Below are 72,089 nucleotides of genomic sequence, written 5' to 3'. Positions count from 1 at the left end.
CACTGTTTGGAGATGACATGATATTATACATAAAAAATCCTAAAGAATCCACTCCAAAACTACTAGAACTAATATCTGAATTCAGCAAAGTTGCAGGATACAAAATTAATACACAGAAATCTGTTGTATTCCTATACACTAATGATGAACTAGCAGAAAGAGAAATCAGGAAAACAATTCCATTCACAATTGCATCAAAAAGAATAAAATACCTAGGAATAAACCTAACCAGGGAAGTGAAAGACCTAAACCCTGAAAAGTACAGTACACTCATGAGAGAAATTAAAGAAGATACCAATAAATGGTAATACATCCTGTGTTCATGAATAGGAAGAATTCATATTGTCAAAATGGCCATCCTGCCTAAAGCAATCTACAGATTCAGTGCAATCCCTATCAAAATACCAGCAGCATCTTCAACGAACTAGAGCAATTACTTTTAAAATTCATATGGAACCGCAAAAGACCCCAAATAGCCAAAGCATTACTGAGGAGGAACAATAAAGCTGAGGGGATTACAATCCCCGACTTCAAGCTCTACTACAAAGCCACAGTAATCAAGACAATTTGGTATGGGCACAAGAACAGACCCATAGATCAATGGAACAGAATAGAGAGCCCAGATATAAACCCAAGCATGTATGGTCAATTAATATATGATAAAGGATTCAGCCATAAGAAACAAATCTTACCATTTGCAACAACATGGATGGAGCTGGAGGACATTATGCTCAGTCAAATAAGCCAGGCAGAGAAAGACAAGTACCAAATGATTTCCCTCATTTGTGGAGTATAACAACGAAGCAAAACTGAAGGAACAAAATAGCAGCAGACTCAGAGACTCCAAGAAGGAACTAGTGGTTACCAAAGGGGAGGGGTGTGCAAGGGAGGGAGAAGGGGATTGAGGGGTATTATGTTTAGTGCACATGGTGTGGGGGTCACGGGGAAAACAGTGTAGCACAGAGAAGGCAAATAATGAATCTGTGGCATCTTACTACACTGATGGACAGTGCCTGCATTGGAGTATGGGTGGGGACCTGATAATATGGGTAAATGTAGTAACCACATTGTTTTTTCATGTGAAACCTTCATAAGAGTGTATTTCAATAATACCTTAATAAAAAATTTAAATATATATATATATATATATATGATAAAGGAGCCATGGATATGCAATGGGGAAATGACAGCCTCTTCAACAACTGGTGTTGGCAAAACTAGACAGCTACATGTAAGAGAATGAAACTGGATTATTGTCAAATACAAAAATAAACTTGAAATGGATCAAAGACCTGAATATATTCATGAAGCCATAAAACTCTTAGAAGAAAACAGGCAAAAATCTCTTGAATATAAACATGAGCAACTTCTTCCTGAACGCATCTCCCCGGGCAAGGGAAACAAAAGCAAATGAACAAATGGGACTACATCAAACTAAAAAGCTTCTGTACAGCAAAGGACACCATCAGTAGAACAAAAAGGCATCCTACAGTATGGGAGAATATATTTGTAAATGACATATCCAACAAGGGGTTAACATCCAAAATATATAAAGAACTCACATGCCTCAACACCCAAAAAGCAAATAACCCAATTAAAAAATGGGTGGAGGATATAAAGACACTTTTCCAAAGAAGAAATTCAGATGGCCAACAGGCACATGAAAAGACTCTCCACATCGCTAATTATCAGGGAAATGCAAATTAAAACCTCAAAAGCCACAATGAGATATCACCTCACACCAGTTAGGATGGCCAACATCAAAAGGACTAGGAACAACAAATGTTGGCGAGCATGTGGAGAAAGGGGAACCCTCCTACACTGCTGGTGGGAATGTAAATTAGTTCAACCATTGTGGAAAGCAGTATGGAGGTTCCTCAAAAAACTAAATATAGAAATATCATTTGTTCTGGGAATTCCACTCCTAGGAATTTACCCAAAGAAAACAAGTTCTTAGACTCAAAAGAACATATGTACCCCTATGTTTATTGTAGCACTATTTATAATAGCCAAGATATGGAAGCAACATAAGTGCCATCAGTAGATGAATGGATAAAGAACAGGTGGTACATATACACAATGGAATACTATTCAGCCATAAGAAGAAAACAAATCCTACCATTTGCAACAACACAGATGGAGCTAGAGGGTATTATGCTCAGTGAAATTAACCAGGCAGAGAAAGACAAATACCAAATGATTCCACTCATTTGTGGAGTATAAAAACAAAGCAAAACTGAAGGAACAAAACACCAGCAGACTCATAGACTCTAAGAAGGGACTAGCAGTTACCAAAGGGGATGGGTGGGGAGAGAGGGAGAAGGGGATTGAGGGTTAGTATGATTAGTACACATGGTTTGCGGGGGTCATGAGGAAGACAGTGTAGCACAGAGAAGACAAGTAGTGACTCTGGCATCTTACTACACTGATGGACAGTGACTTCAATGGGTATGGTGGAGGGACTTGATGATATGGGTGAATGTAGTAACCACATTGTTTTTCATGTGAAACCTTCATAAGAGTCTATATCAATGATACCTTAATTTAAAAAAAAAGTTTTAAAAAAATCACCCAGAGTTCTACCACTAAAACAAACATTGTTATAATTTACTGTATTTCACATTTGTCTTTGCATCAAGTGTGTGTGTATATAAAACTAGGATTGAGATGTACATAATTTCTGCTTTAAGTTGTAGTTTTGCATCCTATTTTTGGCACTCTACATCAGATTATACCTGGTTCCCCAGGTTATGACATGGTTTAGTAAGCATAATTTTTTTCTTTTTCTTCTTTATCTAGTAAGCATAATTTTTAATGGTCCATCCCATTAAATGTAGCCCAGTGAGTGCTGGGGATCTCCACATCCCAAAAAGTAGGACCCACTGAAGGGGTGGGAAGAAAACCCAGAAGTCTTCTGTCCAAACTGCTCCCTTTAGGAAGAGCCAAAGGCCTCTCAGACTGGGTCTCGTGGGTAAGACCTGCCTGGCCCAAGACTGCTCAGGCCCCGGGCCCAGCTCCACCCTGGACTGGCTGTATGGCCTCAAGCAGGTTACTTCACCTCAGTTTTCCTGTCCACAGAATCAAGATGGTAACAGTTCCTTCCTCCTAGGGTTTTTGGGACGATTCAGAGTTAATATATGTGAAGTGCATAGAATTGTGCCTGGTATATGCCAAGTGTAAATGTTGGCTGTTTTTCTTAGCTATGGCCAGAGATCCTACAGTGAGGTCAGGAGGCTGTAATTTTTTTATTGTGTATGCCTCTATTATGATGTAAAAGTTATTTTGCTTTTAGATGATATATTTTATTTTCAGGACAAATCTGTTGCTTCAGTATGAATATTAGAATTTAATTCAGAAAGAAAGGGAATAGATTCAGGGAAAAAATCCTTTCGTGAACTTAGCATATCATTAATTTTTTTCCCTCAAAAATGCCAAAAGCCTGATTCCTGTTGACAAATATCCCATAGAGCTTTCCTAGGGCTCTAAGATACCAGTTTGCAAAAGACTGTCCCAAGGTCCTCTATGTGACCTCTGTGATCACGTCCCAGAGAATTGCTCCTAGAAAATAATATAAGTTGCTTTCCCAAAGATTTGGACAGGAAAGTGAGTCATTTTTTAAATCATGACTGGGTGCAAGATGAAGCTCACTGGATGCAGGGTCAGGAGACCTGGGTTCAAGTTCTGCCCCTTCCTTAGTTCTTTCACTAATTATCTTGGGGGGAGCCCTTTAGAAAGTCACATGATATCTTCAAAGCTTGGATGTGAATGGACAGCTTCTGTGTAGTAGAAATTAAAAGATATTGTATGAATATATCATTCTTATTATTGGAGTAACAACACATGGCTGTAAATCCACATCTGAAAGGGGTCTAGTTTTTTTTATTCTCCTTCACATTGTGTGCGTGTGTGCCTTCTGGAAGCATGCTGTATTCAAAGCAGAAGATATATCACAATGAACAGATATTTGCAGAGTCCAGCTTTGTGTTTTCTTTTGGTCCCATAATGGACTAGCCTGCTTATTTCCATCTGACGGAAGCAGACCCAATATTTTTGCTTATCTTGTTCTGTCATGTACACTCTATGGAGTGTCACTTCATTAATTGTAAGTTCCAGAGGAAAACATCTCTGTTAAGCAGAGATTTGTATCTCATATGACCAGCACAGCCTTTTTAGGGAGCCTACTGTGTGGTGTGCTGTGCCCCCTAAGAGACAGGCTTGTAGCTATGGTAACGGAAACCTTGTCCAGCCCTGTGGTGTGGATAAGGCGGGAGAAATACTGACTTTGTTGATTTCTCTTATTTCTCACTGTGGCTCTAAATCCCCTAGGAACATTGGTGGCATTACTGAGAGCTGGTTGCCTGGCTCCCACCTATGTCTTTGCCCTTTTATGGCATTAGATGTAAAACTAAAGAAGATAGTACATGAAGAATTGCGTGTTTTAATACGCCCCCTCCTTGTGCTAGAATGATCTATGGCACTGAGCATAGTATCTGTACCTAGCAGACATCAGAATAGGTTATTCATCTATTCAAAAAAAGCTTTTACTGAATGAATGGCTTTTAGATGAGTGTGAACACATTTATGCCATACACATTTGCAAAAATTACTGTCAGGCCCTGTTCTTTACTGGTTTTACTTTTGCATCAACAGAACATGCATGTGGTTTCTGACAGTAAAGCGGGCATAGTTGTGGTGTGTCTCCCTCTCTCTCACCAGGTTCTCCTGTCAATTGCAAGGATTTGCCAAAGGCTAGCAGGGGTTAAAGCTGAACCCACACTATGACCAAATCTGAACTTGAACCTAGTGTCATTTGATCAGCATTTCTTAAGTATCCTAGCAATATGCGAGGTATATGCTAAGTGCTGGGAATGCAGGAATCAGTGGGACATGGCCTCTGTGTGCTCATGATTTTGTGGGGAATATAGACACGGAGCATGGGACTGTGAAGGGGTTGGTCAGGGGCATACTATAGTGCGGTGGAAACATACAGCAATGGTCTAGCCTGCCAACCATGTGTTCCACACCCCTTCTTTTACACCTGCTCGTCCACTGTGGGAGATACTCTTCCATACCTTTTCCTCTTGGATAACTCTTCATCTTCCAAATTCAATTCAAAAGTCACCTTCTCTGGAAAGCTCTCCTGATATTCTCCCCACCCCCAAACCTGTTTCCTCAAAACCTGAATTAAATTGTTGGTTTGCTTGTCTAGTTCAATATTTCTTGAGTATATACTGTATGTTTAGTGCTGTACTTAACACAAAATTAATTAGAATTGACATGTCTGATTCACACAAACCAAACTCACAATAATCTAATATATTAACCAGACAGTCATTTTCCTCATTTCCTGGGGATGGGGGAATACAAAGGGAGAGCAGAGGAAAGGACTACATCATTCCAAGACCCCTCTGCTGGGCTGCCCTACTGTCCAGTGCACACCTCTTCTGTGGCAAGAGCATGTGCGTGCCTTCCTCCAGGTGGACTGCAAGATCCTGAAGGGCAAGGGCAGGGTCTTCATGAGTATGGAAGAAAAGAACAAGGATGCTACCTGGGCGCTATATTGGTGTGGTGGTTAATTTTATGGTGGCATGGCTGGGCTAGGTACCCAGATATTTGGTCAAACCCCAGTCTAGTTGTTGCAATTAAGATATTTCTTAGATGTGATTAACATTTCAATCAGGAGAGTTGGAGTAAAGCAGATTACCCTGCATAATGTGGGTGGGCCTCATCCTATCAGTTGAAGGCCTTAAGAGAAAAGACTGACCCCCATAGGAGGAAGGGGGAATTCTGCCTCCAGACTTCCTTAAGACTCAAGACTGCAACATTGACTCCTGTCAGGATTTCCGTCTTGCTGACCTTCCCTGCAGATTTCCAATTTGCCAGACCCCATAATCTCATGAACCAATTCCTTAAATAAATATCTCTATAAATACATCCTATTGCATTTATATGGAGAACTATTTCTCTGGAGAACCTGGACTAATACAATTGTTATCACGTGGGGGTTTATACTGGAACTACAAGAATTAGTGTTTTGAGAGTTTTGGACTTTTAATCAAAGCAGTAAAATCTTAAATTGTTAGACTTGGAAGCACCCTAATGTGTTATCAAAATTATAGCTTTGTTTATTGAGAAAGCTAAAGCTCAGACAGACCAAGTTTCCTATCCAAGGTCACACAGCAGAGAGGTAATTATAATAGGTGAGACTGCTACCTGGTCTTCTGACTTAGCACTACTTTTTTTTTTTTAGGGTATAGTTCTTTTTTTTTTTTTTTTTGGTATCATTAATCTACAATTACATGAGGAACATTATGTTTACTAGACTCCCCGCATCACCAAGTCCCCCCCACATACCCCATTACAGTCACTGTCCATCAGGGTAGTAAGATGCTATAGAATCACTACTTGTCTTCTCTGTGTTGTACAGCCCTCCCCATGCCCCCCCCCTCACATTATACATGCTAATCATAATGCCCCCTTTCTCCCCCCCTTATCCTTCCCTTCCCACCCATCCTCCCCAGTCCCTTTCCCTTTGGTAACTGTTAGTCCATTCTTGGGTTCTGTGAGTCTGCTAGTATTTTGCTCCTTCAGTTTTTTCTTTGTTCTTATACTCCACAGATGAGTGAAATCATCTTGTCTTTCTCTGCCTAGCTTATTTCACTGAGCATAATACCCTCTAGCTCCATCCATGTTGTTGCAAATGGTAGGATTTGTTTTCTTATCTTAGCCCTACTTTTTATATATCAAAAGATCAGTGAAATCATGAAATATGTAATGTCTTTACACTACCTTAATGTCTTTACACTACTTTGATTTTATGAGCAATATCTTTTCAGTATCTGATCACATGGAAAAGAGTCGTTCTGGTTTCAATATGGAGACTAAAATGTATGGGGAATTGTAGAAGCAGGGAGATAGGCTAAGAAGTAAGTTCATGAAATAAAACACTGTAAAACCCATTTGTTACCTAGTGATACCTGCTTGAGGAGATCCTCAAAGTCTCATAGATGCTGAGTTTATTTTCCCAACTAATTCTAAGAAAAGTACCTTCCTATTCCCATTACTAACACTGGGGGAGGTCCTGGAGCCTCTAGATCCCAGAGACCACTCTTTCATTCAACACTTGCCCACATGTCAGGCTATACACTTAGACATGGTAGGTGACGGCCTGTGGGTTTTGAAAGACCCCAGGAAGACATCCCAATCCATTATTCTTGCTACTGTCTGAAATTCACCCATCAGAAACTGAATCATCTGTATTAAGTATTATCCTGTCTTGGCTATTTATTGAGCATCTGCTGTGCACCTGACCCTAAGCCAGCATTGGGAATAAGGGGATGAATAGACATGGCCCCTAACCTCAAGGAGTTCACAGTCTGAAGGGTATAGGAAGACACAAAAACAAATAGTTATAATACCATATAGTAAGTTAAATTGTGGAGATATACACAGGATGAGTACCTTTGCCAGCTGAGGTGGACAGTGAAACCAAAAGGAAGGAGACAAAGAATGTTTCATGGAGGAGGTGATATCTACACGGAACCTTAAAGAGACATAGGAAAAGGTGTTAGCCAAGCAAGGTGGATGGGGATGGTGCTAGCAGAAGATTTGGTGTATGGAGAAACCACAGGAATTCAGGGTTCATAACATGTTGGACAGGGGGCAGCAAAAGATGAGATTAAAGGGGAGGCAAGAGAGAGCCTTGTCAACAGTGAGGAACTGCCTGAAGATTTCAGGGAGGAGAATGAAACGGTCCTTTTAGATAGAGGACTTTAGTTGTCGAGGGAGGCGGGATTTGATGGATTGAGATTGGAACCAAGGGGCCCAATTAGAAGGGGCCTCAAGGAGAAATGAAAAGAATTGTGAAACATTTAGAAGGATAACACCTACAGGACTTAATGATTAACTGGATGTGGGCATCCTCCCCAAGCCCCCAGATTATTCTGAAGCAAATCTCAGACCGCGTATCATTTCACCTGCAAGTATTTTACAATAGCTATCTGAAAGAGAAGTATTCTTTGGAGAAAAATAACTACAATGTTATTTCTAATCCCCTCAATGGATAATCATTCCTTAATATCAAAAATCTAGTCATTCAATTTCCATCATTATTATCCCATATTTTTAAAAAATTATTTGCATCAGAATCAATAAGACCTGTACATTCTGATAGGTTGGTATGTCTAATTCTCTATTATTTAAGAAACTGTCTCATTAGTTTTGTAGTGACCATTTCCCACAGTATGGATTGTACTGATCCCATCCCCATGATGGCTCCTGAATGTGTTCCTCTGTCCCTTTTCTGTAAAACGTTATGTGGATGTAGAGGCCTGATCACATGCAGGTTTTATTTATTTATATTTTTTGGCAAGATTAGGTGGTGCTGTTTATCCATCATGCCTGATTATCTCTCTTTGTGTGATGTTAGCAGCCAGTGATGGTAATTGCCTAGATTTATTAGTTGGGTTTTGCAAAATGACAATAACTTTTTAAGAGGCTATAATACTTTAAGTCTGCCATTGCAGTGGGAAGAAGTTTCTCCAGCCCTAAAGGGTACAGAGAAGCAATATGACATCGGTGCTGGCCAGGGTTCCAGTTAGGGAGAAAGGGGCAGAAAGGGGAGAAAGAGAACAAAGAATTCACCCCTTGCCTTGCTGTTTCCCCCATGCCAGCTCCTCTTAGGGAGATTCGGTTTCTTGTGGGGTGGAGACACTCCCAAAAATGAAATACCCAGTTTCTCTGTGAGGATTTAAACTAGTAAAGCATTATTTAATAGAATGAGATTAGACCTGCTCCCTCAGGGATGTGGTGTCTTCTAAATCAAAGCGGGATTTTGCTAGAATTAATCACGGTTATGGGAGCATTGTCTCAGTAAGACAAAACAGAGTGGAGAAGCAAGTAGGGGCCTAATACATGGTCCCGAAGAGCCGAACATGGACTGTCGGCTTGCACTCACACTCTAGGAAAAGGACAGCACAAAGGAAGAAATCAGCTGTCGTTACCCAGAACTAGCCAAGGGAGAGGAGGTGCCAAATCTGGTAGAAGCGAATATTGCAGTCACTGGAGTGGTACCTTCTGCCAGGGGGCAGGGATGGTCATCTACTCACTTCTTCAGCAGGCATATACTGAGTGCTCACCGTGTCCCAGGCACTGTGTATCACACCCTAGGAATTGAAGGGTAAGCTCAGCCTCACCTTTCCTGTTCCGTGGGGGAGACGGAACAATATAGAGTCTTAGAGCCCATTGGCTGAGTGCCTAGAGGGGAGGCACAGTTCCTGAGGAGCACGTGATCCCAAGCTCACCACGCCCTCTGAGTAACTTGGTATTGCAAAAGGGTGCTGCCAACGTGAGACCTCAGCTGCCCCACTCATCTCCCATTTTTTTTATTTTTAAGTAATTGTGACTTCTTCAGTACAGAATAACTGAACAAGACAGACTTATTTTGGTCCAAGTGCTCTTAATTGATCTTATGACATCCATTTTGCTGTGCCATGGGAAAGGGGCAATGTTCTAGTCCAGGGTAGGCCCAGAAAGAGAATTTACACACAAAAAAATGTTTTCCAATTTTTTTTTTTAATTTTAGTAAAATTGAAATAACGTAAAACTTACCATCTTGACCGTTTTTAAGGATACAGGTAAGTGGTATTAAATACGTCACAATGTTACACAGCCATCACCACCATCCATCTCCAGAACTCTTGTCATCTTGTGAACTGAACGGTGCATTGAACACCGGCTCCCCATTCCTCCCTCTCCCAGCCCCTTGCAACCACCCTTTCACTTTCCGTCCCTACGATTCTGGCAACACTAAGCACCTCATATAAACGGAATCCCACAGTACTAACTTGTCCTTCTGCGTCTGGCTCCTTTCACCGAGCATGATGTCCTCAAGGTTTATCCATGGTGTAGGCTGTGTGAGAATTTCCTTCCTTTTAATGCTGAATAATGTTCCATTGCATGGACGTATCACATTTTATTTATCCATTCATCTGTCCATGGACACTTGGGTTGCTTCCACTTTTTAGCTATTGTGACTAATGCTGCTGTGAACATGGGTATACAAATATCTCTCTTTAACACCCTGATTTCAATTCTTCAGGTATGAAACCTGAAGAGAAATTGCTGGATCATATGATGTTCCCTTTTTTTAAAATTTGAAGTATAGTTGATGTACAGTCTTATATTGGTTTTAATTATACAACACAGTGGTTCAACAATTACCCATATTATTAAATCCTTACCCCAACTATTGCAGTTACAGTCTGTCAACATAGGAAGATGTTACAGAATCATTGGCTATATTCTCCATGCTGTACTACCATTCCTGTGACCAACTTATATTGTGATTGAGAATTTTTGTGCCCCTTTATCCCCCTCACCTTCCTCACCCCCATGGTAGCCACCAGTCATTTCTCAGTGTCTATGAATCTACTGCTATTTTGTTTTGTTTTTAGATTCCACAGATAAGCGAAATCATATGGTATTTGTCTTTCTCTGCCTGGTTTATTTCACTTAGTATAATACCCTCTAGGTCCATCCATGTTGTCAACAAATGGTAGGATTTCTTTTTTTTTTAATAGCTGAATAATAATCCATTGTATATATGTACTACATCTTCTTTATCCATTCATCTATCGATGGACACTTTGGTTGCTTCCATATCTTGGTTATTGTAAATAATGTGGCAGTAAACATAGGGGTGCATTTATCTTTTTGAATCAAGAATTTTGTTTTCTTCAGGTAAATTCCTAGAAGTGGAATTACTGGGTTGTATGGTATTTTGTGTTTAGTTTTTTGAGGAGCCTCCATACTGCTTTCCACAGCAGTTGCACCAATTTACATTCCCATCAACAGTGTAGGTTGCCCTGGTATTTCTTGTTTGATTTCTTGAGGAAACACTATACTGTTTTCCACAGTGGCTATATACCATTTTACAGTTCCATCAACTAATTTCTCTACATCTTCACCTACATTTGTCCATTTCTGTTTTTTGATAGCAGCTATTCTAATCGGTATGAGGTAGTATCTCACTGTAGTGGTATCTCTTTTGATTCGCATTTCCCTAATGATTAGATATTGAGCATCTCTGCAAGTTCTTATTGGCCATTGGTGTATCTTTGGAGAAACATCTATTCAAGTCCTTTGCCCAGTTTTGAATCGGGATGCTTGTTTTTGTTCTTGTTGAGTGTTAGTTCTCTGTATATTCTGGCTATGAATCACATATCCCATATAAGATATATAATTTGCAAATCATTTCTCCAGTTTTATAGATTGCATTCGCTCTGTTGCAGCTTACTGTCTAAGCCTTCCCCGAGAAGTTGCAAGCCTTCAGTAGATTCCAGAGCTTCAAAACATTCACATCGGCCAGATCTCCCAGCGTAACTGCTGTCTAGGTGGGGGGACAGATTCCTGGTGCTCCCTATTCCGCCATCTTCCCCAAATCCTCTCACAAGATGTTGATAAACCAAAGTATTACAACAATTTTTCCAGCCTCTTCCCAATACCCACTCCATCATTCTGAAGACCCACAAACACACCCCCTCCCCATCACCCCTCATGCAAAAGGAAAAGGAAAAGATGTTTTCTCTATTCTGCTTTACATAGCAATTTCTTATGAGTTTGGTTGTGTGAGTTTGGTAAGCAGTAAGGAGGGGACTCAGACCCCGAGAACCTGATCAGTTTTGAATTCACTAAAAGAGGTGTGTTTCTTTATTCACTCATTTATTTGACAGACATTGATTGAACACCTTTGCTGGGGCCAGACCCTGTGCAGTGCTCAGAACACAAAGAGGAATTACAGTCTCTGCCCTGAAGTAAAGGGGGTCCCCATGTTAAGTAAAGGGGGTCCCCATGTTAAGTAAAGGGATGAAGTGAGAAACCTTTAAGGTTCCTTCTGTAATAACAGGTTGTCTGGCTTTATAAAAATCACAACTTCTTGGTGCTGGCAAAATCTACCCTCCCCAGGACTGCCCTACATTCATCTCTTGCCCGTCAGGACCAGAACTGTCAAGCTGACAGGGAAAACGGCAAGGGAGCCAGGGTCCAGTGGTCCTGAAGAGAATTAATTTTCCCACTGATACAACAGGGAACACCCTTTTCAACCAAGCTTGCTAGAACATTAGGAGACTCTTACAGTTTGGGAATGAAAGTATCAATGGTCATTAATCAGTGTAAGGTGAGGTAGTATTTAATTTTTGTGTTGTGGTTATCTTTTATCTCAAACCCTTTCATTAGTTCTCTGGAGAACTGTCTGGTGGTAATTTTCCTTAACATTTTTTATTTCAGTTTCAGCTAACCCACTCCTATCCATGCTGGCAGAGCTCCAAGGCAAGTGCCTGGGGCTTTCTATAAGACAAGAGACTGGGCCCCGGGGCTGGCCGCAGGCAGGGGAAAGGCTTTAGAGTCAGGCTGCCCTGAGCATCAATTGTGGTTCTGCTCCTTTTATTAGTGAGGGATTTTGATCAATTCAGTCCATATTCCTGAACCTCCATTTCAACATCCAGAAGGTGAAAGAAGCCATGGCCACGTGAGTAGGTTGCAGGAAGGACTAAGGGTCCAGAGTGGACATTGGTTGACTATCTGCCAACAGTACGTTGATTTTAAGTTGGGGACTCTCCTGCTGTTAGCCATGCATTCTGAATGAGGGTCACCATTTCTCCTTCTAGGCCCTGGTTCCTGACTGGCTTGGGACAGCCAACACACACACACCCGCTGGTCACAGAGACAGGTCTACTGATGGGAGGCAAAGAAACATGGGCTGGGGTTTCCTGGGAGGGAAAGTGTTCCACTTGGGGGAGGAATAAGCAAGCTGACTCTTGAAGGCCCAATGGGCCGTGAGATCAAAGAAAAGCTGACAATTCCAGTTGGAATTCAACTAGACATTCTTTGAGGGGATCTTACCTACAGAAGCTTGTCCTGGGCAGCTGCAGGACACATAGATCTCTGTGCTCTTTAGGTTTAGGGAGACTGATTTATAGAGGCAAGGAGAAAGCATCTGTCTGTGTGCAGGGCAGCCACTTGTGTGCACAATGAAACCCAAGCTGATGTCTGAGTTTCATTGCTGGAATTTAGAGCAAGGAGGCCTGTCCCAGGGAATAATGGTAACTGTGCCAAGCTAGGTATCTACCTAAGTGAGACAGAGACTGTGGGTTTAGACAGAGTAGGTTAAAGGCCTCCAGAAAAAGCAAGGCAGGATAATTACAGTAAGAACAATGTAACTCTATGCAAAGAAACCCCCCACCAAAACTCTGTGCTCTGGAGTCATTGAGCTCTAGAGTCATTCTTCAGTGAGATCAGTTAATATTCCCCAGTTAAAGGAAAGTATCTCAGCATAGCCCATTTTTTATTATGCTAATCATTTGTATTCACGTGCAAGGTTCACTCTAGCATGCTAAAAGGCTCAGGCCTATGTGCTGTTTTTCCTCCTTCAGACCTGATCAGGTGATCTGCTACCTGGGCAATTAATAATGGCAAGCAAGCCCAGCCATAAACAACATAGTAAAAGCAAGAAAGATTGCCTTGTAAAATGTTAATTTTACAGAATTACCTGGAGGACTGATGAGAAAAGAGACTTAACGTTTCATCAAGGATAAACATTCTAAGACCGCTTAACAAGTCCACACCCCTAAACCCTTTATCGGGTTCCTGAAAATCCTCTACTGCATATAAAACCCCCAGACAACACACAACTATGGGCTCTCTTGTCCTCTCCTGGTGTGAGCTAGGAGCTTTGTCCTCTCACTTTATCTCTAAATAAAAGCCTCTCCCTTGCTCTCCTACCTTGAGTGTTTGCTAAGTTCATTTTTAAACTCTGCAAACAAGACCCCGGCATTATAAGGAGTATTTGTGTGTCAAAGGAAAGGGAGGGTAAAGGTGATCCTTTGGTCCTCACGGAGAATATGACAAAATGGTGTCACTCTTGCTCACAGACGACAAGCTTCTCTCATCCATGTGGACTTGACCAAGGAAACATGGAACCCAGGAGCCTCTGACAGCCCTTTCAGACACTCAGGGAAGAGCCTGCCTGAGGAGGGTGCCGCTCCTGAGTGCCTCGCCTGCAGCTAGTGCTCCTCGGGCTCTTGAGCTAGGCGAGCCGGGAGATCTACTTTTAATTTTAGCCAGGCTGAGGTGAGTTTTCTGTTTCTTACAACATCATAAAGTCATAATTGATTGTAGTGGCTTCAATAGTGATCCCCAAAATTATATATCTTAATCCCTGGAACCTGTGAATGTGACCTTATTTGGAAAAAAAGAAGTCAGATGTTATTAAATTAAAGATCTTGAGACAAGGTCTTCCTGGATTATCCAGGCAGGCCCTGAATCCAAGAACAAGTATCCTTATAAAAGACACACAGGAGAGACGCAGTGTGAAGGCCCCGTGGAGATGGACGTGGAGGTTAGAGTGGTGCCGCCACAAGCCTTGGAGCCACGAGGAGCTGGAAGAGGGGAGGTAGGATTCAACCCCCAGGAGCCATCAGAGAGCGCACAGCCTTGATTTTGGACTCTGACCTCCAGAACTGTAAGAGAATACAATGTCTGTTGTTTTAAACCACCAAACCCAAGGTTCGTTGTTACAGCAGCCCCGGGAAGCTAATACACTGATCGGTGTGGACTTAGTGTCCTCCTCCTTCTGTACATTTCACCTCTTCCCATGCCTTTCCAGTCCCCTTCCTTAAAGGTGCTGAAGCAGTCCAGGCCCAGCCAGGTTGCCTTAGTTATATACCAACTTGGTCACTTGCTAGCTGAGCGACTTTAAGCAGATTACTTAACTTCTCTGTGCCTAAGTTCCCTCTTCTGTGACGTGTTTTTACTGGGACTTAGTGAGTGAATACATATCAGTGCTTAGAATAGTGCCTGGCCGGTAGCGAGCAGTACACGTGCACGGTGGCCGTGTATTCTCCCCTGTTCCCAGGCGATTTCCTGTTCCCATCAGAATGCTACTTCCTCACGGCAATGAGTCCCATTTTGTTCCTGACTAGATTTTTAAAATTATTATTTGTGATTCATTCACCTCATTATGCTTTTAGGACATTAAAATGGGGGAAATGTCACTTGGAAAAGTACTAACAAACCAAGCCCAGAGGGATCTCACTAGATAACCGGAGTTAATGATGAGGAAAGTCAAAGTCCACGCTATTAGCAAAACTGAAAGACAGAGCGCCTGACTTAAAATAAACTGTTCAATACCACAGCTTCTAATTGACTCTTTTCCTAGACTTCCCTTTGAAATGCATGTTTCAAAGAGAATACCTAATTTAATTGATTTTCAGAATAATTTACTTGTTTTTAGCAGATGCTTCTATGCTTGTTTGGTTTGTAGTAGGTGTAGATCTTGGGAGAAGGAAGGATTACTAGGTTTAAGGAACCCTCAGACTATCCTGTTTTTCAAATGTTAATGACAGCATTTGTTTTTAAAACAATCATTGTCTCCCTTTCTTCAAAAGAATTTAAAGGTAGGCTTTAGCTTAAAAATCACTGGAATGGCACAGCAGCTTTTATGGTTGTTCTTCATCCAGACACTGGCAATGGCAGAAAGTGTTGGATTTAGTAGCATGGCTAGACCTCCAGAGCTCTCCTCAATGTTGCGTTAGTAGCTTCAAGTCCCTAACTCTGCCCATCTGCAGGGCCTGCTCATCTTAAGATTAGACTGTGCTCTTTTCCTTTCACTGTCTTTTCTTTATATAAATGGGAGAGGGCAGATACATCTGCTTTGCAAGGTGATGCCTTTACCATATTTGCAAAATCAAGAGTCTTTCATGGTATTCCTCAGCATGGCTGGAATCCTTGATTTATACAACATTAGATTTCCTGAAAGAGGGAGACCTCTCTGTCACTCTCACGTAAGACCTTTATGGGCAATTCTTGAAGCAAGTGAGAAAAGGATTGCTACTGTCACATACAAAAATATATATATATATATGAAAGACTAGTACCATCGTATCAATGCCATGTTTGAAAGAAAATGAAGACCTAATTTGTTGCACTGTGATATTATGACATGGAGGCTCTTGGTGTGATAGGTGAATTACTCATTTTTAGGCATTCCTATGGCTCTGTGACCTTGGTAAATTCTAAATTCTCTCCTTGACCTGGTTGATCACCACTGGGTAAGTTTTCAGGGTACAACATGAACGGGGACAGCTTGTCCCATTGTCACCAGAAGCCTCAGCACCAAGGGGCCCAGTCATACCTTCACATGGACTGAGCAACATCCAGATGGCTGAGTTGATGAATGGGTGAGGGAAAAGGCCAGGGGAAGAAAGGAGAATGAAAATGAGGGGCGCGAAATGGGGAGAAAGAAGTACAGGCCTTTAGCAGATCCCAAAGCTGTGTCTCCATCTGCACTTTGTTGTTTGGATACTGTTAGAGAAAGAGAAGGAGTCCAGGATGGAAAGATAATATTTTCCTAAAAGAATATAATTCTAAAAAAAAAGAAAGATTATAGTGGTAGGGATAAAAACTCCTGCTTAAAATTGTTTCTCACTATTCTTACTTTTCCCTTGGGTGGGAGAGGTATCATGGAACAAGAAGTAGTTGCCGTTTCTTGAAAGGCTGAAGTCTAAAGCAAACATAAGTTTTTACTGATCTGTTACTTTCTGCCTCTCCCTGGCCTGTGGACTGTCTAGTGTTACAGGTAGATGGAAGGCAGTTAGTATCAATAAGGATTATATTTAGCTGCACCTAGTAGAAACCTAACCATTGTGGCTTTATCAAAAGGAAGTTATTTTTTTTAGACAGCAAATCTGGATGTAGTCAGTCCACGAAGGGCATTCAGGCTTCCTGTCCTCTATTTGACCATCTGTAGCATGAGCTTCCCTTCACATGGTCATAAGATGCCTGCTGAACCTCCAAACATTGCATTCGAGTTCCAAGCAGGATGGTTAAGAGCAACAGGTAAAGGAAACATGTCAGCTAAATTTATCCCTTTTCCAAAAGCTTTTTGCCTCATTGCTCAGAACTGAGTCACACATGGCCATCCCAAGTTGTGGCTGCTCCCCCAAATAAATTTGGGGCCGTTAATAGGGGAAAGACGAGAACAGAGTGAATAGGTAATCAGCAGTGCCTGTTGCAAAGGGACCTTTAACATAGGCTCCATGGGCCTCCAGAGAGCTATGGGGAGTATCCATGGAAATATTTGCACAAATGTGTTTATGTGCATTTTTCTATAAATGCTGTTTTTCTCTCTCCAAATATTTCCTCTATTTCATTCTCTTCCATCTTACCTTGTTGAACTCTGGGTAGATGTATGTTAGACTCTCTCACGTTCGGTGGTTGGTTACTCTCTTTGATGTTTGCCATCTCGTCTATCTGAGCTATATGCTGTGTAATAGCTTCAGATCCAGTCCACTCACTTTTCTCTTCAAATTGTCTATAATCTTCTGGTTAACCTATCCATAATATATTTTTTAAAGTTCTAGTTAGTTCTTTTCTTAAATTGCCTCCTCACTTTTTAATTGTCCCTTGCTCATTTTTATTGTCCTTTTCTAAAGTTATATATATATATATTTAGTTTGCCTTCTGATTCTCATCTTCTGGTATCTGACTGCCTAGATTTGAATCTCAGCACTGCCACTTAGTAGTTATGTAACCCTGGCCAAATTAGTTCATCTTTCTGTACCTCATTATCATTGATTCTAAAGTGGGAATAATAATAGTCCCTATCTAATAGGTATTATGAGAATTCATGATTCCATATAAACATAATATTTAGAACAAGGCCTGGCACATAGTAGCACTATGTAAACTTTTAAAATTATTATTATACTTTACTTTGTGTATTGTCTGCCTCACCCTCTAGAATAAAAGTCTTCGGAACAGAAATAATTATCTATTTTGTAATGCCATATTCCCCTCACCTATAATCTTGCTAGGTACAAAGCAACCACTTGGTAATTCATTGAACACATAAATGAACATATCAAAATTAGGCACTATGAATTCTTTCAAATACACATGGGATAGCTTAAAAAATTAACTACCTATAAAGCTGCAATGTAAATCTCAACAAGTTTCAGTGAACCAGTGACATACAGACCATATTCCCTGTACACCACTCAAATAGTTAGAAATGAATAAGAAAGAGATAAAGTCTTAAAAACATATATTTGGAACTTTTAAAACACCTCTCTCAATAACTAATGGGTCAAAGAATTCATGATTGATATTTAAATTACTTAGAATTGAAAGATAATGAACATACCTTATATTCAAACTTGTGAGATACCATAAAAGCCAAGACAAATTTATGACCTAAAACTTACATTAGAAGAGAAGAAAAGCTAAAAGTAATGAGACAAAAAAATCCAACCCAATAAACCCAAAAACCAACAGAAGGGACTCATAGAGCCAGAACAGTAACTGAAGCGTGGTCCTGTGCAGAGGGGACAGGGCCACCCACCAGACGCCACTGCTTATCAACATGTGGTGGGTGGCGGGTGGCAGGCTGCTGTCCTGAGGCAGTCCAGGCTGCACTGACTCCTTGCCCAGAGACGCCAGTTGCTCCCACCCACTGCTTCCCATGTTGTCCCCTGCTTTTTCCCCCACCTGCCTCTTACTGAAAGCCCCTTGCAGGGACCCCTCCGATTGGCAGTCAGGTCAGTGGTGAGCACATCCCTCCTCATCCACCTCGCTGCACATTCCCTCCTCCCCTTGCTCTTTCCTAAGGTTACCACCCCTGACAGCCTTCCAGGAAGCTAATTTCTCATTCCCCCACACCTGTCAGACCTCCCCCTTCACCTCTCTCCTACTTTACACTTTATCATGTCTGTTCTTGATTATTCCAAGAGCCTCCTCATGTCCCCTCTGCCTTCTGTCCAGCCCCTCCTTTCCCTTCTCCACATAGCAGGCCATTGCCAGAGCCACCTTTCTAGAAGCACTCCCTTCACTGTGGCTTACATTTCTGGGAGGTCCCCATTAACTCCCCAGGCAGTTAGGTTCTCTGTCCCTCCTGCCCATCTAGCACCAAGAGGAAACCTTGGTCCTATTACCTGTCACATCCCTGGCATATCTATCAACATCATGGAGAGGGAGCATTTAGGTGTCACTGTTCAAAGTGTGGTCTGTGGACCAGAAGCCTGGGCATCATAAGTGATGCATTTGCACCTTAAAATTTGAGGAGCACTGATGGTTGATGAAGAGTTTCTGCAAGGTGAGAGGGCAAGAGAATGTAAAGTTCAAGTTAGTCTTTCATTGCCTTTGTTTTGTCGAGTTTGGGGTTAGGGGTGGGGAGAGGAGCCCGCCTCCTGCAAAGACTGAATAAATCAATGTAACCTTTGAGACTCAGATCAGGAAGAGAACTGATTATCCTGGAAACAGCTGACAATTTCAGGTTGATGCTGGGCTGCCCTGAATAAGGCAGACAGATGCCAGGATGGGTCAGCAAAAGGACCTGTCACAGCATCAATTAAGAGAAACGTTGAACAGTCACCCCTTTGTTGGAGCCCTGCGTGAAGGGGAGTGCATCGGCAGGAGGGTGGAAGAAGGGAGAGAGCTTTGTCCTGGCAACAGGAAATTGCCTCTGGAAGATTGATTTGTGTGTAGTGTAAAGTCATTGTTAGGCCAGAGAAGGCTGTGTGTTGAGTCCTCTGTGCATGCTAGGCTCACCCAGGCTGTCACAGCCAATATATTCTTAGCACTCCTATTGCTCATCAAGCAGTCACTGGCAGTGGCACTTCAATAAGGAACCTGAAGCCTAACTTCCTGAGCGGCTCCAGTAATCTTTTACTGTTACAAAATAGATCTACATGGCAAATGTAAGCACTCCTGTGCAGAAGCTGCTTGGTGTGGTGCGGGGAGAACCGGGACTGCAACAAAAGCCTTTGGGTATCCAAGAGAGCATTAAGCATCACCATTTATTGGACATCTACCTCCACACACCAGGCACCAAGGTGGAAAATGGACATACATGACCCCACTCATTCTTCCCTCTAGCCATATCACCCTGAAATCCTCATTCCTATAAGCTGGAGGTGAAACAGAGAGTAGTTACCTAACTGGAGGCATCCCATAGCTAACAAATGGCAGAGATGGTATGATGGGTTGAATTGTGTCCCCCCACAAAGATATATTGAAGTCCTAACCCCCAGTACCTCAGAGTGTGACATTATTTGAAAATCAGTTCATTGCAGAAGTAATTAGTTAAGATGAGGTCATAGTGGAATAGGATGAGTCCATTATCAAATATGACTGATATCCTTCTGAGAAGAGACGCGCAGGAGAAGACAGCCATGTGACAACAGAAGCAGAGACTGGAGTGACACATCTACTAGCCAAGGAATGCCAGGATTGCTGGCAGGCACAAGCTAGATGGGGCAAGGGCTGATTCTTCCACACAGGTTTCAGAAGGAACATGCCCTGTTGACACCTTGATTTTGGACTTCCAGCCTCCAGAACTGTAAGGTAATGCACTCCAGTTGTTTTAAGCCATTCCGTTTGCTGTACTTTGTTACAGCAGTGCTGGAAAACTAATACAGATGGAAGCATGGTTTTCTTATTGATGTCACCCTGCAGGCGGGATCCCGAGGGGGCCATCTGAGATGCTTAGATAGCATCCACTCTCACAGGCCTCTCCAGACCCCTCCCAAGCCCGAGTGAGATGGCTTCTGTGGTGGTGAAGGGTGGACTCTGCTTGGAGGGCTCCCTGGCTAAGCAAACAACTGAAATGCAGGAGGACCAAACTCCAGCCTGGAGGGACACTTTCAGCCCCAGGATCTTCCAAAGCAAGAAAGTAGATGAGAGTGTCCTAGTCAGGCCCCTGAGAAGCAGCACCAGAGACTGGGATCCCTGTGCAAGGGATTTACCGAGGGAGGACTCCCAAGAGAAACCCGTGAGAGCAAGATGCTGGGGAGAGACGTTCTTCCAGAAGTCCAGCATCGCCTTGGCCCAGAGCAAGCCTGTTAGAGGAGGGCACAGGTGCGAGCCTAGCAGCGGTCTCCTGCAGCAGCTGGAAGCAGGGGAGGCCCAGGGAGTCAGCATTGGCTCAGCATGGGGATGTTGTACAAGGAGTCCCGGCTCTGTGCTCAGCTGTCCCACGTCTGCCCAGTGTGTGTTCCTGTAGTGATGGGAGAAGACAGGGCGGTGTGGGTGGGAAGTGAATCAAGTTCTTTTCTTTCTGATGTGACTCTGGAGGAGTAAGGGGCATAGGAGAGAACGCTCTGCTGGCAGAGCTCCTCATTGTTCAGTGATCAGTGTCCCATTGAAGACTTTGGCTTCTTCCTCCTCTAAAACTCATTATTTAAATGGAAGTTTGACTAAAAATCAAAATACCTTTAAAAAAATGTTTGACTCAATGAATGAGTGCAGGTCTTCTTAGTAATGAGGATCCAGGGTGCTTGGAGCACATTGTGGGTGCTCTGAAACGCTGTGATGATGCCCTCTTTCCTCCCCATCCTTATGCCTCAAAAATGAAATCAAACAAAGGAAGACTGTCTTTGACTCCACTGTCAAGGATAAAGTCAAGGTCTGAGTCCTGCCTTCATCTGCAGCCAGCTTGAAGGGGGTGCAGTGCAGGATGGGGAGGAGACACGCTCTGTCCTCCATTCCCATGGGGAGATTGACTTTGGGGACTGTCCCTGTGGAGCTTCTGAGCTGGGCTGGGTTCTTTGTTCCTGCTTTTTCATCTCATCTCACCTACTTTATCTGCTACCTCCATGATCTGGGGGGCCAGCCAGTTTCTGCTCTCACCTGGCTTGCAATAAAGAGGAAGACGGGGCTGGCTGGAGACCATCCACAAAATGCTGGTGCGATTCCCCACCACTCCCTCAGATGCCCCTCTGAAGCTCTCCCTCTCCGCCCACCTGAAGGCTTCCTGCATTTCCCTGTCTCCTTGTCCACCCCATGCTTTTGCCTCCCATTGCTCCAACTAAAAGTCACGTGTCTCCCTCACACATTGATTCATACTAAGGTGCACACGGCTAATCCAAGTCTGGCATTATTCTCCCTTGGTGGGATTTCATTTTTCACATCCATCAGAGCACTAAGCTGAAAAATGATGCTCTCCAGGGAAGGATTTAGGACTCAAGCAGCGAGCAGCAGAGATGGGAGGAGGGCGGAGCAGGCTTTCCCAGATCCCTAGAACCACACATTGATTATTGCTTCATTTCACAGTATTTGTAGAACCAGGGCAGAAGGGGGGAAGTATATAGAGAATTGGCAGAATTTTATTGACGTATAAACGGATCACACAGGAGTGCTCCTGCTCAAGATCTGTACATGGGGTGGGCCTGGATGCGATCACTCCTGGCAGGGTGTGGGCACGTGGGGCATGTGTGGTGCATGTACGTGATGGGGGTGTGCGGTATGTGTTGCCGGATGTGTTGTGTGAGCCCTGTGGGGTGCCTGTGATGTATGTATGATGTATGTGTGTGGTGTACATACTGTGTGTGTTTGTATATGGTGATGTGGGGGAGGGGGTGTATGTCTAAAGGAGAGCCACCCACAGCATTCTGGCTGGCATAGAATACTCACCTTTTGTTTATACTGAGGGCACTTAATCGAGATCTGTCTCAACCTTCCCAAGCAGAACTGGGAAGACTAGAACAAGTGTGGACCCTCAGTCTCTCAGCACATATTTACTGAATCTCTGCCCAAGATTAAAGATGTTCATTTTGCATTAATTTTTGTGTATAGTGTTGGGTAAGGATCCGGAGATTCATTCTTTTGTATGTGGATATCCAGTTTTCCCAATAATATTTGTCAAAAAGACAATATTCTTTTCCCATTGAATGATTTTTGCCCCCTTGTTGACAGTCATCTCACCTATATATAAGGGTTTATTCTGGGCTCTCTGTTTTATTCCATTGGTCTATATATCTATCTTTATGCTAGTACCACATTGTTTTGATGACTGTTGCTACATGTTAAGTTTTAAAATCAGGAAGTTTAAAATCAAGATTTTTTGTGCTATTCAGAGTCCCTTCAGTTTCAATATGAATTTTAGAATGAATTTTTAAATTTCTACTAAAAATACTGTCAGGATTTTGTTAGGGAGTACGTTGAATCTGTGGATCAGTTTGGGTGGTATTGACTTTTTAACAGTGTTATCTTCTAATCCATGAAAAAGGAATGGATTTATTTCCATTTATTAGTGACTTCCTTAATTTCTTCTAACATTTTGTAGTTTTCATGTATAAATTTTTGACTTCCTTGGCTAAACTTATTTCTAAGTTTTTCTTTTAGATGCTGCTATAAATGGAATTGTTCTCTTAATTTCTTTTTTTCTTAATATTCTTTTTTTAAAATTCATTTTATTATCATTAATCTACAATTACACGAAGAACATTATGGTTACTAGACTCCCCCTTCACCAAGTGCCTCCCCATAAACCCCATTACAGTCACTGTCCATCAGCATAGTAAGATGCTGTAGACTCACTACTTGTCTTCTCTGTGTTGCACAGCCCTCCCCGTGCCCCCCCCACATTATACATGCTAATTGTAAGGCCCCCTTGCTTTTTCCCCACCCTTATTCCTACCTTCCCACCCCTCCTGCCCAGTACCTTTCCCTCTGGTAACCGTTAGTCCATTCTTGGGTTCTGTGATTTTGCTGCTGTTTTGTTCCTTCAGTTTTCCTTTGTTCTTATACTCCATATATGAGTGAAATCATTTGGTACTTGTCTTTCTCCGCCTGGCTTATTTCACTGAGCATAATACCCTCTAGCTCCATCCATGTTGTTGCAAATGGTAGGTTTTGTTTTCTTCTTATGGAGGAATAATATTCCATTGTGTATATGTACCACATCTTCTTTATCCATTCATCTACTGGTAGACACTTAGGTTACTTCCATTTCTTGGCTATTGTAAATAGTGCTGCGATAAACATAGGGGTGCATCTGTCTTTTTCAAACTAGGCTGCTGCATTCTTAGGGTAAATTCCCAGAAGTGGAATTCCCGGGATAAATGGTAAGTCTATTTTGAGCTTTTTGAGGAACCTCCATACTGCTTTCCACAATGGTGGAAGTAATTTGCATTCCCACCAGCAGTGAAAGAGGGTTTCCCTTTCTTCCCAACCTCACCAACATTTGTTGTTGTTTGTCTTTTGGATGGTGGCCATCCTTACTGCTGTGAGGTGATATCTCATTGTGATTTTAATTTGCATCTCTGATGACAAGCGATGTGGAGCATCTTTTCATGTGTCTCTTGGCCATCTGAATTTCTTCTTTGGAGAACTGTCTGTTCAGCTCCTCTGCCCATTTTTTAATTGGATTGTTCACTTTTTGTTTGTTGAGGTGTGTGAGCACTTTGTATATTTTGGATGTCAACCCTTTATCGGATCTGTCATTTATGAATATATTCTCCCATACTGTAGGGTACCCTTTTGTGTTATTGATGGTGTCCTTTGCTGTACAGAAGCTTTTCAGCATGATATAGTCCCACTTGTTCATTTTTGCTTTTGTTTCCCTTGCCCGGAGAGATATGCTCACACGGAAGTCACTCATGTTTATGTCCATGAGATTTTTGCCTGTGTTTTTTTCTAAGAGTTTTATGGTTTCATGATTTACATTCAGGTCTTTGATCCATTTCAAATTTACTTTTGTGTATGGGGTGAGACAGTGATCCAGTTTCATTCTCTTGCATGTAGCTGTCCAGTTTTGCCAGCACCATCTGTTGAAGAGACTGTCATTTTCCCATTGTATGTCCATGGCTCCTTTATCATATATTAATTGACCATATATGTCTGGGTTAATATCTGGGGTCTCTATTCTGATCTACTGGTCTGTGGCTCTGTTCTTGTGCCAGTACCAAACTGTCTTGATTACTGTGGCTTTGTAGTAGAGCTTGAAGTTGGGGAGTGAGATCACCCCCACTTTATTTTTCCTTCTCAGGACTGGTTTGGCTATTCGGGGTCTTTGGTGTTTCCATATGAATTTTTGAACTATTTGTTCTAGTTCGTTGAAGAATGTTGTTGGTGAATTGTTAGGGATTGCATCAAATCTGTATATTGCTTTGGGCAAGATGGCCATTTTGACTATATTAATTCTTCCTAGCCAAGAGCATGGGATGAGTTTCCATTTGTTAGTGTCCTCTTTAATTTCTCTTAAGAGTGTCTTATAGTTTTCAGGGTATAGGTCTTTTACTTCTTTGGTAAGGTTTATTCGTATTTTCTTTTTGTTGCAACTGTGAATGGAATTGTTTTCCTGATTTTTCTTTCTGTTAGTTCATTGTTAGTGTATAGGTAAGCCACAGATTTCTGTGTGTTAATTTTGTATCCAGAAACTTTGCTGTATTCCGATATCAGTTCTAATAGTTTTGGAGTGGAGTCTTTAGGGTGTTTTATGTACAGTATCATGTCATCTGCAAATAGTGACAGTTTAACTTCTTCTTTACCAATTTAGATTCCTTGTATTTCTGTTTTGTCTAACTGCCGTGACTGGGACCTCCAGTACTATGTTGAATAACAGTGGGGAGAGTGGGCATCCCTGTATTGTTCCCGATATCAGAGGAAAAGCCTTCAGCTTTTCACTGTTCAGTATGATGTTGCTGTGGGTTTATCATATATGGCCTTTATTATGTTGAGTTACCTACCCTCTATACCCATTTTGTTGAGAGTTTTTATCATGAATGGATGTTGAATTTTGTCGAATGCTTATTCAGCATCTATGGAGATGATCATGTGGTTTTTGTCCTTTTTTTTGTTTATGTGGTGGATGATGTCGACGGATTTTTGGATGTTGTACCATCCTTGCATCCCTGGGGTGAGTCTCACTTGGTCGTGGTGTATGATCATTTTGATGTGTTTTTGAATTCGGTTTGCTAATATTTTGTTGAGTATTTTTGCATCTACATTCATCAGGGATATTGGTCTGTAATTTTCTTTTTTGGTGGGGTCTTTGCCTGGTTTTGGTATTAGAGTGATATTGGCTTCATAGAATGAGTTTGGGAGTATTCCCTCCTCTTCTATTTTTTGGGAAACTTTAAGGAGAATGGGTATTATATCTTCTCTGTATGTCTGATAAAATTCCGAGGTAAATCCATGTGGCCTTGGGGTTTTGTTCTTGGGTAGTTTTTTGATTACCGCTTCAATTTCTTTGCTGGTAATTAGTTTGTTTAGATTTTGTGTTTCTTCCTTGATCAGTCTTGGAAGGTTGTATTTTTCTCGGATGTTGTCCATTTCCTCTAGGTTTTCCAGCTTGTTAGCATATAGGTTTTCATAGTAGTCTCTAATTATTCTTTGTATTTCTGTGGGGTCCATCATGATGTTTCCTTTCTCATTTCTGATTCTGTTGATGTGTGTTGATTCTCTTTTTCTCTTAATAAGTCTGGCTAGAGGCTTATCTATTTTGTTTATTTTCTCAAAGAACCAGCTCTTGGTTTCATTGATTTTTTTCTATTGTTTTATTCTTCTCAATTTTGTTTATTTCTTCTCTGATCTTTATTATGTCCCTCCTTCTGCTGACTTTAGGCCTCATTTGTTCTTGTTTTTCCAGTTTCAATAATTGTGATGTTAGACTATTCATTTGGGTTTCTTCTTCCTTCTTTAAATATGCCTGGATTACTATATACTTTCCTCTTAAGACTGCTTTCGTTGGGTCCCACAGAAGTTGGGGCTTTGTGTTGTTGTTGTCATTTATTTCCATATATTGCTGGATCTCCATTTTAATTTGGTCATTGATCCATTGACTATTTAGGAGCATGTTGTTAGGCCTCCATGAGTTTGTGAGCCTTTTTGCTTTCTTTGTACAATTTATTTCTAGTTTTATACCTTTGTGGTCTGAAAAACTGATAGGTAGAATTTCAATCTTTTTAAATTTACCAAGGCTCTTTTTGTGGCCTAGTATGTGGTCTATTCTGGAGAATGTTCCATGTGCACTTGAGAAGAATGTGTATCTTGTTGCTTTTGGGTGTAGAGTTCTACAGATATCTATTAGGTCCATCTGTTCTAGTGTGTTGTTCAGTGCCTCTGTGTCCTTATTTATTTTCTGTCTGGTGGATCTGTCCTTTGGAGTGAGTGGTGTGTTGAAGTCTCCTAAAATGAATGCATTGCATTCTATTTCCTCCTTTAGTTCTGTTAAGTAATTGTTTCACATATGCTGGTGCTCCTGTGTTGGGTGCATATATATTTATAATGGTTATATCCTCTTGTTGGACTGAGCCCTTTATCATTATGTAATATCCTTCTTTATCTCTTGTTACTTTCTTTGTTTTGCAGTCTATTTTGTCTGATACTAGTACTGCAACACCTGCTTTTTTCTCCCTATGGTTTGCATGAAATATTTTTCCATTCCTTGACTTTTAGTCTTGGCATGTCTTTGGGTTTGAGGTGAGTCTCTTGTAAGCAGCATAAGATGGGTCTTGTTTTTTTTATCCATTCAGTGACTCTATGTCTTTTGATTGGTGCATTCAGTCCATTTACATTTAGGGTGATTATCGATAGGTATGTACTTATTGCCATTTCAGGCTTTAGATTCGTGGTTACCAAAGGTTCCAGGTTACTTTCCTTACTATCTAAGAGTCTAACTTAACTCATTTAGTATGCTGTTACAAACGCAATCTAAAGGTTCTTTTCTACTTCTCTTCCTTTTTCTTCCTCCTTCATTCTTTATATATTAGGTATCAAATTCTGTACTTTTTGTCTATCCCTTGATTGACTTTGTGGATAGTCAATTTAATTTTGCATTTGCCTCACAGTCAGCTGCTCCACCCTCCCTATCATGGTTTTCCTACCTCTGGTGACAGCTATCCACCCCTAGGAACACTTCCATCTATAGCAGTCCCTCCAAAATAGACTGCAGAGATGGTTTGTGGGAGGTAAACTCTCTCAGCTTTTGCTTATCTGGAAATTGTTTAATCCCTCCTTCAAATTTAAATGAAATCTCGCCAGATAAAGTAATCTTGGTTCCAGGCCCTTCTGCTTCATGGCATTAAATACATCATGCCACTCCCTTCTGGCCTGTAAGGTTTCTGCTGAGAAGTCTGATGTTAGCCTGATGGACTTTCCTTTGTATGTGATCTTATTTCTGTCTCTGGCTGCTTTTAACAGTCCGTCTTTATCCTTGATCTTTCCCATTTTAATTACTATGTGTCTTGGTGTTGTCTTCCTTGGCTCCCTTGTGTAGGGGGATCTGTGGATCTCCATGGCCTGGGAGAATATCTCCATCCCCAGACTGGGGAAGTTTTCAGCAACTACCTCCTCACAGACACTTTCTATCCCTTTCTCTCTCTCTTCTTCTTCTTCTGGTATCTCTATTATGCAAATATTGTTCCGCTTGGATTGGTCACACAGTTCTCTCAATATTTTTTCATTTTTAGAGATCCTTTTTTCTCTCTGTGCCTCAGCTTCTTTGTATTCCTCTTCTCTAGTTTCTATTTCATTTATTGTCTCCTCCACCGTATCCAACCTGCTTTTAATACCTTCCATCGTGCTCTTCAATGATTGGATCTCCGACCTGAATTCATTCCTGAGTTCTTGGATGTCTTTCTGTACGTACTTCCATTAGCATGCTGATGATTTTTATTTTGAACTCCCTTTCAGGAAGAGTCACGAGGTCCATATCATGTAAATCTTTCTTGGGAGTTGTATTAGTAATTTTACTCTGGACAAGGTTCCTTTGATGTTTCATGTTTGTATATGGCGCCCTCTAGTGTCCAGAACCTCTATTCTGGAGCTGCTCAGCCTCTGAAGCAATGTTGGGGATTGCAGGGGAGTGGTACTGGTGCCTGGCGGGAGGAAAGAGCTGTTCCCTGCCTCCTGGCTGCTGTGCCTGTCTCCACTGCCTGAGCCAATGGGCCAGGCACACAGGTATGTTTTTGTCCCAGAGCAGCCGGATATGGATCCCTGCTTTCCACAAGCAGCCGGAATCCCAGTCTCCCCAGGAACTCGGCCTATATCAACTTTCCAACCCGGTAGTCATGCGAGTCTCATGAAAGCACCATGAATTGTAGGTTTGTGCTCTGAGCGCAGATCTCCAGAGCTAGGTACTCAGCAGTCCCAGGCCTTCCACTCCCTCTCTGCTCCGTTTGTCTTCCTCCCGCCGGTGAGCTGGGGTGGGGGAGGGGCTTGGGTCCCGTGGAGCCACAGCTCTGGTACGTTACCCCGTTCACTGAGGTCTGCTCTTTTCTCCAGGTGTGTGCAGTCTGACGCCGTCCTCTTTCCTGTTGCTCTCTCAGGATTAGTTGTGCCAAGTATCCAGTTTTAGGAGGAAGCCTCTGTCTCTCCCCTCAGACCACCATCTTTAATCTTAATTTCTTTTTACAGTTATTCATTACAGAAACACAACCAATTTTTGCTTTGATTTTGTATCCTACAACTTTGCTAAACTTATTAGTTCTAACATTTTGTGTGTGTGTTTGGAAAGGGAAGGTTTTTTAATTTCCAAGTTGATGAGGAAAGTGATGGGTTTTAATCAGCAGTGTAGACCTGCCCACCAGAATCAGCACAGAACAATGGGTAAATGACTTTCATGGAGGACTGAGGCTTAAATGATGAGTAGAGCTTCCCTTCTCTTGGGTAATCTATATTACCTTCAGCTTGACCATGAAAGAGTGTCTATTTAGAGCCCCTGTGTATAGCCCCTCTTAGATTATTTTTGCTTATATGTTTTTAATGGATTATTAGTTATGTTGAATGTATGATACATTCCCAAGGTACAAAAGCCTATAAGAAGTCATTCTTTTACCTCTATCACCCTCCAACCAGGTCTCTTCCCCAGAAGTAAGCATTGCTATTAGTTTCTTGTGATTCCTTCCAAAAATGATCAAAGTTATATTCAAGCTTTTAAGTATATATATCCTTTTTTTTTTCATTATAGACATTGTTCTGTCCCTTGCTTTTTTTCACTTCCCAATGTATCTCTGAGATTGTTTCATAGAAGTACCTAAATTGCTCTTCTTTTTCCTTAAAAGCTATGTGGTACTCCACTAAATGTTTGTATCTTAGTGTTGATGGATACTTAGTCCATTTCCAATTTCCAATATTACTTGCAGTGCAGAATGAATATTAGGGTTACTCTTGGGTAACACTTCAGTGCCACAGCTCACACAGAGGAACTTGGGAAGTCAGGCAGCCTTTGACAGCATCCATCACCTTCTAAACCTTCCGGTCATCTTTAGGTGGACTGGTGGAAGAATTCCTTGCAGGTTCCGGTGCCAATCTTAAGGTGGTGCTTCTGAGAAGTTTTGGGCTTCTTCATCTTATGGACTCTTGGTTCATGTATTTGATTATTGTTCACTCTGCTTTGGCCACTAGGGTTCTCAGAACCAAGTTTACAGGCCTTTGTTAACAAACATACAGGACTATTATTACACATTTATGGATACCAGTCTTACTCCTAGTTTCATTATTTTCCTGACCTTTATTTTCCTTTCACTTCAGTTCCCAAAGCTTTTTGTTTTGTACCTTGACATTGCATGCATTTTCGTAAGCCATCTCAAGTTCTTTGTGCAGTGAAGTGGGCATGAACAACATATACACACATGAATACATCCATCATACATAAATAAAATACAAACTTGAGTTGCGTACCCAGAGGCAGAGTTGACCTCTCTTCAGCTGCTCTACCCAGCATGACACACAGGCCTCCCCTCCCTGAGCCCTTTTTTGGGACCCCTGCCAGTCCCTCTCCAGGGCAAGGGCCTGCTTTCTGATTGCCCCAGGAGATATTCCGGTCCATCAAAATGCTCCCAGGCCCTCCTGCCTCAGACAAAGGCTGAGAAGCAAACTTGACTCAGACTCCACACTCTGTAAAACCTTCACCTGGAGCAGGAGCCAAGGGGAGTGTATGGGGTGAGCAAGGGAAGAGGAGGAGAGAATCTGGGTAGCTACAATCTGTCCTGCATCAGGACGGCTCTGGCTTCCTGCTACTGCAGCTGCCCCTCCCTCTGCCATCTTTCAGCTGCACACCCCATTCCACCCATCCACCAGCATTCTTTTGCCTCAATGTAGGAAAGCAATTTGCATCCAGCCAGCAGGATTAAGTAAAACAGATGGAGGTAGCCTGCTTTCTCATCTCAGAAACCCCTTTCATCTCCAGGAGGCCACTGTGCAAAAGGCAGATAGAGTGGTTTTGTTTGAATGTGGCCCCTGCAGGCTAAGTTTCAGATTTGTGGTTCATCTGCCTTGGAAACACTGGGTGAATGAACAGCTGGGAATGCTGTGGTCTGCGGACCAAACACACTTGAACCCTTCTTAACTGGCCTCTGGCTCCTTCATGGAGCAGCTGTTTTAAGTCAGAGAGGGAGGACCAGGCCTGCTGGCAATACCTGGGTGGGCGTGGGGCACCTGAGCAGTGCTGTGGGAAATGGGATCAGGACTCAGAGACATATCTGGAATGCTGCTCTCCCCCAGGGCTGCTGCTTTGGGATGGAGAGCTATCAGTAAAGAAGCCGAAAGCCTGGGCCTTTTCCAGAGCTGAGTGTGAGCTTTGCAAACTTCAGTGTCTTTCTCTGCAAAATGGGCATTTAATATCACTGGCTCACAGTTTTTGTAAGGATTCAGTAATAATAGCCAATGCTGTAATAGCTCTTATCATGTGCCTATCATCATTCTAAGTGCTTTACATACAGTAACTCACTTAATCCTTACAACACTCAGATATTATTATTCCTGTTTTACAGAGGAGGAAACTGAGGCTCAGAGAGCTTAAGTAATTTGCACAAGATCACACAGCTGGTGAGTGACAGTGCTGAGATTTGAACCCAAGTAATCTGGCTCTAGAGTCTGTGCCTGTTAGTGCTAGGGCTCTAAGACTTGACTTCCAAGACCCTGGGGAAGTGCCTGGTGTTTGAGTCACTGAGTTGGTTTCCTGGCTCCACCTGGGAGCTGAGCTCTAGAAGAGGTGATCTGGGTGATTCTCTGGTAACCCCACTCTCCCCTTCCCCAGGCTGATGAATCTTCTGGTACTTCAGGTGTGTACCTCCATCAAGGCACTTAGCACCCTGAGCTTGGGTTAAGATTCTCTGATTACATCTCTCCCCTGCTCCTCTGTCAGCAACTGTTCTCTCCCATATCCCAGCACTTAACAATATATTAAGCAGAACTTAATATATAATAGAAGCTTAATGTTTACTTAAAGATAGTCTCTTCTTTATTTTCCACTGAAGCCCTGAGATTCCTCAGGGAGGTGAGCCTCTGCTGGGTGACCTCACCCTCCTCCCGGTGTCCTGGGCCAGAGATGTTCCTTTCTAACCTGTTCTTATGCTTTGTCTGCTCATGTCTCAAACAGGCTCTTTTTGAGGGCCCTTTAAAAATATGTTTATAATTGTTATTGCTTTCCAGCACAAAAGCAAATCCTGCCCTTTAAAAATTGGAACACTTGAGCACTACAGAAACTTTGAAAATTCCAAGTGTGGTTCCAGGCTTGGCATCATGGGCATTTGTCAGAAATGCAGTTTCAGACCCCTCCCTCCCTAACCTGCTGCATCAGGATCTGCATTTAACAGGATCCCACTGACTCCCAGTCCCCTGAGAGTGTCTGCAACCCTCCTCTTTTTCCACCCTTGCTAGGACAGGTGTCACCAGCTTTGGGTGCATGTGAGAGCCTCTCAAAAAGCACACCCTTCTAACCTTGCTCAATAATTATCTGTGATTTTCTGACTTTATCTGGAACTAAAATGCTCATTAAAGTCATTCAGCAGGAAGCTAATAAAGACATTATTTTGTCTGTCAGCTTCCACTCTTGCCCCCTCTCCAACCTGTTACCCCCAGCAGCCATGGTGATCCTTTTAAAACATAAACCAGATCATGTCATTCTCCAGCTCGGTTCTGAGGTGCCTTTCCATTGCCCTGGGAACACGCCCCAGCCTCTGCAGCTGCCTGTCCCCAACCCTCTCCTTTCACTCCTCACTTGGACACACTTACCTTCTCTTTGTCCAGCTTTGGGTCTTTGCAATCTCTGCTCCTGTGCTCTGATGCCTTTCCTCCTTCCCTGGCTGGTTCCTTTTCATCCTTCAGATCTCAGCTTGAGTGTCACCTCCTAACAGGCGTGAGAGGAAGTGGAGAAAGCCCACCCTTGCCTGCTGTGTTCTCCGTTTCTGTCACTAGCTCACCAGAGTGGTCAGGATGGTCTCCCCGTAGGAGTGTAAGCCGCATGAGGCTGGAACTGTGCTGCCTCGCTCACTCTCCCTTGTACCACAGTGTTCAGCACAGACCCCATACACTCAGTAAATAGCTGTTGAATTAATGCCTGCTTCCTGGAGATCAAACATATTAATATCATCATCCTATACTTATTGCCTTGTTGAAATTACAAAAATAATAGATGCCAACTACATTTTTTTAAAAAACTGCAGGAAGAAATAAAATTAAAAGTAACATCTTTTTTCTCTTGATTCCTTCTAACTGCAAAAGTAACTGCTGATAACAGCTTATTCTGTCTCCTTCCAATATTATATAACCCTTAAACACGCACACCCCAATTAAGACTGTGCTAAATGTATTGATTCTATTCTGCAACTTGCTTTCCTTTAAAATTGTGGTAAAATGCACATAACAATATTTACCATCTTAACCATTTTGAAGTATACAGTTCAGTGGTATCAAGTGTATTCACATTATTGTACAACCGATCTCTAGAAATTTCTTATTTTGCAAAACTGAAGCTCAACACCTATTAAAGAACAATTTCCCAATTTCCCCTCCCCCAGTCCCTGTCAACCACCATTCTACTTTCTGTTTCTATGAATTTAAACTTGCTTTTTGAACTTAACAATACGTCTTCCCGGGTGGGCTTGACAGATGTGGCTCACTATTTCTACAGCCACATGGTGTTCCACAGTAGCTTCAGCTAATATTTAAACAGTTCCCCCAGCACTCAGATATCTATATCTTTTTTTTTTTGCTATTTCTTGCTATTACAAAAAAATGCTACAATGCCAGGGTTAAGCCCCCAGAACTGTGAGGTCAGAGAGAATACACTTCCATTTTGCCAAATTGCTGCTCAAAGAAGTTGTACCAGTTGAGCATCTCACCCACAGAGGATGAGAGGACTCTTTCGGGGTTCTTCCCAAGGTAACGCAAGTAAACACTGTCCCATCCCAGGAGCCAGCCTTGAAGGGAGGGGTCAGTGACTCCCTTCTGCAGTGGTTTCCCTGGGGAGAATTTGAGGGGGTAGCAGGGAGTGGGAGGAAGGGGGATGCTGGTGGCAAGCTGGGAGTCAAGCTGCTGGATATATACACAGGAGGAAGTCTAATTCAAAAGCCATGTAATGAGTGGACTTGGGAAGGAGCTCGTTGCTGTGGCAACCCGATTCCCCTGCTGCCGAGAGCAGGTTTTCTTCTTTCTTCTGCACCTGGCAGGAGCTCCTCTCCCCTCAACATCACTTGAAAAAGAACGACCGAGTTTGGCATTCTTTTACTGAGGTCAGAGCACGGTTTCTGACAGAGACCACCCTGTCACTGACAAAATGGGACTCTCAGACGTCCTCTGGAGTTGAGGAGCTGGCCGAACCCCATTCTCGCAGTGCGCAGATGCACCTGGATCTCGCCAAGTCACTGATGTATGGACCCCACCGACCTGCGCTTTTCTCACAGTCCCCAGAAATGCCAGGTGGGCCAAGCCCCTGAGGAGACTGCTCTGTTCCCCTCACAAGGAAGGGCTTTCTAGATTTCTGTTTTTTAAGCACATCAAAGGTCAAGGTCGGAAAGCATGCTTGAGCAGGCCTTTTAAACCAGTCCCAAGTTCTCAGTCACTTTACTCTGTTTCCTCCAGGGCATTTAACCCTGAAAATAATGATTGGAATGAGAAAGGGGTCAGGGAGGGGGGACAGTTGATGGGACAGTGGACTGACCGGCAGAATTAAAGTGAATTATTTTCACTGCTTCCCCCATCAGGCTCTGTGCTAGGCACCCATTTTGCATGCCCTTACCTAATCCTTTCAATGCTCAGGAAAGTGGAAATTATTATCCCTTACTGTTGTAAGAATGAAATCTGAGGCTCCAAAGCTTAGATTTGCCCAGGATCTCAGAGAAGGAATATGAACCCAGGTCTGCCTCAATCTGCGGTCATTCCCCTAACTCCCACACTGGGAGATAATTTGGAAATGAACCACGCAGGGGAAGGTCATCCCTTCTCTTGGACTTGATAGCAGCCAGCTTTCAGTCTCTAAGTAAAGCGGTCTGTGAAGACTTGACCCACCAGCTCCACCTGTCCCTCACATCCCCAAAAGGCAGGGGGCTACCGTGGGGACAAGATGGCCATATGGGGGGTTCAGCTCCACCACCTGTGGATCCTGACCTTGTCCGAACCCCAGCCTCCAAACAGAGATATGGGAAACAGTGCCTCTGGGTTTTGTTTGTTTTGTAAGAACACCTAGTTTTCTAAGAACACCATGGGGAGGGTTGAGTAAACCAAGGAGGAGGGCCCCATGACGTTGATTTTTCTATTTAACTTAAACAGCCCAGGCCTCCACCCTGAGACTTGGGAGCCTCTCCTGTGGGAAGGTGCTCCCCCTAGTCTCCAGGGCATATGACAGTATTGATTAGTACCCTTGAATGTGATTTTCCCAATCCATGCTGTCCTAGAGGCAAACCGTGGGTGGAGCCATTCCCAGGAGATTCTTGTCTCACTCACACCCACAATTAGTTTCCACATTTCAGGCCCCCAAGTAACCCTTCCCACAGGCCCACCCCTTGTCCTCCCCACCCCGTAACACCTCTCAGGCACTGCGCTTCCAGGCCTTTGGAACACTGCCTAGGTGACAGTGGCATGCGCGCAGGAGGGCAGCCTAATATTCAAGGAACAATGCAAGGACAAATGGTGCTTCTCTAGTTCCTGGAATTGCTCCACTGCAGGACCTGGAGAGGAGCCCTCATTTGCCCATTCATGATGCTATAGAGTCTTTCACCTGAGATAGTCTCTCTTGGGTGACTCAGTCACCATAGGGTAATTACCCAGTCCTTTGTGTTTCCTCTCCTTTCTTCTACCACTCTCCATGCTGGTGATGGCCAGGTCCATTGAGTAATCACCCATGGGCATCTTGGAGTGCCCTGCTGACAGCCATTGCTCAATCGTGCCATGGACACAAGGGCCCCACAGTGTGGTCTATCTTGACCTGAGACCAAGGCCCTCTGAGTCCACATGTCGGATCCCAGAGGAATTGTAGGATCCTCCGCAGCCATGGGGAGCAGAGTTATTTATCTAGCTATTTCTTCACCTCAGTGTTACCTTCTGCCCCTCTGACCTGCTGGGTGCAGTGTCGAGCTCAGAGTGGGTCTCCTCCTAGGGATCTGTGGGTAAAATTGTAACATTTCCAGAATATCTCGCCTGGCTTTAGTACATCTGCATATCAATAGGCGTTCAGAGGTGGAAAGAAGTATGGCCTTAGTGCATTTGCATCATTCAGCAAGAGTGGAGAGAAGTTCATCTCCATATCAATGGGTAATTACCTGGGCAAGGAGGGCTTATCTGTCCCTGAGAGGTGAGGGGGAGGGCTGGTTTTTGGCTTCTGCTGGAGCAGGAAAGAGAACACTGCCCCAGATGGCAGTTTGTGAGCAATAAACGGATTTTAAACTTTATTTCTCCCTTTGACTGATTTCAGTTTTTAGAGGTATTTTGCCCTGGGATTTCCTCTCCCCGAACTTACAGGATCCAAACAGAAAAGAGGGCCAGGGATCCAGTGCTCCTAGCTGTCCCCTTCTCATACACCCCTTCCTAAACCCCTGGCTTTGCCCTGAAGGAGAGGAAGACCACCTGGGGACTACCCATGCCCTGCCTCTGGGGGCCTCCATTGCGGTCCTGGCGCCGCGCCCATTGCCTCATATCCTGATTTCCTTCTACTCCAGGCTCCTAACAAAACTCAAACTCAGGCATCTAGTCCACTAAGCCTGGCTCTTGATTAGTTAATCCATGTTTAAATTAATTAGAAAATCCTTTTCTTTCTTGGCAAACACTTGCTTTCAGGCAATTCCCTAGCTTTATGCCCAGGAATCTTTTTTGGATGTCCAAAGCAGAGCGGCTACTTCCTCTTTCCCTTCGCATCCCTAATCCTCTCTGAGGCAAAGAGATGCCTCTCGCACAAGAGGGGTGGTGATTGCACAAAAAGAATACAAAGAGAAAAGCATATCCCTATTGTGCAACAGATACCTTCCCAGGCCACGTGACTAGGCATGTTTAAGGTTTTCCAGCCCTGAAATTCAGTCAATCTGTGGATTCTGTCCTTTCAGCCTTATCAGATATAGGTGCTCCTTTTTCATTAACAGTGTTTTTTTTGAAAGACCTTTTCTTTAAATGACAGAGCTTTAGTTACAGCCATAGCTCTCCTCCCTTCTGTGGTCGAGGTGCAGAAAAGCTGCTCCTGTTGTTTCAGAGCCCACCAAGGTCAACCAACAACCTCTTTATTTCTAAATCCAAGGCACCTGGTATTAGTTTTCTAGGACTGCTGTAACAAAGCACCACGAATTTAGGAGCTTATACCAAAGAACTTGAAGGGAAATTTATTCTCTCACATTTCTGGAGGCCAGAAATCCGACATCAGGTTTGGTTCACCTAGAGGGAATCCGAGCCATGCCTCCCTGCTAGCTTCTGACACTCGTTGGCTCATGGATGTCTCACTATAGTCTCTGCCTCAGTGTTCACATGGCTTGCCCTCTGTGTCTCTGTGTCTCAAGTCTCCCCCTCCCGTAATAAAGTCAGGACACCAGTAACTGGATTTAGGGGATTTAGGACTCACCCTGAATGCAGGATGGTATCTTCCTGAGATCCTTATCTTAATTACATCTGCAAAGACCAAATTTCCAAATAAGGTCATATTCTCAGGTGTTGGGGGTTACAGCTTGGACATATCCTTATGGAGAACACAATTCAACCCACTGCATACCCTTTTCAGCCTTAATTTGACCTTTCTGCAGCATTTGTCTCTCTTGAGCCTGGACAGTGGCCAGCAGGTGAGGAGCAGCAGTTTACCTGATGGGTAGCACGTGAACTCACCTAGGGAGCAGCAACGGCGTGTGGCAGGGTGGTTTGTGCTTAAAATCTATTTGTCTGAGAAGTCAGAGCTTTGTCAAATGTTGGTAATGGAGCTGGCATGTGGTATTTCAGCCCAGGAGATCAGGAGAAACCAAGATAGAAAGACAGAGTACCTCTATGAATCAAACTCTGCTTTGTTCCTTTTGTGGTGAATTGTTACAAGTGTATAATTGCAACCAGGTTTCTTTCATGCTACACATTACAAAATAGACCCCAAGAGGCCTGAGAACACAGTGTGTATCCAGCCAAGATGTCCCCTTGGCTCACCCATGTCCAGCTGTCCATCAGTTCTCCCTTAAGCTCTCTTCAGACACAGGGCTCTTACACAGATAATTCCCTCTGCCAGAAAGGCCCCTCCACTCCTTATCCTTCACAGCTTGGTGGGTGGAATATCACCTCTCCCACCAAGCCTCCTCTTGAGACAGGGACCATGGGCTTAGACAGAGTATAGGGTGAGGGCCTCCAGAAAAAGTAAAGCAAGATATTTACAGTCAAAGCAATGAAACAATCGATGTAAAGTCCCTATCGAAACTCTGTGTTCAGCATTATGCAAAGTCAAGGTCACACTAATTCTCTAGGGTAAAGATACCAGATTAGGAATATAGACCTCTTCAGTGAGATCAATTGAAGGTCAAAAGGCCGGGAGCAACTTGACCTGGAATGATTGAGTGTTCCACAAGGATATCAGCATAACCGGTGACTTTACTGTAAAGAGCCCTAGCAGACAGACAATAGCCCAGCCCACCTTGAGGGCAGGGCAGGTGGTACAAGTCCACACCCTAAGCCCTCAATTCCCAAAAATCCTCAACTGCCTATAAATCCCCTAGACAATGCATTACCCAAGGCTCTCTTGTCCCCTCCTGGCATGAGCCAGGAGCTCTTTCCTCTCATTTTATCTCTAAATAAAAGCCTGTACCTTGCTCTCCTACCTTGAGTGTTTATGAAGCTCATTCTTCAGCTTTGTGAAGAACAACCCCGGCATCACTCTGACCTGCCTGAGCATCTTTGTCCTTGTCCTGTGGCACACATTCTCCTTCATACATCTTCTTTGTAGAGCCTCAGTTTTAATTTTACACTTATCTGTGGGATTATCTGATTAATGTTTCAATCCCCAGTGGGGTTGGAAGCTTCACAAAGGCAGGACTCTGCCTACTTTTGTTCTGATGGTGGGCCCTGTGCCTATGCACTTGGCATAGGGTCTTATGTCTGACTTTGCTGTCATATGCAGTCATCTCAGGTCTTATATCTGACTTGCTGTCAGATATCTAGATTCCCTGTCTAGGTATTGCCCCATTACCAAGAGTTCTTCCTCTGGGGAGGGAGATCTAGGGAGGAGATCATAAACCCTCCACACTTATTTGCAGTATTCTATGTGCATATGCAAATGTAATTTGGGATAGGGGAGAATCCAGAGTTTTCATCAAATTTGAGTTTAAGGATTCTTTCTTGTGCAAAATCCTCAACAGCAATCATCTGGCTTCCTTGCTGTCCTCTAAATCATCCTTAATCCTTCCTGTCTGCTGCTTTGCCCATTCTATTCCCATGCCACCCTCTCTAATTATTGAGACCCCCACCTGGTTGGATATCCATGGTTTCTGTCTGCCCATCATCCTTTCTTCATATCCTCACCAACATTTGTTACTACCTGTCCTTCTGAACATTGCAGGTGTTCAGTTTATTGAACTGAAGCCCTCTGGGGCTCTCACTCTCCTGAGGTTCCGTGAGGCTGGCATAAGAGGCTTAGTTTATCCACTGGGGGCATTAACTGTGACACTGTGCATTTGGAAAGAACTGCTCCTTCCACCTTCACTCTGTGCTTACCATGTGTCAGCCCGGAGCTGGACCCTGGAGTCCATGTGTTCATGGAGCCCAGAGTCTATGGAGACATGGAGAAGCCAACAGAGTATGGAACTGCAATGCAATGAGTACAGTCGTGGCCAGTGGCCAGGATGTGGTGGAGAGATGATAGCAATTCCCCCTCTGGGAGGGAGGAGGCTATTCACAGAGGACTTCCTGGAAAACGCACTGCCTGACCTTTGTCTTAAAGATTAGCTAGGGGTCACTCAGGCAGAAAAAGGTGGAATAGTTTTCCCAGGCAAGGAGAGGTGACAGGAGGAGAATATGGTGGAGATCCAGTGGTGAGGGAGGAATAGAGAGCTCTGAAGTGTGAGAACTCTAGGTTCCGCATGGTCTAAACCAAACACATGGGTGGTCTGCCTCAGTCTCCTGGTCTGTAAAATGGGGATACTGACAATATAACCTACCTTGTAGGGATTATGGGTGGGTTTAATGAGCTTGAACAAAAACTTTATATGGCATTTGAAACAGTCTCTGACACATGGTCAATAAACGGTGACTGTTACTGCTGCTCTGTGCCAGGAACTTGGTGAGACATTGTATGTTCCTCAGAGAAGAATGAATTGGCAGGTGGGTGGGGAGTCACAGTAGAGACATAAGGCCTCTATTGTAACCATGAGGATGAAGGGAGTGTTGGAGGGACAGGGGCAGTTCCCAACAAAGGAAAATGGACTTGGCAGACAAAACAATAGGTATCACTTCTAGGAAGGAGTATTTAAGTTATCAATCAACCATTATGTATTCAATACCTACTGGGAACAAGGCAATGTAAAAAAATTGCTGGAATATGAAGAATACACCAGTTGATTCTGCAACTGAGTTGGAGAGACAAGGCAATAATTCAAGTAAATAACTATCCAAGTCACATGATAGAGCAAGAGTAGTCATCTACTAAGTGGCATAGCTAGTAAGTTTTATAGGAGTCCAGAGATCAACTCATTGGAGAGTAGAGGGCTGGAAGGGCTGGAAGGGCTTCAAGGAGAAACATGGAGCTGAGCTGGAATAGAGGGGTGGGTAGATTCAAGTAAGAACAGGGAAGGAGAGGCCAGATTTGATGGAGGAAACCCCAGGGCAGGGACCAGGCTTCTAAGGCATTTGCAATCAACCAGCCAAGAAGAGAAAGAGTATGGAGCATCCCATGGAGGTTAAATGGAAGACAGGATGTGAAAAAGTAGTGTAATTCACAACTAACATATTTTTAAGTGCTAGCATGGTGTTAAATGCTTTCCAGGTTTAACAAAAATAAAAATTGCCCTTTTAAAATTATGCTGCAAAATATTACTTACTGCACCAGTACATAGGTCACAAGTATAAATGCTTCCTGGAGCCTCACGAAATAAATGTGGCTCAGGCCAGTGTCAGCAGTAAGGAGAGGTGGCGATTGTGGCAAACTTGGGAGCATTTGCTTCCCCTAAGAAGGCAGTCATTTCTTAGCCCCAGACAGCTTCGGTCCCCAGTGACCACCATGAGCTTACATCCGGTGGACCTTACATGACTAATAGACCTGACCTGGGCAGCTTGGTCCTGGACTCCACTCCTTATACCACTCTCTTTTTCTTAGTTCTATGATGTCCCAGTTTCTCAGCTTTCCTTCTACCTCTCTGGCCATTCCTTTAGAGATTCCTATGCTGGCTTGAGTGTAGCCCTTCTGTTCAACCTCTGCATGAGAATTTCCCAGGATTCCGGCCCAAGCCTCATCTGACTCTGCATTCACTAGGCCATCTTATCTAGCTATAGGCCTTCCCAGATTGACATTTCCAGCCTGGCTCTTCTGAAATCAATGGGATACTTGAGCATCTCACATATAAACAAATAAACCCTGTACTGAATTTAGGATGTCCCATAAATCTGCATCCCCTTCAAGTTCCTCACTTCAAAAAATTAAACCTCCATCCCAGTTATACATACCATCAACTCATTCTCCTTCATCCTCCACATCCAGCGCATCCTGGACCCTGTGGCTCCTGCTTTCAAAAGCATCCCACATATGTCCGTCCACCTCTCTCCACCTTCACTGCCACCACCCTAATCCAGGCCATTACCATTGCTTGCCTGAAAAGGTACTGTAACCTTCCTCTTTGCTTTCATTCTCCATCCCCTTCTAATCCACTCTCTACACAGAATCCACAGTGATGATGTGCAAATACAAATCTAATCATATCATTCACATGTTTAAGATCTTTTCATGGTTTCTTCTGGATTTGGTATAAAATCCAAAGTCACTAGTGTGGTTCACAATGCCCTATAGGAGCTGGGCCCAGGGCTATGAAATCAAATGCCTGTAGGGTCCAGGTGAGTGACGTGAATAAATGAAACTAGCTGAGTCCGGACTACAATAGGGAGTAGTGGGGACTGTGGCAAACTGGAGTGTATGCCTATTGATGGATGTAGCCTCTCAAATTCAGCAGATTGTTGGCATGTGGGAAAGTAGGCCCTAATAGACAGATCTGATAATTCATCCAGATTTTTAAGTAAATCTATGAATTTAAAAGTTGGCAACTAACTCACAAACTTTTTTATCCTATGCAAGACAAAAATAAAAAATCACAATCTGTGGGTCAGATGCAGTCTCTCAGGCAGTCAAATGTTGACTTCTGCTCTAAGGATCATGGACAGAAAACTTCTCTAAGAAAACTTACTAACACTTTAGTTTGAGAAGCATTTCATGGGGCTGAGAAGTGGGGTTTGTGAAGATAGTGTCTCTTCTTCCCCTTTCCTCAATGAGAGAGACAGAGATATACATTGCTCTGAAGAATATCTTACTGACATGAACAATTGTGTATTTTACATTGGATTACGGGTTGTTTCCAGGCTAATCAGAGAAGAGGAGGTTTGGAGACCCTAAAACAAGGAGCAAAGAGGAGATGGGGTCCATGCTTAGGTCTAGTGTCTGTGGTTCAGAAAGAGGGCAGCAGTCCAAGCCTGTGCAGAGAGGACAGACATTGCCTCCCCATGACCTGGCATGACAGACTGACTAGGAATCCTGAGGCCTACTGGCCAACTCAGTCCTTTCTGATTCTGGGCTCACCCCTCCTGTCCTTCCCTGCTGTGACAGTCCCTGAGCCCTGCTATCACATATTAGAGCTAATCCTGGCTGCCTTGGGGTAAAGCTACCTGCAGAGAGCTGGAGCAGCTCGGAGAGGTGACCTGAGCCAGAGGTGGCAGGTGACACATGAGACCTGCCCACAGCCACCCACAGGAGGAGGCACCGACCTGCCTACAGCCCCACAGAATGGAGACTTTTGTTGGTTTATATGGATAGTTTAGTTTACAGGGACCCTGGGAATCCCTCAGGTTGCATATTTAATCATTTCAGCAGCCCCATTATGTAGGTGTTATTCTCCCTACTTTACAGATGAGGAAACGGGCCCCGGAGAGGGAGTCACGTACCAAGGCCATAGGGCTGCCGAGTGCTAGAGCCGGCAAATCTAGGTATTCACCTGCCCGCCCTTGCAGGCAGAGAAGGGTGCCCCATACTTCTGAGAGAGGAAGAGAAATCTGAAAGGAGGCTGCTGAATTCGAAATGGCTGAGAGGTGCAGACTTGGTTTGCTCCGGCCAATTCATGAGTCAGTGGTGGGCTGTCTGCAGAGCCTCCTGAGGAGGAGATGGTCCACTCCTGGCTCATGAACTGGCCAGAGCAAAAAGCGAAAGATGGACAATTTTATTCACACTGGGCTGGACGAGACAACTGCTGTCATGCCTCCGACCTTGTGATTCTATGATGTTTGCTGTGGATGCTGCATCTATTTTAGAACCACGGCTTGAGCTGTGGTGCTGGGGGTGGGGGCAGGGAGCTGTGAGAGGCTGAGATATCAAGAGGGAATAAAATGCTGTCCCCCTGGGTGGCTCAGACTCAGTGGAGGAGCTAAAGCCCTAAGAGCAGGTCAGAGCAGGTCAGAGCAGGCAGTAAACGGGTCAGGTCTTGAATATAACAGAAAGCAAGCAAGGCTTCCACCTGGGGAGGACCAGGGGCTCCTCAGGCAAAGGCAGGGGAGTGTCAAGCCCAGGGTATGATCCTTGGAGGTGTTGGGGTGAGGCTGGACCCAGTTTTGTCACGCACCCCGTCCTCGCTGGCAAGAACAGCACGCAACAACAGCAGGATTCTTCTGCAGAAAGCTTTATTCTTCAGCTCTTTGTGAAACAAATGAGTTGGGCAGGACCTAGAGGGGAAGGAGAGGCTTGCTTATATAGTTCTCATGCTCTGACCTGGTTGGTGCGGCTCCATATGCCTTATTAGCATAACAATTTGGTGGGTCTCATTGGTCCTTATGCCAAGGCGCAATTAGCATGTAGTTTAGTGGTATGGGATGATTTGTCATTAGGAAGTTTGGGGCCTTCCGGCTGCCCTGCATTGGGCGCTATTTTCTGAGCGCGGCTGCCAACACAGTTTGAGGATAAGTATACCATCTGAGGCGAGATGATACAGCACATCTGGATTTGAATCCTGGCACTGCCACTAGCTCTGTGACCTCGAGCAAGTCATTTAACCTCTCTGAGTCATAACTAACATGAAGGGCTATCTACCACAAAATGTTATTGGAAAAATTAAATTAGTTACTAAATAAATACAGTACTTAGCTTTAGTCCTTGGTTCAAGAATGACCAAGAATAGAAGTTACTCCTTTTTCCTTTTTACAAAGGATGTTGCCCTTCTGTGTAGCCTGAGGCCACCACTGTTTATCACTAATGGAGGAGACAGATCTGTAAATAATAAAGTGAGTGGCTTCTCTATCCCATCTGGAAAGTTCTCCCCTTGGTTGTCCTCTGGTTAGACCTGAGGCTGGTGCGGCAGGTTGCCCATCATTGTTCAAACAGAAATCCCACCTCAGAGGGGAATCACCCCCATCACCATGACCACCACACCTCCCGATTGCCACAGTCTCAGAATTTAGGTATAATTAGCAACAGCAAGTCGTTGCTAATTGTAAAGGTAAGTTTGGCCTGGTCTCCCCAAACATCTTCCAGGGAAGGATGCTGCCGTGCTTTTTCTGACTTCCTCACTTCAAGCTGCTGTTTGGGTTTGATTCCTTGCGGATCACAGGCCTGGGAGGGAGGTGGTTTCGGAGCACGCCCAGCTCGCCATCCCAGTGTTCAAAAAGACAAGCATCTATCTCATTGAACAGCACAGAGGGAGAGCCTAGTTCATTTTTTTTTTCTTAGTGATAGGGCGATATTACTAATATGAGTTGGGTAAAATATCATTGCTAACAACAAAGAAACCAACTTAAAAATGGGCGAAGGGTCTGAATAGACATTTCTCCAAAGATACAGAAATGGCCAATAAGCATATGAAAAGATGTTCACATTGCTAATCATTGGAAAACATAATTCAAAACCACAATGAGACCACTTTACATTCATTATGATGGCTATTATTTAAACAAAAAATAACAATTGTTGGCAAGGGTATGGAGAAATTGGAACCCTTGTGCATTACTTGTGGGAATATAAAATGGTGCAGCTGCCGTGGAAAACAGTATGGTGATTCATCAAAAAATTAGATGTAGAATTACCATATGACCCAGCAACTCCACTTCTGGGTAAATGCACAAAAGAATTGAAAGCAAGATCCTGAACAGATATTGTATGCCCATGTTCATGACAGCACTCTTCACAATAGCCAGAAGTTAGAAGAAACAACCTAAATGTCCATTGACAGATGCATGAGTAAGTCCGGGGAGAGGAAATCCCAGGGCAAAATACCTCTAAAAACCGAAATCAGTCAAAGGAGAAATAAAGTTTAAAACCCGTTTATTACTCACAAACTGCAGTCCAGGGCCGTCTTTCCCCCCTGCTCCTGAAGTAGCCAGCAAGCCAGCTAGCCCCCTCCCCTTAACCTCTCAGGTTCAGACACACCCTGGGCAGCCCAGGTAATTACTCATGGATATGGAGATGAACCTCTCTCCACCCCTGAGGAATGATGCAAATGCACTAAAGCCATATGTCTCTCCACCTCTGAATGCCTATTGATATGCAGATGTACTAAAGCCAGGCGAGATATTCTGGAAATGTTACAATTTTATTCCACAGCATGAAAAAATGAAGGGCGGTCTAATAGAATTATTCAGTTTTAAAAAGGAATGAAATTCTGACACAGGCTACAACACATGGATAAACCTTGAAGACAGTATGCTAATTAAATGAGCCAGACACAAAAGAACAAATACTGTATGATTCCCCTGATGGGTGGTACCCAGGGTAGTCAAATTCACAGATACAGAAAATAGAATGGTGGTTGCCCCAGGATGGGGGAGGAGAGAATGGGGAGTTACTGTTTATGGGGACAGAGTTTCAGCTTGGGAAGATAAAACATTTCTGGAGATGGATGGTGGTGATGGTTGCCCAATATGTGAATTGCTTAAAGCCACTTGGAAATGGTTTTATAATGGTAAACTTTATGTTTCATGTATGTATATAAAACATAAAATTTGCCATCTTGACTATTTTTAGGTGTGTATAGTTCAGGTATTTTTGTTTTACCACAACAAAAAAACAAAAACTGAATATACAAGAAACAAAAATATCATGGCTAGTCCCTCTCTTTGGTTCTCCTGTCTTTATTTCATCAGGGAGTATCCTATGCAGAGGGGTTTGCACACATTCCCTTACAGCTTTGGTTTGCCTCACCTGTGAGGGGTGAGCCCGTCCCTCAGCTGTGGACTCCTTCCACCACAGGGGATTTTAGGGACACCTCATCCTCGTCGTTGGAGAGGAAACATTTTCTGGGGAGCAGATGAGGGAGCAGTGAAGCCAGGCTTAGGGAGGTGATGTGACGGGGCCCTGTGGGAGAGATGGCGTTTGTTAGGTGTGGGAAGGAAAAAGGGGCAGAGACCCTTCAAGGACTTTGCCCCTTCTTGGACTCTCTCTCTGAATGTCATGGTGGCTGTGCAGTTTCTGATGTTCCACTCTCCACAGCCCAGACTGAATGAGGAGGAAAGGAAATGCCACTCATGCCTCAGACCCGCTCACCAGCCCTGCACGGCATCCAATCCCAACGTCGCTGGGAAGGTGAGCCTGCCAGCGACACACCCTCCCCTCTGCATGAGCTTATTCTTATCCAGTGGCGCTTCAGGTGTGTTCAGGTCACTGCTGGATCGGGTGGGTGCCCCCAAGCCCACTGTACCCTCCTCCCTTCACCCTCCATTTCCTGTTCACTTTGATTTCTCCTCCTTTCTGTTTACATTACCACCCACTCACTTCACTGTCTCAATCCATTTCGCTTCTATTTCAGTTTTCAATATGCGGTTGAGAGCTGAAAGAAGGGGTGTTCCTCCCCCCAACCCGACGGGAGCTGTTGATTCTGTCACTTGCATTTCCTGGGAGAGGCTGTCTGACTTATTTCCTCCCCCAAATTCCTCCTTGGAGGGGGAGTGGAGGATGGGAGATGGATCCCGGGGAAGCCTTCCATAGGCACACCAGATTCAGGAAAATCTCCTTTTCTGGAACCTGTGGGTAGGAGTCACCTCAACGCCCCCCTGAGAATCTTGCTTTTTTTTGTTGGATGTGCATCTAAAATAGATTTAGAGCCCACCTGTGGCAGCTGGAGACGCCCCGGTCAGCGAGTAAGGACAAGTTCACCCTCAGCTTCTATTCCCCACCCCCGGTGCTGGGGTGGAGTGGAGTGCAAGCAGGCAAGTACTACTGGACAGAGGATAAAAAGAGCTCCCCGGAACTCAGAGAAACTGCCCAGAAGTTTGCTGAGCAAGCTACCTGTTGCAACTCTGTGGTGAAAAATAGCCGGCACGGAGAGGCTGGTCTGATGCACCTGCTTTAAGGGTGCATCTGGACACCCGGGAGCTTGCGATTTGCTCCCACCATCTCATTAACGTCTGTGTGTGCGCAGGACCCCTGGCTCCCAGCCCCTCTCCGTGAAGAAGCTGAGAAGCAGCAGCCTTGGCTGCCGCCCAGCGGCCCCATCTGTAATCTTCCTGCTCCAGTGCGGCTCACACCAGATCTTGGCAACAGCAAGAAGCAAGCTCAGGCTGCCCAACAAGCCAGCCGGGACTGGTGACTCAGCGGGGAGGTGGTGGGAGGACTTGAGGCCCGAGGGGCCAGCACTGGTGACAACCAAGTGCTTTTGAGCAGAAGATGGGAAGCTGGGTCCTGAGAACAAGCCTGGCAGCAGAATTGCAACCTAATGAATTCACGGTAATTCCATTTGTGTCCCTGCATTCTATTCTCCCTGTGGGGTCGGACGAGCACATCCCCTACTTTTTCCTTCTTAAAATGCTGCCTGAACCACGTCTCGAGTCCACAGCCAAGTGACCCCTCTTTTCTTTTCCTGCCACCTACCTCCACCCCCAACGCCAAGCCCAAGCAATTACACAAGAACATCCAGAGAGATGTGGGTGGATATTTCCCTTTATTCGTCTTTATTTTGGAGAGGAAGGGCTAGAACAAAAAGATGATTCAAACACACATGGACATCAGAATGACCTCACACATGCAGGACACTGATGGGCATCACTCCGGATTTGGTGCCTGACACATGTGCCCCTCTGAGACAATGTCGCCACAGCTGCAGAAGTCCTCTTGCCTCCCCACTTTTCTTAATACCCACACCCATACCCACCCCAGGTATACGTGTTAGTCTCAGTAAGTGGATCTCCTTGCAACCTGGGCTTTTAGTCCTGTGGTGTCAGAGCCCCCCAACCCCAAAATAAACATGCATCCCCTAGAGATAAAGGGAGATCAAACCCAGGATGCTGTAACACAGAGAGGGGGCATGCTTCATTTTTCATCATCCTCCAGCCTGGGAGAAAGGCTGCCTCCATCAAACCAATGGGAGATAGGAAAGAGCTTTGAGGCCGCACCCCCTCCCAGATTTCCCCAGGGCCCTGTGCAGGTTGGTCCCACTGCTCACACCCTGGCCCTGCCTGTTTTTAAAGAAACCCAGCAGAATTCCTTTCCCCCTTCTGTTGGGAAGAAGACATTTGGGAGCTAAGCAGATAGAGGGCTCAACTGAACATTTAAACCAAAATTTTCCTCTTCTTCCAAAGGTCTCACCCTGATCTCCCAAGGGAATTTCTGATGCTTGAAGCCCCCAAGCCTGACTCCAAGCCTCCCAGCGATTTGTGGGCCCTGCAGAATGTTGTGAGTTGCAACAGCTCCTGGCCACCCAGCCTCCCTACATCCTCCCCAAATGATCTTGGGTTTTCCTCAGCATCTCTCCCCATGGTCTGTGGTGGTGGTCTGACATGGAGGTGCCCTAGGTGGCAGGGGAAGGGTCAGGTGCCCTTGCTTTCTGTCCTCTCCTCATCAGCCGTCTGGGCATTGCTGATGGCTCGAAGCTGCCCCTGGGCCACAGGCTTCACAGACAGGACCAAGCGTTTGCGGAACGTCTCACAGAGCACGATGTACACAAACGGGTTGAGGCAGCTGTTGGCATAGCCCAAGCTAATGGCTGCGTTGTACAGGTAGACAAAGGTGAGTGTTGGGCGGCTGATGGACAGCTGGGTCAGCTGTAGCACATAGTAGGGTGCCCAGCACACAAAGAAGACCAGGCAGATGGCTATGGCTGTACGGGTCACCCTCTTTGTCCGCAGCCGGATGCTGCGTTGAGAGGCAGGGGCCACCGAGGAGGTCATGCGCTGCAGGATCCTCACATATGCAGCTGTGATGACCACAAAGGGCAGGGCAAAAGCCAGGAAAAACTGGTACAGGGTGAACCAGTAGAGGTCAGTGTCTGGGTTGGGCAGGCGGATGCCACAGCCCACTGTGCCCCCTGGGAAAGGGATAAGCCTGGCATAGAGCCATACAGGGGTGATGCTGATGAAGGAGAGGGCCCATAGGAGGCAGATTACCAGGGTGGCCACAGAGGGCTTCCGGAACTTGGTGGAGGAGATGGGGTGCACGGTGGCCAGGTAGCGGTCAATGGCCATAGCAGTCAGGATGTAGGTGCTGGTGAACTGACTGTTGGCATCCATGGCTGTGATGAGTGTGCACATGGTCTCTCCAAAGTGCCAGACACCATTGCCCATGAGCTGGTGGATCATGAAGGGCATGCCCAGGAGAAAGAGGAGGTCCACCACCGAGAGGTTGATGATGAAGATGTCAGGGACATTGCTGCACCAGTGCAGCTTGGACTTCTTCACCACCGCGAATATGACGGTGGAGTTCCCGATGATGCCCAGGAGGCAGATGGTGCCAAACACTGAGGGCATGATGATATTGATGTAGGAGACACTACCTGTGCGAGGAGGTGGCCCTGGAGACAAAAGGAGCAAGTGTGGACCATTTGAGGTGGACTCTGATCTCTAAGGGCCAACATGCTACTGGCATGCACAGCCTCTAGCGATGCACCTGCCTCCTCTCCATCCTCCTGCCGTTGCAGGGGAGGGCCCGCCATTCATCTGGAATCCTCTCCCACCACTCTCTCTCCCCACACTGTTGCTAATCCTGTCCCCTTTCCTCCTCCACTGGTTCCCTGGTTAATCTTACCAGATTCTCCCACACCACCCGTTAGAGAAGGACCCAGTCCTTTGCCTCCTACATTTTCTAAAGGCACAGAGTCAAGAACCACAGCTATCTGCAGAGAATTATTTTGTGGGCCCCTGGGCTTCACCAGAAAACCTCATCAAAATAGCCAGAAGGACATGACTCTGTGTGTGTGTGTGTGTGTGTGTGTGTGTGTGTGTGTGTGTGCGCGCGCGCGTGCGCATGCATACATGGGCATGTGTTTTTTCTTCCTATTTGCAGCCCTGATCATTTCATTTTAGAAATGGCTGGTTTAGAAATTGTTGGTGCACTGATTCCTGGGTATCTCTGTGGGCAACTATCACGTAGAGGCTTATCCCCATCTGGCCTGCAGCCCTCCCCTCTCCTGGGTTCCTATCAGGGGTTTCCTTGGTCTGCATCTTCTGAGCCTGGGTTTCTAGAGGGAGCAGAGACTGAAGCTGTTGCAGCCCGGCCACCTGAGAATTTTCTCCACACAAACCTTTCCTCTTTTTCCTTCCTTTCCATCTCCTTCAAAGCTAAAATTCCAGGGCATCTCAGCTCTGGATAATCCAGGAAGCTTCATTCACCAGGAAAGTTAATCCCCTCACAGCTCTGTGAGTTCTCCCTTCCCACAGCCTCGTCCAGGACCGGGAAGGATGTTTCCGATCCCATTACCGTAGTTTGGGTAAAGAGCCAAGGAGATCCGAATGGTGAGCCTCCAGCTGTCTGCCCCCCACGCTATCCTCCGGCTTCTCCTGCCTGCTTTCCCAGCCCGGAATTTTTCCTGCAAAGCGTATGTGGAACTCGTCAGCGAGCCCTCCCCGTCTCCCTCGCGGCTGGCCACCATCTCTTGCCACTTCTGGACGTGCTTTGCCTTCTTCTCTGCTCCCGCCTCTTCTGCTCCCACCTGCCCTGCCCCCTCGCCCCTTCCCCTGGGGAGAGCAGGCTGCAGGCCTCTCCCCAAGAACTGTAATAAAGTTTCCCAAGCAGTTTGGCTCGGGGGAGAAACCTTCCCATTCCCCACCCCCCAGCTCAGAGGAGGGGGGTCCCCCTCCAGCACTGCTCACCGGACGAGGTAAGGTTATCCGGGCCGTCCGAGGTGTTGCTGGCATTGGGGCCAGTAGGCAGCAGCGGGGCTCCCAGGTCCATTCCGCCGGTGCCACTGCCTGCTCGCCTGGGCACCCACGCAGGCTGCGGCAGCCTCCAGCGCCACCCGCCTCGTCCCGGAGCCCGAGCCCCGCAGTCCGAGGGGGGTCTTCCTCAGCACTCCGGTCGGCAGCCTCCAAGCCCTACCGCTCCCGACTCCTTCCTTCCCGGCTCCCACTGACATCACTTAGACACATTAACATTCGGAGGCAGATGCACATTAACCTCTTCAGTCCCGTGTTGCAACTCCCACCTCTGACGGCCTGCAGCAGCCGAGGGGCCCCGGGGAAACTCAGGCAACCCCATCAGGCAGGGGGCTTCCTTCCCGCTGGCACTTGGTACTGTCTAGTGTGTTCCCAGGGAGTGCTGCCCCCGTCATGCGACAAGCACCAGGACTCAGCAAACGCAAGCGGGCTGCCCCCGTCTGGAAGAGAGAAGGAGCCCGGCCAAGCCTCTAACCCCCCTACAGGCGGCCGGGGTGGCTGGGCCGCTTAGCAGGGGCCTGGAGTGGCTGCTCACAGAGCCTGGGAACGGGAGGCTGGGACCACAGCATGCCTGCCCCCCAGGCCCCCGCCACTCCCCTTCCAGTGTCCTGATGGGTTGTGACCGCCCACTGGAGACTGCCAGGGTCCTTCTGAAGCTGAGTTGTTGGCTGCTGAGCCTTCGAGTGGCATTCAGAGATGACTCAGGTCACTCCATGCTGGTGATGACCAGGATCTCACGGACCAGAAAGGTATAAACTCCCTTCTGCACAGGGTCCGTATGGACCAGGTCTACAGCAGTTTTATTTTTCTAAATGCTCTGAGGTCCCTGCGGTTTTATCTGGGATTCCTTGACACAAATTCAGAGCTTAGGTCCCCAAGGAGACTGTCAACTAGGAACAGCCTTAGAGGGCAAAGCACCGAGTGAATTCCCAGCAGAGACATCCTGCTGCCGGCCTCCGCGCCCCTCACAGCCAAGGCCTGTCACCACACTCAGCGCCAGATTTAGGAGCCAGGGTTTCAAGGTAACTGCAGTCTGATCCCCACCTGCCTCCTCAGTCTTATTTATTTACGTGCTTCGTCCAACAAATATTTGTTGATCACTTACTACTTGCCAAGCATTATTCTAGGTTCTATAGTGAAACAAAACACAAACTCCTAGATCCCTTGTCCTCATGGAGATTACATTCAAGTTGGGGGAGAGTTTATGATATTGGTCACCTGTACTATGAAAAACCTAAAGCAGGGTGAGTGGCCAGGGAACTTTACGGGAAATCGAAGTGGCCATTTTACCTCGGAAGGCCTCTCTGAGAGGTGCTTTGGATGAGCCCTGAAGGAAGTGGAGAAGCATGCTTGGAAATTCCTGGAGGAAGAGCATTCCCAGCAGCAGGAATAGCAAGTGCAAAGGCCCTGAGACAGGAGTGTGCTGGGTGCCGTTGAAGAGGTGTAGTAGGCCAAAAGGGAGATTAGCAGATATGTCAGAGAGGACATGGGAAGAGCTGGTTCTGTCGGGCCCTGTCAGCCATTGTAAGGACTTTGGCTTTTCCTTCAGGGGAAATTGGAGTCATTGAGGGTTTTCATCTGAGGAAGGACATGATCAGACATGTTTCAGAAGGATCACTCACCTGCTGGGTAGCAAGGGAAACAAACTGAAAAGGTATCTTAGCTTGGGTTCCCTTGAAAGCAGGGCCTGAGACAAGAACTTGTGTGCACAGGGCTTTCCTGAGAGATGACCCGTGAAGCAGGCATGAGGGAGTGGGGACAAAGAGATGGGAAAGGAGGAAAAGCCAGCTCAGGGTGCATTATCCAGGCCACTGCTGTGGGCAGCAAGATCTTGAGTTTACCAGGATCCTTGAAAAGCGCACAGATATTTTCCAGAAGCATTCACTTGAAGACGGGGAGGGAGGGCCTTTCCAGCTGCCCCTTTCCCCTGCTGCTTGAGGGTTGCCCTGGGGCATTAGCTCTGCACTTCTGAGTTGTATGGGTAGAGCAGGCTATTACAGCATCAAGCTTCAATGGGGCAGAAAGCAAAGAGACTCGTAGCTCACCACTGAGTCAAGAAGCTGTTAGCACAAGGTGACTCTTGTGCTGGAGCCAGAGGGATCTGACAGCAACAAAAGGCAGAAAGCAAGTGGACACAAAGTGCACACTGGAGGCAACACACTGTTGGTACAAGATCAGCTGAGCTCACAGACAACTGTCTGCAGTTGGGGCCGAAGTCAGAGCTGGCTGAGGGACATGTGACATGGCTTACCAGAGGCATCTGATTTAGATGATTACAAGGATCCAATTGAAAGACAACAGCCTCTTAGACCCGGGAGGTGGAGGTGGGGAGAAATGGTAGGTTTCTTTACATTTTGCAGAGCCCAGAGGATTTGCCAAAGCACTGGATGAGAAATGAGAGAGAGGGGGAGGCATCATGGTGACACGCAGGTGTTTGGTCCAAACCTGGGAGAATGAATGGACTGTCGTTTCCGGAGGTACAGAAGCCTGTGCCAGGGGAAGACTTAGAAAAATTAAGAGTTCTGTTTTGGAAACATTACATTTGAGATGCCTATTAATATCTAAGTGGAAATGATGGGTAGTAGTTGGATATGAGTCAGAAGTTCAAGGGAGAGGTCATGCCTGGAAATAGAGTTAAATTGATGACACTGGATGAGCTCACCTCGGGAGTGGGGGTGAAGAGAGAAGTTGTGAGGACTTGGCCCTGGGGCATTCCAAAGTTTACAGGTTGGGAAAACAAGACTCACAGCCCGTATTTCCTTTTCTTCCACTCGCCGTAGTCTTCCCACCTCCCTCCTTCCCTCCATCCCTCCAACCAGCCAGTCGTCCCTGAGCCCCTGCTATGTACCAGGGGTTGTGTTTTCTAGGAACAGACTGTGGGATGGAGAGAGGCATATAAAATGTTTATTGTGGGGTGACCCTTGGGAGAGGAGCAAGGAACATGCACTGGGAAGGGGGACACAGATTTGAGGCTATACAGTTGATATCACTAAAACCTTGGCCAAGGCCACACTGCTTGCAAACTCCTTCTGAGAACCGAATTTTTTACCTACTCTCCTCCGAGCCATCTGGCTCTTGACTTGTTCCTCAGCCCTGCCCGGAATAGTCTTGAGGAGGATCAAGCCTCCATATAGCACGAAACCTTTTTCCTCCCATTCATGTGTTCCCACCTACCATTCCCTACTCAGGACACCCCAAGGGTTTGATGTATCCACATGGCTCCCCCAGTGCTGGTATCCACCTGTCCTGGACTTTCCAGGACTTGGCTGCCGTCTGCATGTTTGGAAGGCTTCCTGGGGTCACTGCATAGGATTCCCACTTGCTTCCCACTCCTGCCTGACCTCTTTCACTGTACTCTCCACCAAACAGAAGTGTTTAAGATACAGATAAATTTAGTTAAGATATAAATGTTATCTATACACAATGGAATATTATTCAACCATAAAAAGAAAAGAAATCCTACCATTTGCAACAACATGGATGGAGCTGGAGGATATTATGTTCACTGAAATAAGCCAGGCAGAGAAAAACAAGTACCAAATGATTTCACTCCTTTGGGAGTATAACAACAAAATAAAACTGAAGGAACAAAATAGCCGCAGTGTCACAGAACCCAAGAAGGGACTAGTGGTTACAAAAGGGGGTGCTGGGAAGGGTGGGTGGTGAGGGAGAAGGGGATTAAGGGGCATTATGATTAGCAATCATAATATTGGTAAGTCATGGGAAGGCAGTACAGCACAGACAAGACAAGTAATGACCTACAGCATCTTACTTCGCTGATGGACAGTGATTGCAATAGGAGGGTGAGAACTTGATAATATGGGTCAATGTTGAAACTACAATATTCATGTGAAATCTTCATAAGATTGCATATCGATGACAGGTCAAAAAAAAAGATGTAAATGTTATCTCCCTACTCCATTGCTGAAAACACTTTAGTGGCTCCCAATTGCTTTCAAAATAAAGTTAATCCCTTAGATGAATGTAGTGAAGATGACTTTTTTTGGTTACTCAGAAGTTGAGGCCCCAGAAAACCAAGGCCTTGGGAAATTCTTTGGGAGGGAAAGTACCAGCACCTCTAAGCAGCCTTTGGTGGGAAAAGCAGCAGTGGAAGTGGGCTTCCTTATTTCAGTGGGGATGTGTAGACCCTGGGCTGTAGAAACGAGTAGCAATACTTAATTTCCAGAGGTAAGTGAGCCTGGTTATTATACTAGGCAGGGCCTTTGGGGTGACCAGGATGTCTGACTTGCAGAGATTAATGTGGTTAATTGATCATCGAGTTCTTAAAACCAAAATATAAGAGCAGCCCACAGACTAAGTTTCTAATTGATTTGTATATCTGAAGAAAAACTTCAGGTCTGGTAAACAGAGGTCTGACTTTAGCCACTGTGACTGACAGCAGCCCCTGACCGACTCCCAAGCCTGGGTCAGTCTCTGATCCAGCCTAGTGCCCCTCATTTAGATTCATTTGCACTGTACCCTGTACTTGTCCTTCATACCAGTCATCACAATTGTAATCATACATTTATTTATTTGTTTAACTGATTATTTAGTGTCTTTCCCTCACTAGGTTATAAATTCTAGCTCAGTGCTGAGCACATGATAGACATTCAATAAATGTTGGATGAATGAAAAGTGTGATATAATGAGTCATAAGAAGTACATATTTGCTCTTTCAGATGACCAAATATTTATTTCCCAGGTATATTTGGTCTTCATCCATAGTTCTTAAAGACACTGCAGTCTTTAAGGTGAAACGGGTGTCTTACCATGTTTATGAGAGACTTTTGGGTCCTTCCAAGGGCAGGGGTGGAGGTTAAATCAGCCAGTGGCCAGTGACTTAGCCAATCATGACTATGCGATGATGTCCTTGCACAAACCCGTGAGAAGAGCTTATTGCCCCCTTAGGCCCTGCTTCTCAGTCAGAGAGAACGTCTACATCTGAAGCACCAGAGCACCTCCGTGTGCCACAGAGCCAGGCCCCAAGCTCCACAAGGGTAGAAGCCCCTTTATCTGGGACCTTGCCCTGCGTATCTCTTCACCTGGCTGTTGACTTGTATCCTGTACAGTACCCGTTATTGAGCTGGTAAACATAAGGGTTTTCCTGAGTTCTGTGAGCTGCTCTAGCAAATTAATCGAATCTAAGGGGGAGGTCGTTGGAACCTCCAGTCTGTAGCCAGTTGGTCAGAAGCACAGCCTGGGACTTGGACTGGTGTCTGAGTTGGGGGTGGAGGGAAGTCCTGTAGGATGGAGCCCTTAACCTGGGGAATCTGGTGCTGTCTCAGGCAGACAGCATCAGAATTGAGTTGAGTTCTCTGACACCCTGCTGGTGTTCAAGAATTGCTTGGTGTAATGTGTGGGAAGAACCTCCTTCCACACACATACACCCACTGGAATTGGGTCTCAGGAAGAACCCGAACGGAGTTATACTATGACTATTGTTGTATATGAAAGAACATATCGCAATGGCTAATAGAGGAATATATGTGAAAGTCCCCGGCACAGAGGTGGGCAGAAGGGAGGGGAGCCCAAGCAGTATCTGGAGGCTGCGCTGAGCCCCAGGGCTTCCTGGCCAGCCGTGGCAGCAAAGCCTGTGAGCAGGTAGTGGACATCCCTCAGCTGTGAGGCAACCCAGAGGACACAATCAAGATCCTTCTGATTGAGAAAGACGAAGGAGATCACTTTCAGGGATGGGGATTCATCGCAAGGATTCACATAAATCCCACAGAAGCATGCGAAAGCAGCCGAGGTAAAAACACTTGCATGGAAATCTGATACTTGCTACAACGTGATTGAAACTTGAAGACATTATACTAAGTGAAAGAAGCCAGGCGCAAAAAGGACAAGTAGTATATGATTCTACTTCTTTGAGGCACCTGGAGCAGTCAAGTTTATAGAGACAGAAAGTAGAATGGAGGTTACCAGGGGCTGGGGAGGCGGAGTTGGGAGTTGCTGTTTAATGGGGACAGAGTTTCATTTTAGGAGAATGGGGGTGATGGTTGTACAACAATGTGAACATATTTAATGCCAATGAACTGTTCATTTAAAAATGGTTAAAGTAAATTTTATGGCATGTCTATTTTACCACAATATAAAAATGTTAATGGGTTAAAAAAAAAGAGTATCACATATAGTAATTCAGTTCAAAAGCTTATTGTAAGATTTCAAAAGCCTCATATAAATCACATCCTTATAAATTGCAGCTCCATTGCATGTTCAGTGAAATATCTTTTCCTCATAGAACATGGAAAAACTAAAATCACCACCACCTCTCTGGCCCCAGAGATTCTAAGACTTCAGGCCCCATGGAGACCTGGGCAGCACTAAACATCTGGGCGAACAGATAAGGTAGGTCACCTTCCTTCTTGGTGGGCCCCCAGCCTGTGCTGTCCAAGAGAGAGTATGATTTCTTTTTGTCTATCAAGTATTAGGAATCCCCATGGAACACCAAGTCACTTCCAACCAGAGGCACTGGTCAGAGGTGCCTGTGACCAGGGGAAAAGGGCTGGCTTCACCTTCAAAATCATAAGAGTTGTACAAACTGTGTGTAGAAAGAACTGTTTAAGGCCTACCTTCCTTAAAAAGGAGCTCTGTGATATTTGACATGGATGCCAAGACAATTCAGCGAGGGGAAGAAGAACGTTTTCAAAACTGAGGCTGCGACAACTGGCTATCCACACGCAAGAAAGTGAAGTCAGACCCCTACTGCACACCATATACAAAGATTAACGCAAAATGGATCATGGACTAAATGAAAAAACTGAAACTATTAAATACTTAGAAGAAAATATAAGGGTAAACTCTTGTGACCCTAAGTTAGGCAAAGTCTTAGATCTGACATGAAAAGCACAAGCAGCAGAAGAAAAAAATAGATAAATTAGACATCTTCAAAATATGAAATTTTTGTTTTTCAAAGGATGCCATCAAGAAACTAAAAAGGGAACCCACAGAATGGGAGGAAATCTTTGCAAATAATGTATCTGATAAGGGACTTGTATTTAGACTATAAAAGAACTCTTACAACTCAATAGTAAAAAGACAAATAATCCAGTTTAAAAATGAGCAAGGATCAGAATAGACATGTCTTCAAAGAAGATACACAAATGGTCAGACAATAAGCACATGAAAAGATGCTCAACATTATTAGCCATTAGGGTAATGCACATCAAAACCACAATGAGGAATGTACCTAATGCCACTGAAGTGTGCACTTACACATAATTAAAACGATACATATTATGCTACATATATTTTACCACAATTTAAAAAAACCCAGTGAGATACTACATCACACCCACTCAGGTAGCTCTAAGAAAAATGACAGAAAATAACAAGTGTTTCAAAGATGTAGAGAAATTGGAATCCTCATACATTGTTGGTGGGAGTGTAAAATGGCACAATCACTTAGGAAAACAGTTTAGCTGCTCCTGAGAATGTTAAAGATAGAGTTACCACAGGACCCAGTAACTCCATGCCTCGGCCTGGAGAAATACCCAAGAGAAATGAAAACACATCCACACAAAAACCTGTACACAGCTTTTCAAAGCAGCTTAGTCATAATAGCCCAAAATGGGAGCAGTCCAAATGTCCATAAACTGAATGGATAAATAAAATGTAGCCTATCTGCACAAAAAAAGTATTTTTCAGCCATAAAGAGGAATGAGGTACTAACCCATTGCTGCGACATGGATGAACCTCGAACTCATGCTGAGTAAAAGAAGCCAGTCACAAGGAACACTTACCTTATTATTCCAACTATACAAAATGCCCAGAATAGGCAAATACACAGCCACAGAATGTCGAGCAATGATTACCTAGGAGAGGGAGGAAGGTGGGGAAGGGGGAAGGAGGTGACGGCTGATGAGGAGGCGTCCTTTAATGGGCCGATGAAAATAATCTCAAGGGTATTGTGATAGTTGCACCACCTGTGAATATACTAAAAACCATTGAATTGTACTTTTTTAAAGGATGTATTTTTATGGTATGTGAATTATATCTCAATAAACCTGTTTTTAAAAGGGGAGAAGGTTGCTTTGGACATTGGAAGCACTGAGAAATGATGCAGTATCCTTTCCTGTCCTTGGGGCTAATGTCCACTGTCTCCCTTTGGCCCTGCCTACTGGGAACCTCATCTGGCTACATCTTGCCAACCATTTGAAGGGTATTGGGGCTTCCAATTGGGAGCCACCTTGAACACTCTTCTCTGAAAGAGACTTCCTGGAACACCTCTGATATCTGAACCGCAGCGTGCAGTTCGATTTCGGCCATTTCTGCTGACGATGTTGGTGTGAGTGACTTGGATGAGTCCATACTTGGGCTCTGCTGCTGACTTGCTGTGTCATCCAGTCAGTCCCTGACCTGCTTGGTGCCAAATGGTAACCGGAGTAAATGAGCCTGCCTTGGGATTCTCCTTTCTGTGGATTTTATTTATTTATTTATGTTTGAGGCAAAATTATAGTAGCTAATTTGTGCAGCCTTTTTTATACACATGCCTTATCTTAGCTGACCACATGGAACAGATAGGACCCCTGGTGACCGATGTGGAAATGGAGCCTCAGAGAGTTGGGTGACTTCCCCAGTGCCTCCAGCTGGCCCAGTGGAGCTAGGCCCCAAGCCCAGGCCTTCTGCTTTTCTGACTCCAAATCCCGTGCTCATTCCTCTCCGTGGGACTCCCTTGTAAGGACACTTTCTTGCTACTTTCAAAATGCTGATGCTGAGAAAACAGCCTAATTTTGGGGTTAGTCTCACCCCTATGTTTTTAGTTCTTTAAAACAGCCCCTGCTGGCGGCCTCTTCCCCACTTCTGTTCTGTAGCATCTGGGCCCCAATTTCACTCATTTGAACAGGACTGGGCAGGCTTAACTGTGAGGGGGTAAATGTTTGTGGAAAAGACTGAAGTGGATGAGGAGTGAGAATCCAGCTCTTTTTAGAAGAATTTAGTTCCCAGTCTGTATTATGGCACACAGGACACTTCATGGTTTGGCCTCTGCCCACCTACCAGGCACCTACCTCTTTCCCATCACCTCCTGCTTCCACCCTATGCCCAGTGTCATATTTAAACCTCTTAGCAGTTCCAGAAAGCCCTGCATGCACCTACAACTTTTGCACAGGGCACCCCTCGTATTTTTTCTGCTTGGCCACCTCCTCAGCTGCTCTTCAGGGGCCCCAGAACGACCGACCTTCCCGGCCAGGAGGCTCTTGCTGCCAGCCCCCTTCCTTCTGCTCCCCACCCCGTCCTCCACCAATCATCTCCCTCGGCTCATATTGCAGCAGGAAAGGCCTAGGGGAGCCGCGTGGAGGCGCAGCAGTGTCCAGAGCCTCCCCGTGCCCAGCCCTCAGGCTAGTCTCACTGAGACCTCCTGCTCAGTAGTTTCTCCTCCTATGACCTGCTTCATTCTTCCCTCAAGGGATTTTCCTTCAATATATCCCAGCACCCCATTCCAGCCATCACACCCATTGTAATGAATGATTTTCTCATTGTCTCCCAGACTAGATTCTGCGCTTCCTGAAGCCGGGGATAACATCCCGTTTATTTTTGTGCCTTACTTCCTAGATGGGACCTGGCTGGGAGCAGGTTCTCCGTGTTTAGTTCTGTCCAGCTCTGAGTGGTTGGAAAAGGCACTCCATGACATTCTGCACTGTCCCCTTGCCCTCCTGTCTCTTCTCCTCTGTTTCCTCTCCTCTGTAATCCCTTCCTAACTATTGCCTCCCTACCCTGCATGCCTCCCCCACCCCCCAAGTGACAAAAAGTTAGATTTCCCCTGTCCACTTCTTGCACTTAGGTTTGCAAGAAAGAGACTCGCACAGCTGGAGGACAGCCTGAAAGAAGCGGCCTGCTGGCCCCAGGGTAAACCTCAGTGGCAGAGCTGGGGGGTGGGCATTGGGGGTAGTGGCAGCAACAAGCATCCTGGGGACTGGGCAGCGGGAGACCATTTGCAGAAAACACCCACAGCTTCAGTAGGCAGCCTTTATCATCACTGCTCTCCACATTTCCCTCGCTCTTTCCGTACATCCTTACTTCACAAAAGCTCTAGGAACCTCAGTGTTCCCATTCTTTTTCATTCATTCCCACCCACTCACGCACCAATCCACGTTATGGGAGGAATGTCTTGCCTCAAAGGCGTATTAACTTTCCAGGCAGCATCCAGCTCACATGGAAGCCGAGTCAGTGCCACTCAGCCGCCTGGGAGGGAGTCTGCGCAAGGCTGGCTCAGGCGGAACTGGTGGGCCCTGGCAGAGGCCTTCTCCAGCCCCAAGGCAGGCAGAGGGGCGTGATCAAATCCACCCCCAGGCCAGGCTCATCTCACAGAATTCCCCACAGCCAACCTGTAAGTCAGATCTGCTGTTTTTGCTGCCCATACCCATTCCCTTTCCCTCTGGACACCCGGCAGTACCTGGGCTCCCTGCAAGGTGACAGCGCCAGCGAGCAGTAACCGACCTGTCACCACACTGATGTGGCAGAGCGGGGCCTGCGACCTTGTCACAGCCAATGAGAGGCATTGAGACTTAGGTTAAAGATTCTGGGACAACTCACCTTTTTTGCTGGACTTGAGACCTGGGAGGATGTGGGGGTTAGAGCTGCTGGCTCCAGTGCTACCCATGTGAAACCTCAGACTGAAGCCACTCCTAAAGAAGAAACAGAGAGAGATGGTGAGAAACTGAGTCCAGATTATATGCTAGAGTTGCTAGAGTCACAAATCCAGCCACACCTCAGGCTGGAATAATACAAGGACTTTCAGACTTCTGTGGCTTAAGGTAACCCTTTGGCTCAAGTCCATCTGGGTTGAGTTTTCTGTCACTTGCAGTTTAAATAATTCTAATGAATATTGATATTTACTACTGTATTTAACATCTAAACTTTTAACATCTAAAACATACATTTCCCCCCACATTTTAACATCTCTCATGTTAGGAGTGTACCTTACAGTCAATGGCAGCATCGAGATACTGGGCACAGCTTTCACACTGTCTTCACTTCGGTCAAGTGAGGTGCACTGTTGGTACTGCACATACTGGATTTAATGCTATTTAAAATGTCTTCAGAAAAATCATACTGTGATTTGGCATTTGGATAAACACTGATCAGTAGACAGAAAGGCAGGGCTATGGGAGCAACAGGGCATGAAATTGATAGTGAAACAAAGTTTTCTCTCTGGAGGAATGACTATGCTTTGCAGAATCTAAGATAGGAAGATAAACCAGGAGCAGAGGTTGTGTTACATTTTGCCCAAAGACAGGGGTAAAATATGTTGTACACCAGGCAATGCAGCTGAAGGCAGGAGAAGCTAGGGGGTCTCACAGAGCAGATGAGAGGAATTTCAAAGTAGTGAGAGTCAGATGGCTTGTCCAGGATTATTGGTAAGATGTTTTGTCATAACACAGTTGCTGGCTCATTGCCATCAGATTTAGGCCACAGCTTTAAATTATTTGTAATTCTTTTAAATCACCCCAACCCTTCTAGAAGGTTGGAACACATTGTGGTGGGGAGAGATAGAGACCCAAGGTGAGAAAGGGAAGCAAGAACCTCCGGGAAGGAGGCAACAGCGTACTCTGAGGGGACTGGAGCCCAGAGCCAGGTACTGAGCCCCCCACAGGCAACCCCCGCACAGCTGGGAGGCGCCACCCAAGACAGCGAAGACTCAGGAGAGCGCTGACGAAGAACTTCCGCTGCTGGTTTGCGTCAGAGAAGGCAGAGGCACACGTTTAATGACAGTAGGTGTGCTTAGCCCTAATCTGCACATGACAGATGCAGGGACACTCAGTAAATTACCTAAGGTCACCTGGCTAGCAGGGCAAAGCCAGGTTTTGAAACCACGCCTGCCTTTCTGCCCAGTTGCCCTGCCTCTCTTTGCTGTGAGTTTCTTGTGAAGTGTTGAGGCACAGTCTGTTCACCTGTAGGGAGCTGGTACCATTAATGTAATCAGTGTTGCTGCCTCTGGTTTTTACTGCACTGTAGTTTCCTAAGCCTCAGGGGCAATGGGGTGTCGAGTAGCTCTGTCCATTCAGGCAAGAGAAAATAATCACTCAGAGTGAGTCAGTAGGAGGCAGCACATGTAAGAATATAAAACATTTATTGAAAACATGGTTCTAGTCAGGTAGAACTTTAGTAAGGTGAGAAACCAGTGTAAGTGGTTCCACCAACTCGGAGCACAAATAGAGCTCCAGCTAACTGTGGGAGTCCTTACCTCCCCCCAGTTTGTGATTTGCCCCCGAGAGCTGAGGGTTTCAAGCATGGCTCCATCCAGGGTGCGGATGATGTCGCTAGGATCCTGCTGCTCACTGTTCGCTACCTTTCTGTCCTGCTTGTCTGTATTGTGCTTTATTCCTGAGTCTTCTCTTGCCACCTGACAGCAAGATGGTTGCTGGCAGCTCCAAGCTTATATTTTCTTTATAGCTTATGAAGTTAGAGAAGAGAGAGCACCTTTTCCTAATGACTATGGCAGAGTTCCCAGAGGGTACTCCGATTGCCTTGCTTTGGTTATATCTCTTCTCAGGGGTATGGAGTGCTTCAGTCAGAATTGGATGTGCAGCCTCTGTGGGGCATAGGGAAGGGCTCAAACCCACTGGAGTCATGTGGACTGAGAAGGAATTTTGAGGAGGAGGTGTGGGTTATTCCTCAGAAGGTCTACTGTGCTGACAAAATATATCCACTTGACCTTATGTGTGCTTCCTCCTGGCAATACAGACACTGTTGATCAATTGGTTTCAGTTAGACTGCTTCTGATTTCAAATAACAACAAATTTCAAAATAGCTTAAACAGTGGGGAAATGTATTATGTCACATAACTGAAAACCCAGTGGTGGATCAGGCTCCAGGAGTGATGCAATCAGCTGCTCAATAATACCACAGAGGTGCTAGGTTTTTTCCATCACTCCCCTATGCCTTTCTCAGTGTCAGATTCATTCTAAGCCTAGTTTTCCTCCTGGTCAAAGATGGCTGCAGCAGTTCTGGATATCACATCCAAATAACATCCTCAGTGTCTTAAGCATAAGAGAATCTTTCCCAAACCCCCCCAGTGGAGGTCTGTCTGTTTTGTCCCATTAACCAGGATTGGATAACTACCCCATTCCTAAACCAGTAATTTCCAGAAGACCTGGAACATTATTGTAATTGGCTTAGAACAGATATTTCTGGGGGCAAATGGAAGACTGGGAGCCAACCCTGAAGGCCAACTCACCCTGGAGGGAAAATGTTTAGAGTAAGAGACTTAAAAAATCATCAATAATATAAAATGTGAGGAGAGGAGAAGGAAAAGTATAACATTTCTGTATGCCATCAAAGTTAAGTGGTTATCAGCTTAAAATAGAATGATATAGGTATAAGATATTTTATGTAAGCCTCATGGTAACCACTAAAGAAAAACCTGTAGTAGCTGCATAAAAGATTATGATAAGGGAGTCAAGGCATACTGCCACAAAAAGTCATCGAATCATAAAGGAAGTCAGCCAGAGAGAAAGCAAGGAACAAAAGATCTATAAAACAGAAACTATGAACAAAATGGCAATATTAAGTCCTTACTTATCAATAATTACTCTAAAAGTAAATGGAATAAATTTTTCAGTCAAAACACATAGAATGGATGAATGGATAAAAAAACAAGATCCAGTGATAAGCTGCCTATAGGACATTCACTTTAGCTTTATGGACACATATAAGCTGAGAGTGAAGGCATGGAAGAAGATATTTGAAGCAAATGGTAACCAAAAGAAAACAGGGGTAGCTAAACTTGTATCAGACAAAACAGACTTCAAATTAAAAATTGCCACAAGAGAAGAAGGTCAATAAAATGATAAAGGGATCAGTTCATCAAGAGGATATAACAATTGTAAATATTTATGCACCCAATGTCGGAGCACCTAAATACATAAAACAAATACTAACAGAATTAAAAAGAGAAATAAGCAGCAATACAATAATAGTTGGGGATTTTAATACCCTGCTCTCAACAATAGATAGATCATCCAGACAGAGAATCAATAAGGAAACAGAAGATCTGAACACTTTGACCAAATGAACCTAACAGATATGTACAGAACATTCTATCTAAGAGCAGCAGAATACACATTCTTCTCAAGTACACATGGACCATTTTCTAGGATAAATCATATCTTAGGCCATAAAATGAGTATCAACAAATTAAAGAAGGTACAAATTCTACCAGGTATCTTTTCTGACAACAATGGTATCAGAAACTAGAAAGCAGTAACAGGAAGAAAGCTGGAAAATTCACAAATAAGTGGAAATTGACACACTCCTGAACAACCAATGACTCAAAGAAGAAATCAAAAGGAAAATAAAAATATCGTAAGTGAAAATGGAAACACAACATACCAAAAGTTATGGGATGTAGCAAAAGCAGTTCTAAGAGGAAAGTGTTGGCAAAGATGAGGAGAAAAAGGAACCTTTGTGAATTGTTGGTGGGAATGTAAATTGATACAGGCAGTATGGGAAACAGTATGAAAATTCCTAAAAACAATTAAAAATATAACTACCATATGATGCAGCAATCCCACTTCTTGGTATATTTCCAAAGGAAATGAGATTACTATCTTAAGTAACTGCACCCCCGCATTCATTACAGCATTATTTACGATAGCCAAGACAAGAAAACAACCTAAGTGTCTGTTGACAGAGAAGTGGATAAAGAAAATGTGGAAAATAAAGAAATGGAATGTTAGTCATCCATAAAAAAGAAGGAAATCCTACCATTTCTGACAATATGGATGAGTCTTGAGGGCATTATGCTAAGTGAAATAAGTTAGACAAAGAAAGACAAATACTCTATGATCCCACTTACATGTGGAATCTAAAAAATCTGAACTCAGAAATAGAGAGTACATTTATGGTTTCAGTGGCTGAGATTGGAGGCTGGTGGTGAAAGGCTGAAAGTGGTTAAAGGATAGATACTTACAGTAATAAGATGAACAAGTTCTGAGGATAGCATGGTAATTATAGTTAACAATATTGTATTCTTGAAAACTGCTAAAGGACAGATCTTAAAAGTTTTCAACACACACACACACACACACACACACACACACACACAAGGGTAACCATGTGAGGGATGTGTTAACCTTATTGTGGCAATCATTTCACAATATATATACGTATCAAATCATCACATTGTACATCTTAAACTTACACAATGTTGTGTGTCAATTATATCTCTATAAAGCTGATGAAAAAATTTACAAATAGATTTAAAAGACTTTAAAAAATAGACAAGACTAAACTCTAGTGTCTAGATATACATATCTTAATGATAAAACTATACAGAAACATAAGGAAATGATTTTGATATAAGTGAGGCTAGTAGTTGCTTTTGGGGGAAGAGCAGGAGCTGTGCTTGGAATGGGGTCCCCTGAAAGGGCTGCTGGGGAGATCGGTAAAGCACCATTTCTTGACCCAGAAGGTGGTTTCAAGAGTATTTGCCTTCTAATAATTCATTATGTTCAATATTTATTTGGTGTGGTTTTTCTGTATCTATGTTAAATTTTATAATTTAAAAGGTTTTAAAAAACAACAGTGTATCTGGTCAGGTTATCCACTTGACTTAAAACCTTTCAGAGGCTCCCACTGCCCACAGGATAAAGTCCAACTTCTTTAATCCAGGCTTCGAGGCTCTGCCAGATCCAGTCGGCCCTGAGTGGGAAGGGCCGGCAGGGCAAGGGCTCTGGGAGGCAGGGGGGACCCTGGGGAAGGCAAAGGAGGAGGCCCTGACACCCGGAAAGCCACGGCACCAGGCTCAGTCACAGGGACCGGTTCCCCTCACCTGCGGGTGCTGTGGAGGAATGCAGGGAAGCCCTGTCTGAGGCGCGGTCACTACTGCACAACCCCTCAGCCTTCTGTGTGTCCTTGTCCAAGCAGCTCCCCAGGCTTGATCTATTTTATCTGTGTTTTCCCTGATTTTTATTTTTTGTCATTTGTTCACATTTTTTTCATTTTACTGTATTGAGTCTTGTAAGAACCTAACAATCCTGTAGAAGAAGAGTAGGTAAAAAGCACACATAAATTATCTAGTTTTAAAATAATGGCTTAATATTTCTCATTAAAAGTAATTCTGCATATTTGTAATATGTGCATTCTTTTCTAGTATATGTCAATGAGAATTTGTTAACAGCCTTATCATTTATTGTAGTCACTTCAGAAAAAATAGAACATAAAAGCAACTTAAAATAATTAATACTCAGTTAAAATTTAAAATAATTTAAAAATCATTCCTTTTCAGAAGGATAAAGTTGGAGGGCTTATACTACCTGGTTTCAAAACCCACTATAAAGCTATGATAATCAAAGCATATAGATCAATGGGACCAAGACATATAGATCAATGGAACAGAATAGAGTCTAGAAATAAATCTATACATTTATGGCCAGTTGGTTTTTAACGAAGTTTCCAAGGCAGTTCTGTGGATGAAAAGGATGATCTTTTCAACAAATGGTGCTGGGACAATTGGATGTCCATATGCAAAAAAATTGAATGTAAACCTTTATCTTATGCCATATGCAAAAATGAATTCAAAATGGATCATAGACCTAAATGTAAGAACTAAAACTACACAGCTTCTAGAAGAAAATGTATGAAAGAAATCTTTGTGACTTTGATTAGGCAAAGATTTCTTAGATCTGACATCAAAAACAGAATTTATAAGAGAAAAACTTATAAATTATACTTCATCAAAATGAAAAACTTTTGTTTTCCAAAAGCCACAATAAAAAAAATAAAGACAAGCCGCAGACTGGGAGAGATGATTTGCAAATCAAATATCCAGTAAAGGTCTTGTATCTAGAGTATACGTAGAACTCTTATCACTCAATAAGAAGATATGCCAATTTTTAAAAAATGGGCAAAAGCTTTGAACAGATACTTTACCCAAAAATGATAAATGGATGTCAAATAAACACACGAAAAGGTCTCAAACCATCATGTCATCGGGGAAATGCCAATTAAAGCCACAAAGGAATTTCATTACATACTCACTAGAATGACAATACCCAGTGCTGGTGAAGAAGTGGAGGTCTGGAATGCTTATAGTCCACAAGCTGGAATGTAAAGTGCCCCAACCACCTTGGAAAACAATTGACAGTTTCTTTAAAAGTTAAACGTGCATCCATCCCACCGTTTCCTGGACTTGCCATTTGAATGAAGAAGGAGATATCTAAGCTGGCCTGTGCATACAGGAAAACAACAAATTTGACTGGATCTATACTGTTGGAACTCAACCAAGAATTAGGAGAAGTGCAAGTTGTAGCGCTCCAAAATCTTAGGACTACAGACTACCTACAGTTAAAAGAACATATGGGATGTGAACAGTTCCCAGAAATGGGTTGCTTTAATTTGTCTGATTTCTCTCAGACTGTTCAAGTACAGTTGGACAATATCCATCATATCATAGACAAATTTTCACAAATGCCTAGGGTGCCTAACTGGTTTTCTTGGCTTCACTGGAGATGGTTAGTAATTATAGATCTGCTTTGTTTATGTAACTGTATTCCTATTATGTTAATGTGTGTGTGCAATTTAGTTAGTAGTTTAAAACCTATACATGCTTAAGTTACTCTACAAGAAGATATGTCAAAGAAATAATCAATCCTCCCATGTTTCCTTCCATCTGCTATCTCTATAGCTTTTCCTCTTCCTTCCTAATTACAACCCTTAAATAGAATTCGTGCCTCATATTGAATTTACCGAGTACCATAATTCCTCCAAGTGGTAAAGATACCTCAAGACAAATGCTGGGCATAGAAGCCACAGGGCATAAATCTGCAAAGAAGTAAAAAGCTAACCTTTTCAAACAATATGGCTTCTCTCTCACTTACCAACTTTACATCTCCCTGTATGGCCCCGGAAGATGACTGGTTAGCCAGAGGCGGGTAAGATTCCTCAAGGGAGGAACAACCTAAGACAGGCACAGTCGCAGGGGGGCCATCAGGTGAGAAATTGGGGATCAACAGTGGTGAAGCTTAGAACCTCACCCCCCCTGTTTTGAGAGAAATCTTCTGCATCCGTGGATGTTTTATTGCCCTTGTCTAGCTCGGATTAACACATAGTCTACAGGCACACACCTGATCATCTACATTTGCTCTCTTACAGCACTAAACTATGTTTTCTACCTTTATCTTGCATCTACCTACCACTTCAGCATTTTATTAAAAATAAAAATAATAATAATAATAAAGGGAGAAATGTGGGATCCACATATAAATCAAGTATAAAAATCAAACGAATATTCATATTTGACCTGATTGTTTATAGTTCATAATGCGTGATCAAAACCGAAAGTTTCTGTGATGACTGCCCTTGTACTGTTCACCATGTAAGAACTTATTCACTATGTAAGAATTCGTTCACCATGTAAGAACTTGTTCGTTATGCTTCAGAAGATTGGAGACTGATGAGAATTAGGCTTGAGATGGATTAATGATTGTACATTGACTCCCCTATACAGAGTTTTATTGTTGTTAACAACCATTTGATCAATAAATATGAGAGATGCCCTCTCAAAAAAAAAAAAAAGTTAAACATATACACTTACCATGTGACCCAGCAATCCTACTCCAAGGCATCTACCCAAGAAAAATGAAAATGTTTATGGCATCATTATTCATAATAGCCCCAAACTAGAAATAGTCCCGATGTCCATCAACTTGTGAATAAACAAAGTTATTTTGGTACCTTGTTAGATAATTATCCTCAAAGTGAATTTTTCTCTGGTAGGTAGGCTAGAACTCTGAACTTACTAGCTGTGCACCCTTAAAATAATTAAATTCCCTAACCCTCAGTTTTTTCAACTATAAAACTATAAATACCTGCCTTATACAAGTATGGTAATAATTGAATGAAGTAACGTAGGCAATGTGCATCGGTGAGTGCTCAAAAACAGCCATTTCTGGGAGTGACAATTTTACTTATTAGAGGAAAGTCATATAATTTTACAAGGAATTAATTTAATTATTTACTTATACATGAAAACAAAAACAGATACCACACATACATGGTCATCTCAGATAGGGAAAAAATATATTTTGACCACTACGTCACACCTTACCAAAAACATCTGGAAGGATCTGAAGCTAAAATAAAGTTTTTAGAACAAAATGTAGAAGAACAACTTTATTACCTTGGAATAGGCAGATTATTCACAAATAGTAAACAAAAAGTACTAGTCATAAATGAAAAAAATTTATTAAATGAATTATTTTAAAACTAAGACCCTCTATTCATCAAAAGACACCATTATGGAAGTAAAAAGGACAACCCCACAAAATAGGTTAGGATAGTCTTGATACATAAACCTGATAATGTCTCATATCCAGAATTTAAAAAAGAACTCCTACAAACTAACAAGGAAAAGACAACCCAACAGAAAAATGGGCAAAACACTTGAACAAACTCTGCACAAATAAACATACGAAAAGTTTCTTAACTTTCTTACTTACCAGGGAAATGTAAATAACCTAGAACACCCTACCATTCCACTTGACTAGATAAAATAAAAAGGCTAAAAAATATCAAGTCTAGACAAAGATGTGAAGCAACAGGGACTCTCATTGAGTGTAAATTGCTACAATTACTTTAGAAAGCTAACTGGCAATAGATACTAAAGCTGGAGATATGCCTTCTCTGACTCGGCAAAGGCACTCTCAACAGAAATGTGTGTATAAAAGACATGCATAAGGATATTCATAACAGAGCATGTGTGCGAGCCCACACTGGAAACAACCCACGTGAGCAGAATGGATAAATTTATTGTAATATGTTCATGCAATGCAATGACAATGAAAAAACTACAATCAACACAAAGATATGGCCTAATCTCACTAATATAGTTATGAGTGAAATAAGATAGACTCAAAATACTTTAGATTGTATCACTCCTTTTATGTAAAGAACAAAAATAGGCAAAAACTAATCTGTGCTGTCAGATATCAATATGGAGATCCCTTGGAGTGGTAGTGAATGGAAGGGAGTGTGAGTGTGAGGAACTTCTGGGGCCCTGGTAAGGTACTTTTTCTGGATTTGGGTGCTGGTTAAACATGTGTGTTCACTTGTGAACATTCTTTGAGCTGTGTGGTTATGGTATGTGCTTCTCTGTATACCTCTTAAGTATGTAAGCTTCAATAAAGGTAACAGAACAAAACCACAAATGGATATATTATGAAGTCAAATTCATAACAAATTAATGGTCCTAAATAAGAGCCCTAAAGAAATTTCTTGCTTGCTGCAGGCCTTCTGGCTTTTCCTAGCAGGGGATACTCTCTCTTCTATAAGGTTCTTTAGTGGAAAAGTCTGAAAAGCACCACTTCTGTCTCGCATGGTGGGTGAGGTTTTGAGGTGCCACACAGGGAAGTCCTCCACTGCCCAGTTAAACTTTGTGTCTGAGTGTCCTCACCCTAGATTATGACAGCCCATTCTGCTTTCATTTAAGAACAAAAAAGCAAAAGCATTAACAAAAAACCTCTATTAGTTTAATGCGCCCCTAGTAGTAAGAACTTTCTGTTGAGTTCCTCCCAGGTTCTCTAGTCTGGCGATAAAGAAGGGGTTGCGGCCCTGAAACACTAGAAGGCGCCAAAGAACCGCTTATAAAGTCGAACTCTTCGGAAGGGCGTCCTCCGGGGAAGGCATTCCTCAGTCTGGATTCCTTTTCTCTGACAAAAACCCATCCATTTTGTGATTCTCTCTGCCTTTCTATACGCTCCAGTCTCAAATAGGGTCCAAATACGTGAGCCAAATTCAATATGAGTATGCCTGGATTCTATCCCGAAAGTACC

At 44.1% G+C, this 72,089-nt stretch overlaps 1 protein-coding gene and 1 long non-coding RNA gene across 2 annotated transcripts; one reads left to right on the top strand and one right to left on the bottom strand.

Annotated features, from left to right (window-relative positions):
* The first annotated feature begins 16,002 nt into the window (after positions 1-16,002).
* LOC140843654 (uncharacterized) lies at positions 16,003-48,844 on the top strand. Its single transcript, XR_012121617.1, has 4 exons — positions 16,003-16,235; positions 46,667-46,759; positions 46,983-47,899; positions 48,751-48,844. It is a non-coding gene; the product is annotated as an uncharacterized lncRNA (long non-coding RNA).
* Positions 48,095-52,083, bottom strand: MCHR1 (melanin concentrating hormone receptor 1). The gene is made up of 2 exons (XM_017666453.3): positions 51,256-52,083; positions 48,095-49,958 (listed from the first exon to the last, which is right to left on the bottom strand). The coding sequence occupies exons 1-2, from the start codon at positions 51,335-51,337 to the stop codon at positions 48,979-48,981; spliced, it is 1,062 nt and encodes a 353-aa protein (XP_017521942.1). The 5' UTR covers positions 51,338-52,083; the 3' UTR covers positions 48,095-48,978.
* Positions 52,084-72,089: the final 20,006 nt, after the last annotated feature.

Source organism: Manis javanica, chromosome 10 (assembly GCF_040802235.1).
Source record: "Manis javanica isolate MJ-LG chromosome 10, MJ_LKY, whole genome shotgun sequence".
NCBI lineage: Eukaryota > Metazoa > Chordata > Mammalia > Pholidota > Manidae > Manis > Manis javanica.
This window is presented reverse-complemented; position numbering and strand designations above follow the sequence as displayed.

What these genes read in the sequence shown, in the direction of transcription:
- MCHR1 (XM_017666453.3), bottom strand. Translation starts at nt 51,337, where the DNA reads ATGGACCTGGGAGCCCCGCTGCTGCCTACTGGCCCCAATGCCAGCAAC. An exon ending in GGATAACCTTACCTCGTCCG is followed by an intron (nt 49,959 to 51,255) that starts GTGAGCAGTGCT and finishes TTTTGTCTCCAG; the next exon opens with GGCCACCTCCTCGCACAGGT.